The following is a 72089-nucleotide window of genomic DNA, read 5'->3' on the forward strand; positions in this document are numbered from 1 at the left end:
ACATCTAGATATATATACCAAATACTAACTGATAAACATCTAGATATATATACCAAATACTAACTGATAAACATCTAGATATATATACCAAATACTAACTGATAAACATCTAGATGTATATACCAAATACTAACTGATAAACATCTAGATGTATATACCAAATACTAACTGATAAACATCTAGATGTATATACCAAATACTAACTGATAAACATCTAGATATATATACCAAATACTAACTGATAAACATCTAGATGTATATACCAAATACTAACTGATAAACATCTAGATATATATACCAAATACTAACTGATAAACATCTAGATATATATACCAAATACTAACTGATAAACATCTAGATATATATACCAAATACTAACTGATAAACATCTAGATATATATACCAAATACTAACTGATAAACATCTAGATATATATACCAAATACTAACTGATAAACATCTAGATGTATATACCAAATACTAACTGATAAACATCTAGATGTATATACCAAATACTAACTGATAAACATCTAGATGTATATACCAAATACTAACTGATAAACATCTAGATGTATATACCAAATACTAACTGATAAACATCTAGATATATATACCAAATACTAACTGATAAACATCTAGATATATATACCAAATACTAACTGATAAACATCTAGATGTATATACCAAATACTAACTGATAAACATCTAGATGTATATACCAAATACTAACTGATAAACATCTAGATATATATACCAAATACTAACTGATAAACATCTAGATGTATATACCAAATACTAAGTGATAAACATCTAGATGCATATACCAAATACTAACTGATAAACATCTAGATATATATACCAAATACTAACTGATAAACATCTAGATGTATATACCAAATAGTAACTGATAAACATCTAGATATATATACCAAATACTAACTGATAAACATCTAGATATATATACCAAATACTAACTGATAAACATCTAGATGTATATACCAAATACTAACTGATAAACATCTAGATATATATACCAAATACTAACTGATAAACATCTAGATATATATACCAAATACTAACTGATAAACATCTAGATGTATATACCAAATACTAACTGATAAACATCTAGATGTATATACCAAATACTAACTGATAAACATCTAGATATATATACCAAATACTAAATGGTTGACATTCTTATTTGAGAAATATTTTATATAGTGCTTACATACGTGGAAATATCATATGCGTACATGCCACAGTGAGAAATATATGTGAAATTGCAGTTGTTTAGTAGTCATTTTACGGCACCAAAATGACAAATACACTTCCCAAAGTGACCGTTGCCGACAAGTGGCGTTTCCTCAAACGAACCTTCGACCCAATTTCAAGTGCTGTTGTCGTCAGAATAACCCCGTGCAACCAAAACATCACCACAGTAAGTTCAAAATGAATGACCGCTGGCGTCGTAAAGTGAAGTCGCTATTGACTACTCAGGAGTATTACGTCGTAAGTGATGACTTTGAACCAATTAGATTATTAGATAAATGGTAGATGTAATGTTCATTTGCACACTTAAAACTAGAAACAAGGGATGGAGGAAAATATAATGGATTGTTACCCATATTAAGTTCTTGTGAAGTTTACACTAAACGTAGTGGGGAATATAATATTCAGCTAGCTACACGTACGCTACATCAAGTTTCAGTGGTACCGGAGTACACAGGGAATAGCTCAATATATATAGATTTATGGTCCGTCAGTTACCACTCCAAAATTAGAATGGTCTCTTTTTCTCCTCTAAATCCTTTCTTGCCTTTATTAACCCAACTCATAATATATCTTCTACGGAATTGGATGTAAGTAAAGGATTACGTCATCGGTAATAATTAACTTAAATGATATCGTCATCGAAATTTTAACTTATAGCATGCTATTACCACATGTTTTCATTAATATTTTGTCTGATACTTTGAATACATTTAGTCTAATTTAAACTGATCCCAATATGTCAATGTCTATAGTTCTCTCTCGTTATTCAACCGATTATAGCCGAGCCAGTTTGAGAAGTGAATTTAATATATTTTAGACGAGGACGAAATTGCCGAAATAGTACATAAATTATTCTAATATTGGACCGTGATACCCATCTTTATACTGAGAATAAAACATAATTCCAATTTGAAATAAAGCCAAATTATTCTCGATTTTTATGATGGTTTAATACAAATATATTGACAATTACCCTAATTGAAATCACCTTAACTACAACATAAAACCTATCAGTTTACTGGCTGGGATATACCATAGCTTGACCACACAAACATAAAATCTAGAATACTCAGCATATCTGTACGCACAAACAGACTAACCGCGATATTTTTGTAACTCTTACTTCAGCATAGCGAATATACATGAACGATACACGTACCTAAATTTTGATCATTCATTTCAGCAAAATGTACTTTGTTGTTATAAGTAACTACACTGTTTACGTCTTGCTGGGTACAACATTTCCAATTTGTATAATCACTCATAGACCCTGGGTGGAGGGTCTATGCATCACTGTATCGTAAAAACAATTTTTTTTTGGCTTTCAGCGTATGGCTGATTGCTCGATGCCGGAATTTTATTAGCGACAAGTGTCGAGGATAAAAGAGATGTAATCAACCAGATTCATATCCGATAAATTGGCTTAATTGTTAATTTAATTCGCTGCTCATACAAACGGAAATTACAAAACGTAACTGGAGTACCATAGCAGTGTTGTATTACATTATTACGGTACTAAACCAAATTCATTTTTTTGATTCGAAGTCTTCATTTTACAATCCAGTTTTCATCACCATGATCGACTACAATGTATGTATGTATGTATGTATGTATGTATGTATGTATGTATGTATGTATGTATGTATGTATGTATGTATGTATGTATGTATGTATGTATGTATGTATTTTTGTATGCATGCATGCATGTATATATGCACGTATGTATGTATGTATGTATGTATGTATGTATGTATGTATGTATTTTTGTATGCATGCATATATGCACGTATGTATGTATGTATGTATGTATGTATGTATGTATGTATGTATATTTGGTATATTTTCTTGCCAATGTCACTTCTTGTGTACACGGCTTAATAAATAATAAATAAATATGTATGTATGTATGTATGTATGTATGTATGTATGTATGTATGTATGTATGTATGTATGTATGTATGTATGTATGTATGTATTGTATGTATGTATGTATGTATGTATGTATGTATGTATGTATGTATGTATGTATGTATGTATTGTATGTATGTATGTGTGTGTGTGTGTGTCTGTCTGTCTGTCTGTCTGTGTGTCTTTCTGTCTGTCTGTCTGTCTGTCTGTCTGTCTGTCTGTCTGTCTGTCTGTCTGTCTGTCTCTCTGTGTGTGTATTTATGTATGTATGTGTGTGTATGTGTGTGTGTGTGTGTGTGTGTGTGTGTGTGTGTGTGTGTGTGTGTGTGTGTGTGTGTATGCATGCCCATGTGAGCCCTCAAAGTAGGCTTCCTGATTTTTGAAGATGTTTAGATTTATGTTTTCCATACTTACAAACCTTATCTTATGATGAGTCAAGGTTACTCATTGAACGTGCCTCAATGTTTTGATGACAACTATTGTATATTTGTCTTATCACACTTTCTTCTCGTAGTGTCTGTGCATCACGACGAGAGAATGGAATCGTCCAAGTGTTCTATGTAGTATACTTACATGAATAGGACACTCTTATGTTCAGAAAAGTTCACGTGACAGGCTAATTATGATATGCTTAACAATATTCGTCATCCGTTAAACTACTCACAGTCCTAAGCAATAGCTTGAGTTGTGGGTTTACAATGAATGAACGGGTCTTGAGAACAACACCGAGATGTAGCTGTAGGTTTACAATGAATGAACGGGTCTACACAATAATTCTACTTTTCTTATCTACAACCGTCACTGGCCATTCAATTGTAAAGCCAAATATTGTCTTTATTCTGGCAGATGATCTAGGTAAGCTTTATGTTGTATATTGAAATTGTAGACTTAGACTATCACTGTAATCATAGACTCTGACATTCACTGTAATTGTAGACTCAGACTATCACTGTAATTGTAGACTCAGTCTATCACTGTAATCGTAGACTCAGACTATCACTGTAATCGTAGACTCAGATTATCACTGTAATCATAGACTCTGACTATCACTGTAATTGTAGACTCAGACTATCACAGTAATCATAGACTCAGACTATCACTGTAATCATAGACTCTGACTATCACTGTAATCATAGACTCAGACTATCACTGTAATCATAGACTCTGACTATCACTGTAATTTTAGACTCAGACTATCACTGTAATCATAGACTCAGACTATCACTGTAATCATAGATTCAGACTATCACTGTAATCATAGACTCAGACTATAACTGTAATCATAGACTCAGACTATCACTGTAATCATAGACTCAGACTATCTCTGTAATTGTAGACTCAGACTATCGCTGTAATTGTAGACTCAGACTATCACTGTAATCATAGACTCAGACTATCACTGTAATTGTAGACTCAGACTATCACTGTAATCATAGACTCAGACTATCACTGTAATTGTAGACTCAGACTATCACTGTAATCATAGACTCAGACTATCACTGTAATTGTAGACTCAGACTATCACTGTAATTGTAGACTCAGACTATCACTGTAATCATAGACTCAGACTATCACTGTAATTGTAGACTCAGACTATCACTGTAATCATAGACTCAGACTATCACTGTAATTGTAGACTCAGACTATCACTGTAATTGTAGACTCAGACTATCACTGTAACTGTAGACTCAGACTATCACTGTAATTGTAGACTCAGACTATCACTGTAATCATAGACTCAGACTATCACTGTAATTGTAGACTCAGACTATCAGTGTAATTGTAGACTCAGACTATCACTGTAATCATAGACTCAGACTATCACTGTAATCATAGACTCAGACTATCACTGTAATTGTAGACTCAGACTATCACTGTAATTGTAGACTCAGACTATCACTGTAATCATAGACTCAGACTATCACTGTAATTGTAGACTCCGACTATCACTGTAATTGTAGACTCAGACTATCACTGTAATTGTAGACTTAGACTATCACTGTAATCATAGACTCAGACTATCACTGTAATTGTAGACTCAGACTATCACTGTAATCATAGACTCAGACTATCACTGTAATCGTAGACTCAGACTATCACTGTAATCATAGACTCAGACTATCACTGTAATCGGAGACTCAGACTATCACTGTAATCATAGACTCAGACTATCACTGTAATCATAGACTCAGACTATCACTGTAATTGTAGACTCAGACTATCACTGTAATCATAGACTCAGACTATCACTGTAATCATAGACTCAGACTATCACTGTAATTGTAGACTCAGACTATCACTGTAATCATAGACTCAGACTATCACTGTAATTGTAGACTCAGACTATCACTGTAATCATAGACTCAGACTATCACTGTAATCATAGACTCAGACTATCACTGTAATTGTAGACTCAGACTATCACTGTAATTGTAGACTCAGACTATCACTGTAACTGTAGACTCAGACTATCACTGTAATTGTAGACTCAGACTATCACTGTAATCATAGACTCAGACTATCACTGTAATTGTAGACTCAGACTATCAGTGTAATTGTAGACTCAGACTATCACTGTAATCATAGACTCAGACTATCACTGTAATCATAGACTCAGACTATCACTGTAATTGTAGACTCAGACTATCACTGTAATTGTAGACTCAGACTATCACTGTAATCATAGACTCAGACTATCACTGTAATTGTAGACTCCGACTATCACTGTAATTGTAGACTCAGACTATCACTGTAATTGTAGACTTAGACTATCACTGTAATCATAGACTCAGACTATCACTGTAATTGTAGACTCAGACTATCACTGTAATCATAGACTCAGACTATCACTGTAATCGTAGACTCAGACTATCACTGTAATCATAGACTCAGACTATCACTGTAATCGGAGACTCAGACTATCACTGTAATCATAGACTCAGACTATCACTGTAATCATAGACTCAGACTATCACTGTAATTGTAGACTCAGACTATCACTGTAATCATAGACTCAGACTATCACTGTAATCATAGACTCAGACTATCACTGTAATTGTAGACTCAGACTATCACTGTAATCATAGACTCAGACTATCACTGTAATTGTAGACTCAGACTATCACTGTAATCATAGACTCAGACTATCACTGTAATCATAGACTCAGACTATCACTGTAATCATAGACTCAGACTATCACTGTAATCATAGACTCAGACTATCACTGTAATCATAGACTCAGACTATCTCTGTAATTGTAGACTCAGACTATCGCTGTAATTGTAGACTCAGACTATCACTGTAATCATAGACTCAGACTATCACTGTAATTGTAGACTCAGACTATCACTGTAATCATAGACTCAGACTATCACTGTAATTGTAGACTCAGACTATCACTGTAATCATAGACTCAGACTATCACTGTAATTGTAGACTCAGACTATCACTGTAATTGTAGACTTAGACTATCACTGTAATTGTAGACTCAGACTATCACTGTAATTGTAGACTCAGACTATCACTGTAATCATAGACTCAGACTATCACTGTAATTGTAGACTCAGACTATCACTGTAATTGTAGACTCAGACTATTACTGTAATTGTAGACTCAGACTATCACTGTAATTGTAGACTCAGACTATCACTGTAATCATAGACTCAGACTATCACTGTAATCGTAGACTCAGACTATCACTGTAATCATAGACTCAGACTATCACTGTAATCATAGACTCAGACTATCACTGTAATTGTAGACTCAGACTATCACTGTAATCATAGACTCAGACTATCACTGTAATCATAGACTCAGACTATCACTGTAATCATAGACTCAGACTATCACTGTAATTGTAGACTCAGACTATCACTGTAATCATAGACTCAGACTATCACTGTAATTGTAGACTTAGACTATCACTGTAATTGTAGACTTAGACTATCACTGTAATCGTAGACTCAGACTATCACTTAATCATAGACTCAGACTATCACTGTAATTGTAGACTCAGACTATCACTGTAATCATAGACTCAGACTATCACTGTAATTGTAGACTCAGACTATCACTGTAATCATAGACTCAGACTATCACTGTAATCATAGACTCAGACTATCACTGTAATCATAGACTCAGACTATCTCTGTAATTGTAGACTCAGACTATCGCTGTAATTGTAGACTCAGACTATCACTGTAATCATAGACTCAGACTATCACTGTAATTGTAGACTCAGACTATCACTGTAATCATAGACTCAGACTATCACTGTAATTGTAGACTCAGACTATCACTGTAATCATAGACTCAGACTATCACTGTAATTGTAGACTCAGACTATCACTGTAATTGTAGACTTAGACTATCACTGTAATTGTAGACTCAGACTATCACTGTAATCATAGACTCAGACTATCACTGTAATTGTAGACTCAGACTATCACTGTAATCATAGACTCAGACTATCACTGTAATTGTAGACTCAGACTATCACTGTAATCATAGACTCAGACTATCACTGTAATTGTAGACTCAGACTATCACTGTAATCATAGACTCAGACTATCACTGTAATTGTAGACTCAGACTATCACTGTAATTGTAGACTTAGACTATCACTGTAATTGTAGACTCAGACTATCACTGTAATTGTAGACTCAGACTATCACTGTAATCATAGACTCAGACTATCACTGTAATTGTAGACTCAGACTATCACTGTAATTGTAGACTCAGACTATCACTGTAATTGTAGACTTAGACTATCACTGTAATCATAGACTCAGACTATCACTGTAATTGTAGACTCAGACTATCACTGTAATCATAGACTCAGACTATCACTGTAATCATAGACTCAGACTATCACTGTAATTGTAGACTCAGACTATCACTGTAATCATAGACTCTGACTATCACTGTAATTGTAGACTCAGACTATCACTGTAAACATAGACTCAGACTATCACTGTAATCATAGACTCAGACTATCACTGTAATCATAGACTCAGACTATCACTGTAATCATAGACTCAGACTATCACTGTAATCATAGACTCAGACTATCTCTGTAATTGTAGACTCAGACTATCGCTGTAATTGTAGACTCAGACTATCACTGTAATCATAGACTCAGACTATCACTGTAATTGTAGACTCAGACTATCACTGTAATCATAGACTCAGACTATCACTGTAATTGTAGACTCAGACTTTCACTGTAATCATAGACTCAGACTATCACTGTAATTGTAGACTCAGACTATCACTGTAATTGTAGACTTAGACTATCACTGTAATTGTAGACTCAGACTATCACTGTAATTGTAGACTCAGACTATCACTGTAATCATAGACTCAGACTATCACTGTAATTGTAGACTCAGACTATCACTGTAATTGTAGACTCAGACTATTACTGTAATTGTAGACTTAGACTATCACTGTAATCATAGACTCAGACTATCACTGTAATTGTAGACTCAGACTATCACTGTAATCATAGACTCAGACTATCACTGTAATCGTAGACTCAGACTATCACTGTAATCATAGACTCAGACTATCACTGTAATCGTAGACTCAGACTATCACTGTAATCATAGACTCAGACTATCACTGTAATTGTAGACTCAGACTATCACTGTAATCATAGACTCAGACTATCACTGTAATCATAGACTCAGACTATCACTGTAATCATAGACTCAGACTATCACTGTAATTGTAGACTCAGACTATCACTGTAATCATAGACTCAGACTATCACTGTAATTGTAGACTGAGACTATCACTGTAATTGTAGACTTAGACTATCACTGTAATTGTAGACTTAGACTATCACTGTAATCGTAGACTCAGACTATCACTTAATCATAGACTCAGACTATCACTGTAATTGTAGACTCAGACTATCACTGTAATCATAGACTCAGACTATCACTGTAATCATAGACTCAGACTATCACTGTAATCATAGACTCAGACTATCACTGTAATCATAGACTCAGACTATCACTGTAATCATAGACTCAGACTATCTCTGTAATTGTAGACTCAGACTATCGCTGTAATTGTAGACTCAGACTATCACTGTAATCATAGACTCAGACTATCACTGTAATTGTAGACTCAGACTATCACTGTAATCATAGACTCAGACTATCACTGTAATTGTAGACTCAGACTATCACTGTAATCATAGACTCAGACTATCACTGTAATTGTAGACTCAGACTATCACTGTAATTGTAGACTTAGACTATCACTGTAATTGTAGACTCAGACTATCACTGTAATTGTAGACTCAGACTATCACTGTAATCATAGACTCAGACTATCACTGTAATTGTAGACTCAGACTATCACTGTAATTGTAGACTCAGACTATCACTGTAATTGTAGACTTAGACTATCACTGTAATCATAGACTCAGACTATCACTGTAATTGTAGACTCAGACTATCACTGTAATCATAGACTCAGACTATCACTGTAATCGTAGACTCAGACTATCACTGTAATCATAGACTCAGACTATCACTGTAATCGTAGACTCAGACTATCACTGTAATCATAGACTCAGACTATCACTGTAATCATAGACTCAGACTATCACTGTAATTGTAGACTCAGACTATCACTGTAATCATAGACTCAGACTATCACTGTAATCATAGACTCAGACTATCACTGTAATTGTAGACTCAGACTATCACTGTAATCGTAGACTCAGACTATCACTGTAATCATAGACTCAGACTATCACTGTAATTGTAGACTCAGACTATCACTGTAATTGTAGACTCAGACTATCACTGTAATTGTAGACTCAGACTATCACTGTAATCGTACACTCAGACTATCACTGTAATCGTAGACACAGACTATCACTGTAATTGTAGACTCAGACTATCACTGTAATCGTAGACTCAGACTATCACTGTAATCATAGACTCAGACTATCACTGTAATCAAAGACTTAGACTATCACTGTAATTGTAGACTCAGACTATCACTGTAATCAAAGACTCAGACTATCACTCTAATTGTAGACTTAGACTATCACTGTAATCATTGACTTAGACTATCACTGTAATCAAAGACTTAGACTATCACTGTAATCATTGACTTAGACTATCACTGTAATTGTAGACTCAGACTATCACTGTAATCGTAGACTCAGACTATCACTGTAACTGTAGACTCAGACTATCACTGTAATCGTATACTCTGACTATCACTGTAATTGTAGACTCAGACTATCACAGTAATCATAGACTCAGACTATCACTGTAATCATAGACTCTGACTATCACTGTAATCATAGACTCAGACTATCACTGTAATCATAGACTCTGACTATCACTGTAATTGTAGACTCAGACTATCACTGTAATCATAGACTCAGACTATCACTGTAATCATAGACTCAGACTATCACTGTAATCATAGACTCAGACTATCACTGTAATCATAGACTCAGACTATCACTGTAATCATAGACTCAGACTATCTCTGTAATTGTAGACTCAGACTATCGCTGTAATTGTAGACTCAGACTATCACTGTAATCATAGACTCAGACTATCACTGTAATTGTAGACTCAGACTATCACTGTTATCATAGACTCAGACTATCACTGTAATTGTAGACTCAGACTATCACTGTAATTGTAGACTTAGACTATCACTGTAATTGTAGACTTAGACTATCACTGTAATTGTAGACTTAGACTATCACTGTAATCGTAGACTCAGACTATCACTTAATCATAGACTCAGACTATCACTGTAATTGTAGACTCAGACTATCACTGTAATCGTAGACTCAGACTATCACTGTAATCGTAGACTCAGACTATCACTGTAATTGTAGACTCAGACTATCACTGTAATTGTAGACTCAGACTATCACTGTAATTGTAGACTCAGACTATCACTGTAATCGTAGACTCAGACTATCACTGTAATTGTAGACTCAGACTATCACTGTAATCATAGACTCAGACTATCACTGTAATCAAAGACTTAGACTATCACTGTAATTGTAGACTCAGACTATCACTGTAATCAAAGACTCAGACTATCACTCTAATTGTAGACTTAGACTATCACTGTAATCATTGACTTAGACTATCACTGTAATCAAAGACTTAGACTATCACCGTAATTGTAGACTCAGACTATCACTGTAATCATAGACTCAGACTATCACTGTAATTGTAGACTCAGACTATCACTGTAATCATAGACTTAGACTATCACTGTAATTGTAGACTCAGACTATCACTGTAATTGTAGACTCAGACTATCACTATAATCATAGACTTAGACTATCACTGTAATTGTAGACTCAGACTATCACTGTAATCATAGACTCAGACTATCACTGTAATTGTAGACTCAGTCTATCACTGTAATCGTAGACTCAGACTATCACTGTAATTGTAGACTGAGACTATCACTGTAATTGTAGACTCAGACTATTACTGTAATCGTAGACTCAGACTATCACTGTAACTGTAGACTCAGACTATCACTGTAATCGTATACTCTGACTATCACTGTAATTGTAGACTCAGACTATCACAGTAATCATAGACTCAGACTATCACTGTAATCATAGACTCTGACTATCACTGTAATCATAGACTCAGACTATCACTGTAATCATAGACTCTGACTATCACTGTAATTGTAGACTCAGACTATCACTGTAATCATAGACTCAGACTATCACTGTAATCATAGACTCAGACTATCACTGTAATCATAGACTCAGACTATCACTGTAATCATAGACTCAGACTATCACTGTAATCATAGACTCAGACTATCTCTGTAATTGTAGACTCAGACTATCGCTGTAATTGTAGACTCAGACTATCACTGTAATCATAGACTCAGACTATCACTGTAATTGTAGACTCAGACTATCACTGTTATCATAGACTCAGACTATCACTGTAATTGTAGACTCAGACTATCACTGTAATCATAGACTCAGACTATCACTGTAATTGTAGACTCAGTCTATCACTGTAATTGTAGACTCAGACTATCACTGTAATCATAGACTCAGACTATCACTGTAATTGTAGACTCAGACTATCACTGTAATTGTAGACTTAGACTATCACTGTAATTGTAGACTCAGACTATCACTGTAATTGTAGACTCAGAGTATCACTGTAATCATAGACTCAGACTATCACTGTAATTGTAGACTCAGACTATCACTGTAATTGTAGACTCAGACTATCACTGTAATTGTAGACTTAGACTATCACTGTAATCATAGACTCAGACTATCACTGTAATTGTAGACTCAGACTATCACTGTAACTGTAGACTCAGACTATCACTGTAATTGTAGACTCAGACTATCACTGTAATCATAGACTCAGACTATCACTGTAATCGTAGACTCAGACTATCACTGTAATCATAGACTCGGACTATCACTGTAATCATAGACTCAGACTATCACTGTAATTGTAGACTCAGACTATCACTGTAATCATAGACTCAGACTATCACTGTAATCATAGACTCAGACTATCACTGTAATCATAGACTCAGACTATCACTGTAATTGTAGACTCAGACTATCACTGTAATCATAGACTCAGACTATCACTGTAATCATAGACTCAGACTATCACTGTAATCATAGACTCAGACTATCTCTGTAATTGTAGACTCAGACTATCGCTGTAATTGTAGACTCAGACTATCACTGTAATCATAGACTCAGACTATCACTGTAATTGTAGACTCAGACTATCACTGTAATCATAGACTCAGACTATCACTGTAATTGTAGACTCAGACTATCACTGTAATCATAGACTCAGACTATCACTGTAATTGTAGACTCAGACTATCACTGTAATTGTAGACTTAGACTATCACTGTAATTGTAGACTCAGACTATCACTGTAATTGTAGACTCAGACTATCACTGTAATCATAGACTCAGACTATCACTGTAATTGTAGACTCAGACTATCACTGTAATTGTAGACTCAGACTATCACTGTAATTGTAGACTTAGACTATCACTGTAATCATAGACTCAGACTATCACTGTAATTGTAGACTCAGACTATCACTGTAATCATAGACTCAGACTATCACTGTAATCGTAGACTCAGACTATCACTGTAATCATAGACTCAGACTATCACTGTAATCGTAGACTCAGACTATCACTGTAATCATAGACTCAGACTATCACTGTAATCATAGACTCAGACTATCACTGTAATTGTAGACTCAGACTATCACTGTAATCATAGACTCAGACTATCACTGTAATCATAGACTCAGACTATCACTGTAATTGTAGACTCAGACTATCACTGTAATCGTAGACTCAGACTATCACTGTAATCATAGACTCAGACTATCACTGTAATTGTAGACTCAGACTATCACTGTAATTGTAGACTCAGACTATCACTGTAATTGTAGACTCAGACTATCACTGTAATCGTACACTCAGACTATCACTGTAATCGTAGACACAGACTATCACTGTAATTGTAGACTCAGACTATCACTGTAATCGTAGACTCAGACTATCACTGTAATCATAGACTCAGACTATCACTGTAATCAAAGACTTAGACTATCACTGTAATTGTAGACTCAGACTATCACTGTAATCAAAGACTCAGACTATCACTCTAATTGTAGACTTAGACTATCACTGTAATCATTGACTTAGACTATCACTGTAATCAAAGACTTAGACTATCACTGTAATCATTGACTTAGACTATCACTGTAATTGTAGACTCAGACTATCACTGTAATCGTAGACTCAGACTATCACTGTAACTGTAGACTCAGACTATCACTGTAATCGTATACTCTGACTATCACTGTAATTGTAGACTCAGACTATCACAGTAATCATAGACTTAGACTATCACTGTAATTGTAGACTCAGACTATCACTGTAATCAAAGACTCAGACTATCACTCTAATTGTAGACTTAGACTATCACTGTAATCATTGACTTAGACTATCACTGTAATCAAAGACTTAGACTATCACTGTAATCATTGACTTAGACTATCACTGTAATTGTAGACTCAGACTATCACTGTAATCGTAGACTCAGACTATCACTGTAACTGTAGACTCAGACTATCACTGTAATCGTATACTCTGACTATCACTGTAATTGTAGACTCAGACTATCACAGTAATCATAGACTCAGACTATCACTGTAATCATAGACTCTGACTATCACTGTAATCATAGACTCAGACTATCACTGTAATCATAGACTCTGACTATCACTGTAATTGTAGACTCAGACTATCACTGTAATCATAGACTCAGACTATCACTGTAATCATAGACTCAGACTATCACTGTAATCATAGACTCAGACTATCACTGTAATCATAGACTCAGACTATCACTGTAATCATAGACTCAGACTATCTCTGTAATTGTAGACTCAGACTATCGCTGTAATTGTAGACTCAGACTATCACTGTAATCATAGACTCAGACTATCACTGTAATTGTAGACTCAGACTATCACTGTTATCATAGACTCAGACTATCACTGTAATTGTAGACTCATACTATCACTGTAATTGTAGACTTAGACTATCACTGTAATTGTAGACTTAGACTATCACTGTAATTGTAGACTTAGACTATCACTGTAATCGTAGACTCAGACTATCACTTAATCATAGACTCAGACTATCACTGTAATCATAGACTCAGACTATCTCTGTAATTGTAGACTCAGACTATCGCTGTAATTGTAGACTCAGACTATCACTGTAATCGTAGACTCAGACTATCACTGTAACTGTAGACTCAGACTATCACTGTAATCGTATACTCTGACTATCACTGTAATTGTAGACTCAGACTATCACAGTAATCATAGACTTAGACTATCACTGTAATTGTAGACTCAGACTATCACTGTAATCAAAGACTCAGACTATCACTCTAATTGTAGACTTAGACTATCACTGTAATCATTGACTTAGACTATCACTGTAATCAAAGACTTAGACTATCACTGTAATCATTGACTTAGACTATCACTGTAATTGTAGACTCAGACTATCACTGTAATCGTAGACTCAGACTATCACTGTAACTGTAGACTCAGACTATCACTGTAATCGTATACTCTGACTATCACTGTAATTGTAGACTCAGACTATCACAGTAATCATAGACTCAGACTATCACTGTAATCATAGACTCTGACTATCACTGTAATCATAGACTCAGACTATCACTGTAATCATAGACTCTGACTATCACTGTAATTGTAGACTCAGACTATCACTGTAATCATAGACTCAGACTATCACTGTAATCATAGACTCAGACTATCACTGTAATCATAGACTCAGACTATCACTGTAATCATAGACTCAGACTATCACTGTAATCATAGACTCAGACTATCTCTGTAATTGTAGACTCAGACTATCGCTGTAATTGTAGACTCAGACTATCACTGTAATCATAGACTCAGACTATCACTGTAATTGTAGACTCAGACTATCACTGTTATCATAGACTCAGACTATCACTGTAATTGTAGACTCAGACTATCACTGTAATTGTAGACTTAGACTATCACTGTAATTGTAGACTTAGACTATCACTGTAATTGTAGACTTAGACTATCACTGTAATCGTAGACTCAGACTATCACTTAATCATAGACTCAGACTATCACTGTAATTGTAGACTCAGACTATCACTGTAATCGTAGACTCAGACTATCACTGTAATCGTAGACTCAGACTATCACTGTAATTGTAGACTCAGACTATCACTGTAATTGTAGACTCAGACTATCACTGTAATTGTAGACTCAGACTATCACTGTAATCGTAGACTCAGACTATCACTGTAATTGTAGACTCAGACTATCACTGTAATCATAGACTCAGACTATCACTGTAATCAAAGACTTAGACTATCACTGTAATTGTAGACTCAGACTATCACTGTAATCAAAGACTCAGACTATCACTCTAATTGTAGACTTAGACTATCACTGTAATCATTGACTTAGACTATCACTGTAATCAAAGACTTAGACTATCACCGTAATTGTAGACTCAGACTATCACTGTAATCATAGACTCAGACTATCACTGTAATTGTAGACTCAGACTATCATTGTAATCATAGACTTAGACTATCACTGTAATTGTAGACTCAGACTATCACTGTAATTGTAGACTCAGACTATCACTATAATCATAGACTTAGACTATCACTGTAATTGTAGACTCAGACTATCACTGTAATCATAGACTCAGACTATCACTGTAATTGTAGACTCAGACTATCACTGTAATTGTAGACTCAGTCTATCACTGTAATTGTAGACTCAGACTATCACTGTAATCATAGACTCAGACTATCAATGTAATTGTAGACTCAGACTATCACTGTAATTGTAGACTTAGACTATCACTGTAATTGTAGACTCAGACTATCACTGTAATTGTAGACTCAGAGTATCACTGTAATCATAGACTCAGACTATCACTGTAATTGTAGACTCAGACTATCACTGTAATTGTAGACTCAGACTATCACTGTAATTGTAGACTTAGACTATCACTGTAATCATAGACTCAGACTATCACTGTAATTGTAGACTCAGACTATCACTGTAACTGTAGACTCAGACTATCACTGTAATTGTAGACTCAGACTATCACTGTAATCATAGACTCAGACTATCACTGTAATCAAAGACTTAGACTATCACCGTAATTGTAGACTCAGACTATCACTGTAATCATAGACTCAGACTATCACTGTAATTGTAGACTCAGACTATCATTGTAATCATAGACTTAGACTATCACTGTAATTGTAGACTCAGACTATCACTGTAATTGTAGACTCAGACTATCACTATAATCATAGACTTAGACTATCACTGTAATTGTAGACTCAGACTATCACTGTAATCATAGACTCAGACTATCACTGTAATTGTAGACTCAGACTATCACTGTAATTGTAGACTCAGTCTATCACTGTAATTGTAGACTCAGACTATCACTGTAATCATAGACTCAGACTATCACTGTAATTGTAGACTCAGACTATCACTGTAATTGTAGACTTAGACTATCACTGTAATTGTAGACTCAGACTATCACTGTAATTGTAGACTCAGAGTATCACTGTAATCATAGACTCAGACTATCACTGTAATTGTAGACTCAGACTATCACTGTAATTGTAGACTCAGACTATCACTGTAATTGTAGACTTAGACTATCACTGTAATCATAGACTCAGACTATCACTGTAATTGTAGACTCAGACTATCACTGTAACTGTAGACTCAGACTATCACTGTAATTGTAGACTCAGACTATCACTGTAATCATAGACTCAGACTATCACTGTAATCGTAGACTCAGACTATCACTGTAATCATAGACTCGGACTATCACTGTAATCATAGACTCAGACTATCACTGTAATTGTAGACTCAGACTATCACTGTAATCATAGACTCAGACTATCACTGTCATCATAGACTCAGACTATCACTGTAATTGTAGACTCAGACTATCACTGTAATCATAGACTCAGACTATCACTGTAATCATAGACTCAGACTATCACTGTAATCATAGACTCAGACTATCTCTGTAATTGTAGACTCAGACTATCGCTGTAATTGTAGACTCAGACTATCACTGTAATCATAGACTCAGACTATCACTGTAATTGTAGACTCAGACTATCACTGTAATCATAGACTCAGACTATCACTGTAATTGTAGACTCAGACTATCACTGTAATCATAGACTCAGACTATCACTGTAATTGTAGACTCAGACTATCACTGTAATTGTAGACTTAGACTATCACTGTAATTGTAGACTCAGACTATCACTGTAATTGTAGACTCAGACTATCACTGTAATCATAGACTCAGACTATCACTGTAATTGTAGACTCAGACTATCACTGTAATTGTAGACTCAGACTATCACTGTAATTGTAGACTTAGACTATCACTGTAATCATAGACTCAGACTATCACTGTAATTGTAGACTCAGACTATCACTGTAATCATAGACTCAGACTATCACTGTAATCGTAGACTCAGACTATCACTGTAATCATAGACTCAGACTATCACTGTAATCGTAGACTCAGACTATCACTGTAATCATAGACTCAGACTATCACTGTAATCATAGACTCAGACTATCACTGTAATTGTAGACTCAGACTATCACTGTAATCATAGACTCAGACTATCACTGTAATCATAGACTCAGACTATCACTGTAATTGTAGACTCTGACTATCACTGTAATCATAGACTCAGACTATCACTGTAATCATAGACTCTGACTATCACTGTAATTGTAGACTCAGACTATCACTGTAATCATAGACTCAGACTATCACTGTAATCATAGACTCAGACTATCACTGTAATCATAGACTCAGACTATCACTGTAATCATAGACTCAGACTATCACTGTAATCATAGACTCAGACTATCTCTGTAATTGTAGACTCAGACTATCGCTGTAATTGTAGACTCAGACTATCACTGTAATCATAGACTCAGACTATCACTGTAATTGTAGACTCAGACTATCACTGTTATCATAGACTCAGACTATCACTGTAATTGTAGACTCAGACTATCACTGTAATCATAGACTCAGACTATCACTGTAATTGTAGACTCAGTCTATCACTGTAATTGTAGACTCAGACTATCACTGTAATCATAGACTCAGACTATCACTGTAATTGTAGACTCAGACTATCACTGTAATTGTAGACTTAGACTATCACTGTAATTGTAGACTCAGACTATCACTGTAATTGTAGACTCAGAGTATCACTGTAATCATAGACTCAGACTATCACTGTAATTGTAGACTCAGACTATCACTGTAATTGTAGACTCAGACTATCACTGTAATTGTAGACTTAGACTATCACTGTAATCATAGACTCAGACTATCACTGTAATTGTAGACTCAGACTATCACTGTAACTGTAGACTCAGACTATCACTGTAATTGTAGACTCAGACTATCACTGTAATCATAGACTCAGACTATCACTGTAATCGTAGACTCAGACTATCACTGTAATCATAGACTCGGACTATCACTGTAATCATAGACTCAGACTATCACTGTAATTGTAGACTCAGACTATCACTGTAATCATAGACTCAGACTATCACTGTAATCATAGACTCAGACTATCACTGTAATCATAGACTCAGACTATCACTGTAATTGTAGACTCAGACTATCACTGTAATCATAGACTCAGACTATCACTGTAATCATAGACTCAGACTATCACTGTAATCATAGACTCAGACTATCGCTGTAATTGTAGACTCAGACTATCACTGTAATCATAGACTCAGACTATCACTGTAATTGTAGACTCAGACTATCACTGTAATCATAGACTCAGACTATCACTGTAATTGTAGACTCAGACTATCACTGTAATCATAGACTCAGACTATCACTGTAATTGTAGACTCAGACTATCACTGTAATTGTAGACTTAGACTATCACTGTAATTGTAGACTCAGACTATCACTGTAATTGTAGACTCAGACTATCACTGTAATCATAGACTCAGACTATCACTGTAATTGTAGACTCAGACTATCACTGTAATTGTAGACTCAGACTATCACTGTAATTGTAGACTTAGACTATCACTGTAATCATAGACTCAGACTATCACTGTAATTGTAGACTCAGACTATCACTGTAATCATAGACTCAGACTATCACTGTAATCGTAGACTCAGACTATCACTGTAATCATAGACTCAGACTATCACTGTAATCGTAGACTCAGACTATCACTGTAATCATAGACTCAGACTATCACTGTAATCATAGACTCAGACTATCACTGTAATTGTAGACTCAGACTATCACTGTAATCATAGACTCAGACTATCACTGTAATCATAGACTCAGACTATCACTGTAATTGTAGACTCAGACTATCACTGTAATCGTAGACTCAGACTATCACTGTAATCATAGACTCAGACTATCACTGTAATTGTAGACTCAGACTATCACTGTAATTGTAGACTCAGACTATCACTGTAATTGTAGACTCAGACTATCACTGTAATCGTACACTCAGACTATCACTGTAATCGTAGACACAGACTATCACTGTAATTGTAGACTCAGACTATCACTGTAATCGTAGACTCAGACTATCACTGTAATCATAGACTCAGACTATCACTGTAATCAAAGACTTAGACTATCACTGTAATTGTAGACTCAGACTATCACTGTAATCAAAGACTCAGACTATCACTCTAATTGTAGACTTAGACTATCACTGTAATCATTGACTTAGACTATCACTGTAATCAAAGACTTAGACTATCACTGTAATCATTGACTTAGACTATCACTGTAATTGTAGACTCAGACTATCACTGTAATCGTAGACTCAGACTATCACTGTAACTGTAGACTCAGACTATCACTGTAATCGTATACTCTGACTATCACTGTAATTGTAGACTCAGACTATCACAGTAATCATAGACTCAGACTATCACTGTAATCATAGACTCTGACTATCACTGTAATCATAGACTCAGACTATCACTGTAATCATAGACTCTGACTATCACTGTAATTGTAGACTCAGACTATCACTGTAATCATAGACTCAGACTATCACTGTAATCATAGACTCAGACTATCACTGTAATCATAGACTCAGACTATCACTGTAATCATAGACTCAGACTATCACTGTAATCATAGACTCAGACTATCTCTGTAATTGTAGACTCAGACTATCGCTGTAATTGTAGACTCAGACTATCACTGTAATCATAGACTCAGACTATCACTGTAATTGTAGACTCAGACTATCACTGTTATCATAGACTCAGACTATCACTGTAATTGTAGACTCAGACTATCACAGTAATTGTAGACTTAGACTATCACTGTAATTGTAGACTTAGACTATCACTGTAATTGTAGACTTAGACTATCACTGTAATCGTAGACTCAGACTATCACTTAATCATAGACTCAGACTATCACTGTAATTGTAGACTCAGACTATCACTGTAATCGTAGACTCAGACTATCACTGTAATCGTAGACTCAGACTATCACTGTAATTGTAGACTCAGACTATCACTGTAATTGTAGACTCAGACTATCACTGTAATTGTAGACTCAGACTATCACTGTAATCGTAGACTCAGACTATCACTGTAATTGTAGACTCAGACTATCACTGTAATCATAGACTCAGACTATCACTGTAATCAAAGACTTAGACTATCACTGTAATTGTAGACTCAGACTATCACTGTAATCAAAGACTCAGACTATCACTCTAATTGTAGACTTAGACTATCACTGTAATCATTGACTTAGACTATCACTGTAATCAAAGACTTAGACTATCACCGTAATTGTAGACTCAGACTATCACTGTAATCATAGACTCAGACTATCACTGTAATTGTAGACTCAGACTATCACTGTAATCATAGACTTAGACTATCACTGTAATTGTAGACTCAGACTATCACTGTAATTGTAGACTCAGACTATCACTATAATCATAGACTTAGACTATCACTGTAATTGTAGACTCAGACTATCACTGTAATCATAGACTCAGACTATCACTGTAATTGTAGACTCAGACTATCACTGTAATTGTAGACTCAGTCTATCACTGTAATTGTAGACTCAGACTATCACTGTAATCATAGACTCAGACTATCACTGTAATTGTAGACTCAGACTATCACTGTAATTGTAGACTTAGACTATCACTGTAATTGTAGACTCAGACTATCACTGTAATTGTAGACTCAGAGTATCACTGTAATCATAGACTCAGACTATCACTGTAATTGTAGACTCAGACTATCACTGTAATTGTAGACTCAGACTATCACTGTAATTGTAGACTTAGACTATCACTGTAATCATAGACTCAGACTATCACTGTAATTGTAGACTCAGACTATCACTGTAACTGTAGACTCAGACTATCACTGTAATTGTAGACTCAGACTATCACTGTAATCATAGACTCAGACTATCACTGTAATCGTAGACTCAGACTATCACTGTAATCATAGACTCGGACTATCACTGTAATCATAGACTCAGACTATCACTGTAATTGTAGACTCAGACTATCACTGTAATCATAGACTCAGACTATCACTGTAATCATAGACTCAGACTATCACTGTAATCATAGACTCAGACTATCACTGTAATTGTAGACTCAGACTATCACTGTAATCATAGACTCAGACTATCACTGTAATCATAGACTCAGACTATCACTGTAATCATAGACTCAGACTATCTCTGTAATTGTAGACTCAGACTATCGCTGTAATTGTAGACTCAGACTATCACTGTAATCATAGACTCAGACTATCACTGTAATTGTAGACTCAGACTATCACTGTAATCATAGACTCAGACTATCACTGTAATTGTAGACTCAGACTATCACTGTAATCATAGACTCAGACTATCACTGTAATTGTAGACTCAGACTATCACTGTAATTGTAGACTTAGACTATCACTGTAATTGTAGACTCAGACTATCACTGTAATTGTAGACTCAGACTATCACTGTAATCATAGACTCAGACTATCACTGTAATTGTAGACTCAGACTATCACTGTAATTGTAGACTCAGACTATCACTGTAATTGTAGACTTAGACTATCACTGTAATCATAGACTCAGACTATCACTGTAATTGTAGACTCAGACTATCACTGTAATCATAGACTCAGACTATCACTGTAATCGTAGACTCAGACTATCACTGTAATCATAGACTCAGACTATCACTGTAATCGTAGACTCAGACTATCACTGTAATCATAGACTCAGACTATCACTGTAATCATAGACTCAGACTATCACTGTAATTGTAGACTCAGACTATCACTGTAATCATAGACTCAGACTATCACTGTAATCATAGACTCAGACTATCACTGTAATTGTAGACTCAGACTATCACTGTAATCGTAGACTCAGACTATCACTGTAATCATAGACTCAGACTATCACTGTAATTGTAGACTCAGACTATCACTGTAATTGTAGACTCAGACTATCACTGTAATTGTAGACTCAGACTATCACTGTAATCGTACACTCAGACTATCACTGTAATCGTAGACACAGACTATCACTGTAATTGTAGACTCAGACTATCACTGTAATCGTAGACTCAGACTATCACTGTAATCATAGACTCAGACTATCACTGTAATCAAAGACTTAGATTATCACTGTAATTGTAGACTCAGACTATCACTGTAATCATTGACTTAGACTATCACTGTAATCAAAGACTTAGACTATCACTGTAATCATTGACTTAGACTATCACTGTAATTGTAGACTCAGACTATCACTGTAATCGTAGACTCAGACTATCACTGTAACTGTAGACTCAGACTATCACTGTAATCGTATACTCTGACTATCACTGTAATTGTAGACTCAGACTATCACAGTAATCATAGACTCAGACTATCACTGTAATCATAGACTCTGACTATCACTGTAATCATAGACTCAGACTATCACTGTAATCATAGACTCTGACTATCACTGTAATTGTAGACTCAGACTATCACTGTAATCATAGACTCAGACTATCACTGTAATCATAGACTCAGACTATCACTGTAATCATAGACTCAGACTATCACTGTAATCATAGACTCAGACTATCACTGTAATCATAGACTCAGACTATCTCTGTAATTGTAGACTCAGACTATCGCTGTAATTGTAGACTCAGACTATCACTGTAATCATAGACTCAGACTATCACTGTAATTGTAGACTCAGACTATCACTGTTATCATAGACTCAGACTATCACTGTAATTGTAGACTCATACTATCACTGTAATTGTAGACTTAGACTATCACTGTAATTGTAGACTTAGACTATCACTGTAATTGTAGACTTAGACTATCACTGTAATCGTAGACTCAGACTATCACTGTAATTGTAGACTCAGACTATCACTGTAATTGTAGACTCAGACTATCACTGTAATTGTAGACTCAGACTATCACTGTAATCGTAGACTCAGACTATCACTGTAATTGTAGACTCAGACTATCACTGTAATCATAGACTCAGACTATCACTGTAATCAAAGACTTAGACTATCACTGTAATTGTAGACTCAGACTATCACTGTAATCAAAGACTCAGACTATCACTCTAATTGTAGACTTAGACTATCACTGTAATCATTGACTTAGACTATCACTGTAATCAAAGACTTAGACTATCACCGTAATTGTAGACTCAGACTATCACTGTAATCATAGACTCAGACTATCACTGTAATTGTAGACTCAGACTATCACTGTAATCATAGACTTAGACTATCACTGTAATTGTAGACTCAGACTATCACTATAATCATAGACTTAGACTATCACTGTAATTGTAGACTCAGACTATCACTGTAATCATAGACTCAGACTATCACTGTAATTGTAGACTCAGTCTATCACTGTAATCGTAGACTCAGACTATCACTGTAATTGTAGACTGAGACTATCACTGTAATTGTAGACTCAGACTATTACTGTAATCGTAGACTCAGACTATCACTGTAACTGTAGACTCAGACTATCACTGTAATCGTATACTCTGACTATCACTGTAATTGTAGACTCAGACTATCACAGTAATCATAGACTCAGACTATCACTGTAATCATAGACTCTGACTATCACTGTAATCATAGACTCAGACTATCACTGTAATCATAGACTCTGACTATCACTGTAATTGTAGACTCAGACTATCACTGTAATCATAGACTCAGACTATCACTGTAATCATAGACTCAGACTATCACTGTAATCATAGACTCAGACTATCACTGTAATCATAGACTCAGACTATCACTGTAATCATAGACTCAGACTATCTCTGTAATTGTAGACTCAGACTATCGCTGTAATTGTAGACTCAGACTATCACTGTAATCATAGACTCAGACTATCACTGTAATTGTAGACTCAGACTATCACTGTTATCATAGACTCAGACTATCACTGTAATTGTAGACTCAGACTATCACTGTAATCATAGACTCAGACTATCACTGTAATTGTAGACTCAGTCTATCACTGTAATTGTAGACTCAGACTATCACTGTAATCATAGACTCAGACTATCACTGTAATTGTAGACTCAGACTATCACTGTAATTGTAGACTTAGACTATCACTGTAATTGTAGACTCAGACTATCACTGTAATTGTAGACTCAGAGTATCACTGTAATCATAGACTCAGACTATCACTGTAATTGTAGACTCAGACTATCACTGTAATTGTAGACTCAGACTATCACTGTAATTGTAGACTTAGACTATCACTGTAATCATAGACTCAGACTATCACTGTAATTGTAGACTCAGACTATCACTGTAACTGTAGACTCAGACTATCACTGTAATTGTAGACTCAGACTATCACTGTAATCATAGACTCAGACTATCACTGTAATCGTAGACTCAGACTATCACTGTAATCATAGACTCGGACTATCACTGTAATCATAGACTCAGACTATCACTGTAATTGTAGACTCAGACTATCACTGTAATCATAGACTCAGACTATCACTGTAATCATAGACTCAGACTATCACTGTAATCATAGACTCAGACTATCACTGTAATTGTAGACTCAGACTATCACTGTAATCATAGACTCAGACTATCACTGTAATCGTAGACTTAGACTATCACTGTAATTGTAGACTTAGACTATCACTGTAATCGTAGACTCAGACTATCACTTAATCATAGACTCAGACTATCACTGTAATTGTAGACTCAGACTATCACTGTAATCGTAGACTCAGACTATCACTGTAATCGTAGACTCAGACTATCACTGTAATTGTAGACTCAGACTATCACTGTAATTGTAGACTCAGACTATCACTGTAATCGTAGACTCAGACTATCACTGTAATCGTAGACTCAGACTATCACTGTAATTGTAGACTCAGACTATCACTGTAATCGTAGACTCAGACTATCACTGTAATCATAGACTCAGACTATCACTGTAATCAAAGACTTAGACTATCACTGTAATTGTAGACTCAGACTATCACTGTAACCAAAGACTCAGACTATCACTGTAATTGTAGACTTAGACTATCACTGTAATCATTGACTTAGACTATCACTGTAATCAAAGACTTAGACTATCACCGTAATTGTAGACTCAGACTATCACTGTAATCATAGACTCAGACTATCACTGTAATCGTAGACTCAGACTATCACTGTAATTGTAGACTCAGACTATCACTGTAATTGTAGACTCAGACTATCACTGTAATTGTAGACTCAGACTATCACTGTAATCTTAGACTCAGACTATCACTGTAATCGTAGACTCAGACTATCACTGTAATTGTAGACTCAGACTATCACTGTAATCGTAGACTCAGACTATCACTGTAATCATAGACTCAGACTATCACTGTAATCAAAGACTTAGACTATCACTGTAATTGTAGACTCAGACTATCACTGTAATCAAAGACTCAGACTATCACTCTAATTGTAGACTTAGACTATCACTGTAATCATTGACTTAGACTATCACTGTAATCAAAGACTTAGACTATCACCGTAATTGTAGACTCAGACTATCACTGTAATCATAGACTCAGACTATCACTGTAATTGTAGACTCAGAATATCACTGTAATCATAGACTTAGACTATCACTGTAATTGTAGACTCAGACTATCACTGTAATTGTAGACTCAGACTATCACTGTAATCATAGACTTAGACTATCACTGTAATTGTAGACTCAGACTATCACTGTAATCATAGACTCAGACTATCACTGTAATTGTAGACTCAGACTATCACTGTAATCATAGACTCAGACTATCACTGTAATCATAGACTCAGACTATCACTGTAATCATAGACTCAGACTATCTCTGTAATTGTAGACTCAGACTATCGCTGTAATTGTAGACTCAGACTATCACTGTAATCATAGACTCAGACTATCACTGTAATTGTAGACTCAGACTATCACTGTTATCATAGACTCAGACTATCACTGTAATTGTAGACTCAGAGTATCACTGTAATCATAGACTCAGACTATCGCTGTAATTGTAGACTCAGACTATCACTGTAATTGTAGACTTAGACTATCACTGTAATCATAGACTCAGACTATCACTGTAATTGTAGACTCAGACTATCACTGTAACTGTAGACTCAGACTATCACTGTAATTGTAGACTCAGACTATCACTGTAATCATAGACTCAGACTATCACTGTAATCGTAGACTCAGACTATCACTGTAATCATAGACTCGGACTATCACTGTAATCATAGACTCAGACTATCACTGTAATCATAGACTCAGAATATCACTGTAATCATAGACTTAGACTATCACTGTAATCATAGACTCAGACTATCACTGTAATCACAGACTTAGACTATCACTGTAATTGTAGACTTAGACTATCACTGTACTCATACTCAGACTATCACTGTAATCATAGACTCAGACTGTCACTGTAATCGTAGACTTAGACTATCACTGTAATTGTAGACTCAGACTATCACTGTAATCATAGACTCAGACTATCACTGTAATTGTAGACTCAGACTATCACTGTAATCAAAGACTCAGATTATCACTGTAATCATAGACTCAGACTATCACTGTAATCATAGACTTAGACTATCACTGTAATTGTAGACTTAGACTATCATTGTAATTGTAGACTGAGACTATCACTGTAATCGTAGACTTAGACTATCACTGTAATTGTAGACTCAGACTATCACTGTAATTGTAGACTCAGACTTTCACTGTAATTGTAGACTCAGACTATCACTGTAATTGTAGACTCAGACTATCACTGTAATCATAGACTCAGACTATCACTGTAATTGTAGACTCAGACTATCACTGTAATCATAGACTCAGACTATCACTGTAATTGTAGACTCAGACTATCACTGTAATTGTAGACTCAGATTATCACTGTAATCATAGACTTAGACTATCACTGTAATCGTAGACTCAGACTATCACTGTAATCATAGACTCAGACTATCACTGTAATCATAGACTCAGACTATCACTGTAATCATAGACTTAGACTATCACTGTAATTGTAGACTTAGACTATCATTGTAATTGTAGACTGAGACTATCACTGTAATCGTAGACTTAGACTATCACTGTAATTGTAGACTCAGACTATCACTGTAATTGTAGACTCAGACTATCACTGTAATTGTAGACTCAGATTATCACTGTAATTGTAGACTCAGACTATCACTGTAATCATAGACTCAGACTATCACTGTAATCATAGACTCAGACTATCACTGTAATCGTAGACTCAGACTATCACTGTAATTGTAGACCCAGACTGTCACTAATCGTAGACTTAGACTATCACTGTAATCATAGACTCAGACTATCACTGTAATCATAGACTCAGACTATCATTGTAATTGTAGACTCAGACTATCACTGTAATCCTAGACTCAGACTATCACTGTAATTGTAGACTCAGACTATCACTGTAATCATAGACTCAGACTATCACTGTAATTGTAGACTGAGATTATCACTGTGATTGTAGACTCAGACTATCACTGTAATTGTAGACTCAGACTATCACTGTAATCATAGACTCAGACTACCACTGTAATCTTAGACTCAGACTATCACTTTAATTGTAGACTCAGACTGTCACTGTAATCGTAGACTTAGACTATCACTGTAATCATAGACTCAGACTATCACTGTAATCATAGACTCAGACTATCACTGTAATTGTAGACTCAGACTATCACTGTAATCCTAGACTCAGACTATCACTGTGATTGTAGACTCAGACTATCACTGTAATCATAGACTCAGACTATCACTGTAATTGTAGACTGAGATTATCACTGTAATCATAGACTTAGACTATCACTGTAATTGTAGACTCAGACTATCACTGTAATTGTAGACTCAGACTATCACTGTAATCATAGACTCAGACTATCACTGTAATTGTAGACTCAGACTATCACTGTAATCATAGACTCAGACTATCACTGTAATTGTAGACTCAGACTATCACTGTAATTGTAGACTCAGATTATCACTGTAATCATAGACTTAGACTATCACTGTAATCGTAGACTCAGACTATCACTGTAATCATAGACTCAGACTATCACTGTAATCATAGACTCAGACTATCACTGTAATCATAGACTTAGACTATCACTGTAATTGTAGACTGAGACTATCACTGTAATCGTAGACTTAGACTATCACTGTAATTGTAGACTCAGACTATCACTGTAATTGTAGACTCAGACTATCACTGTAATTGTAGACTCAGATTATCACTGTAATTGTAGACTCAGACTATCACTGTAATCATAGACTCAGACTATCACTGTAATCATAGACTCAGACTATCACTGTAATCGTAGACTCAGACTATCACTGTAATTGTAGACCCAGACTGTCACTAATCGTAGACTTAGACTATCACTGTAATCATAGACTCAGACTATCACTGTAATCATAGACTCAGACTATCATTGTAATTGTAGACTCAGACTATCACTGTAATCCTAGACTCAGACTATCACTGTAATTGTAGACTCAGACTATCACTGTAATCATAGACTCAGACTATCACTGTAATTGTAGACTGAGATTATCACTGTGATTGTAGACTCAGACTATCACTGTAATTGTAGACTCAGACTATCACTGTAATCATAGACTCAGACTACCACTGTAATCTTAGACTCAGACTATCACTTTAATTGTAGACTCAGACTGTCACTGTAATCGTAGACTTAGACTATCACTGTAATCATAGACTCAGACTATCACTGTAATCATAGACTCAGACTATCACTGTAATTGTAGACTCAGACTATCACTGTAATCCTAGACTCAGACTATCACTGTGATTGTAGACTCAGACTATCACTGTAATCATAGACTCAGACTATCACTGTAATTGTAGACTGAGATTATCACTGTAATCATAGACTTAGACTATCACTGTAATTGTAGACTCAGACTATCACTGTAATTGTAGACTCAGACTATCACTGTAATCATATACTCAGACTATCACTGTAATTGTAGACTCAGACTATCACTGTAATCATAGACTCAGACTATCACTGTAATTGTAGACTCAGACTATCACTGTAATTGTAGACTCAGATTATCACTGTAATCATAGACTTAGACTATCACTGTAATCGTAGACTCAGACTATCACTGTAATCATAGACTCAGACTATCACTGTAATCATAGACTCAGACTATCACTGTAATCATAGACTTAGACTATCACTGTAATTGTAGACTTAGACTATCATTGTAATTGTAGACTGAGACTATCACTGTAATCGTAGACTTAGACTATCACTGTAATTGTAGACTCAGACTATCACTGTAATTGTAGACTCAGACTATCACTGTAATTGTAGACTCAGATTATCACTGTAATTGTAGACTCAGACTATCACTGTAATCATAGACTCAGACTATCACTGTAATCATAGACTCAGACTATCACTGTAATTGTAGACCCAGACTGTCACTGTAATCGTAGACTTAGACTATCACTGTAATCATAGACTCAGACTATCACTGTAATCATAGACTCAGACTATCACTGTAATCCTAGACTCAGACTATCACTGTAATTGTAGACTCAGACTATCACTGTAATCATAGACTCAGACTATCACTGTAATTGTAGACTGAGATTATCACTGTGATTGTAGACTCAGACTATCACTGTAATTGTAGACTCAGACTATCACTGTAATCATAGACTCAGACTACCACTGTAATCTTAGACTCAGACTATCACTTTAATTGTAGACTCAGACTGTCACTGTAATCGTAGACTTAGACTATCACTGTAATCATAGACTCAGACTATCACTGTAATCATAGACTCAGACTATCACTGTAATTGTAGACTCAGACTATCACTGTAATCCTAGACTCAGACTATCACTGTGATTGTAGACTCAGACTATCACTGTAATCATAGACTCAGACTATCACTGTAATTGTAGACTGAGATTATCACTGTAATCATAGACTTAGACTATCACTCTAATCGTAGACTCAGACTATCACTGTAATCATAGACTCAGACTATCACTGTAATCGTAGACTCAGACTATCACTGTAATTGTTGACTTAGTCTATCACTGTAATCATAGACTTAGACTGTCATTGAAATCATAGACTCATAGATTAGGAATACCACTATAATCATAGACTCACACTATCGTGAAACATCTGTTTCACTTGTATTTTATGAAATGTTTTAAAATGTATTACTTACAGAATTATTATTACATTATAACAATTCATCAATATTGCCGTTATTTCAAACAATTGAAAAGATAAACTGCTTGTGAAGGTCATGCTTATTCAAAAGCACGTTACGAAGGGGCACAAATGTCCATATTGGTTGTAATGAATGTATCAAACACATTGTGGATGGGAGGATTATATGTAATTATTATATCAAATGCAATCTGGACTACGTATAATTATACTCTCAAATGTCTTCTGGACAGGAGGACTATAGTTGTTTAAACCATGGATAGTATAAATTTAGTTGGATAGTAGAGTTGTGTAAACCATGGATAGTATAAATGTAGTTGGATAGTAGAGTTTTATAAACCATGGATAGTATAAATGTAGTTGGATAGTTGAGTTATTTATTTGCTTGTCTTATTGCACGAAGTTTTGTTTCAGGATGGAGTGACATCGGTTACAGCAATCCATTAGTTAAAACACCCATGTTAGATACACTGGCCAAAGAGGGCGTGATTTTCAACCAATCCTATGTTACCCCACTGTGCACTCCGTAAGTTTACTAAATTATAGAACAATATTAACGACATAACTCTTGGCTAAGTCAAGATATTCATTTCTATTCTATTGCATTCTATTTAAATTCGGTTTTCAAATCATAGTTTATTGAGGTGCACTTCGGATTCGGTACATTTGTAAATCAGAATGGTGTGATAAACGACTTCCAAAATTCACTTGTTACCTTAGAAAAGCTAATATTGTGACAAACGATTTATAAAATTCACTGGTTACCTCAGAAAATGCAAATATTGTGACAAATGATTTACATAATTCACTGGTTACCTCAGAAAAGCTAATTTTTTGACAAACGATTTACAAAATTCACTGGTTACCTCAGAAAAGCTAATATTGTGACAAACGATTTACAAAATTCACTGGTTGCCTCAGAAAAGCTAATATTGTGACAAACGATTGATAAAATTCACTGGTTACCTCAGAAAAGCTAATATTGTGACAAACGATTTACAAAATTCACTGGTTGCCTCAGAAAAGCTAATATTGTGACAAACGATTTACAAAATTCACTGGTTACCTCAGAAAAGCTAATTTTGTGACAAACGATTTACAAAATTCACTGGTTACCTCAAAAAAGCTAATATTGTGACAAACGATTCACAAAATTCACTGGTTACCTCAGAAAAGCTAATATTGTGGCAAACGATTTACAAAATTCACTGGTTACCTTAGAAAAGCTAATTTTGTGACAAACGATTTACAAAATTCACTGGTTACCTCAGAAAATGTTAATATTGTGACAAACGATTTACAAAATTCACTGGTTACCTCAGAAAAGCTAATATTGTGACAATCGATTTACAAAATTCACTGGTTGCCTCAGAAAATGTTAATATTGTGACAAACGATTTACAAAATTCACTGGTTACCTCAGAAAAGCTAATATTGTGGCAAACGATTTACAAAATTCACTGGTTACCTTAGAAAAGCTAATTTTGTGACAAACGATTTACAAAATTCACTGGTTACCTCAGAAAATGTTAATATTGTGACAAACGATTTACAAAATTCACTGGTTACCTCAGAAAAGCTAATATTGTGACAATCGATTTACAAAATTCACTGGTTGCCTCAGAAAATGTTAATATTGTGACAAACGATTTACAAAATTCACTGGTTACCTCAGAAAAGCTAATATTGTGACAAACGATTTACAAAATTCACTGGTTACCTCAGAAAATGCTAATTTTGTGACAAACGATTTATAAAATTCACTGGTTACCTCAGAAAAGCTAATATTGTGACAAACGATTTACAAAATTCACTGGTTACCTCAGAAAATGCTAATTTTGTGACAAACGATTTACAAAATTCACTGGTTACCTCAGAAAAGCTAATTTTGTGACAAACGATTTACAAAATTCACTGGTTACCTCAGAAAAGCTAATATTGTGACAAACGATTTACAAAATTCACTGGTTACCTCAGAAAAGCTAATTTTGTGACAATCGATTTACAAAATTCACTGGTTGCCTCAGAAAATGTTAATATTGTGACAAACGATTTACAAAATTCACTGGTTGCCTCAGAAAAGCTAATATTGTGACAAACGATTTACAAAATTCACTGGTTACCTCAGAAAAGCTAATTTTGTGACAAACGATTTACAAAATTCACTGGTTACCTCAAAAAAAGCTAATATTGTGACAAACGATTCACAAAATTCACTGGTTACCTCAGAAAAGCTAATATTGTGGCAAACGATTTACAAAATTCACTGGTTACCTTAGAAAAGCTAATATTGTGACAAACGATTTACAAAATTCACTGGTTACCTTAGAAAAGCTAATATTGTGACAAACGATTTACAAAATTCACTGGTTACCTCAGAAAAGCTAATTTTGTGACAAACGATTTACAAAATTCACTGGTTACCTCAGAAAAGCTGATATTGTGACAAACGATTTACAAAAATCACTGGTTGCCTCAGAAAAGCTAATATTGTGACAAACGATTTACAAAATTCACTGGTTACATCAGAAAAGCTAATTTTGTGACAAACGATTTACAAAATTCACTGGTTACCTCAGAAAAGCTAATATTGTGGCAAACGATTTACAAAATTCACTGGTTACCTTAGAAAAGCTAATTTTGTGACAAACGATTTACAAAATTCACTGGTTGCCTCAGAAAATGTTAATATTGTGACAAACGATTTACAAAATTCACTGGTTACCTCAGAAAAGCTAATATTGTGACAAACGATTTACAAAATTCACTGGTTACCTCAGAAAAGCTAATTTTGTGACAATCGATTTACAAAATTCACTGGTTACCTCAAAAAATGCTAATATTGAGTGAAATGGATTAATTTACAGCTTGATCGTGCCTCTATCCCTTCTTGTTCGGATTTACGACAATATAAAGAACACAATGAACTTCGTCAGCCACACCTGCAAAAATTGGTAACGAAAATCCAATAAACCTGCAATTAGTCACATTTTACATTGTTTTATCTAACTTTGCATTGTTTTGTGATTTTGACATGATCCCCACCTTTGCTTCTACAACTACCATGCTTCTCCACTGTCACCATTGTAAAGTAATATTATAACATAACCTTCCCCAAGTAAAAGTTGGATCTGGTAAAGTGACGCCAAGAAGATAGTAACACCACTTCTTATTATATTTACAGAACACGTGCAGCGCTGATGACGGGATATTTTCCGTTCCGAATAGGTTTTCAGGTGAGAGAGAGAGAGTTGTTTTTAGAAAAACATCACTTATTTCATTTTATTTTAGAATTGATCATCTTTATGGTTTGGAATAACTTTAAGATGAATTCTTCTAGCAAATTTGAACTCTCAAAGTTCGTTCGCTAATAAAAAGTGTTGTTTAGCTTGATGTGTTTATGTTTATGTTTATGTTTATGTTTATGTTTATGTTTATGTTTATGTTTATGTTTATGTGTTTGGTTATGTTTATGTTTATGTGTTTGGTTTGTGTGTTTGTGTGTGTTGGGGGGGGGGGGGTGGGTGGTGAGTTGGTTGGGATAGGATGGATTACTGTGTATCTGTCTATCTAGCTGCCAGTCTAGTCTATGTCATAAATTGCCAAGATTCATAGAAAGTCTTACATGCAATGAGATCTGTGACACATAATACGGTTATGCCAACATGTTGTTAGTTTTTGAGTCAAATTCGTGCTTGCTAATCATCCTATTATTTGCCAACATTTCATGTTTTCACTAATTCATTAAATAATTATTATAGTATATGAGCTAATGCTTGGCAATACACTTTATGGATGACGTAATTTGTGATAACATTTTCAGTTAAAATTGTTTGCATGCGTTCTATAGTAGGTAGCATTATTAGTATTAGGATGCAATATTTAGATAAGTACATGTATATATGTTTTGTAATATGATGAACTCAGGCAGTTCACGTAAAGTCGTCTCTCAATAGACAAGGCTGTATCAAGAAAGTTATTAAGTTATAATGGTACTTATGATAATCAAGTTATAATGGTAACCAATACAAACACAAACCAATATTGTTTTGTCATTAAAATAAATTCTCCGGCTTTAAATAGTTAAACAATTTTATTAATAAATAGGTTAATCATTATGCAACCTAGCATTAAGTATGCAATATTTTATTAATAAATAACTGAATCATTATGCAACCTATCATTAAGTATGCAATATTTTATTAATAAATAAGTGAATCATTATGCAACCTGGCATTAAGTATGCAATATTCTATTAATAAACAAGTTAATCATTATGCAACCTATCATTAAGTATGCAATATTTTATTAATAAATAAGTGAATCATTATGCAACCTATCATTAAGTATGCAATATTTTATTAATAAATAAGTGAATCATTATGCAACCTGGCATTAAGTATGCAATATTTTATTAATAAATAAGTGAATCATTATGCAACCTATCATTAAGTATGCAATATTTTATTAATAAACAAGTTAATCATTATGCAACCTATCATTAAGTATGCAATATTTTATTAATAAATAAGTGAATCATTATGCAACCTGACATTAAGTATGCAATATTTTATTAATAAACAAGTTAATCATTATGCAACCTATCATTAAGTATGCAATATTTTATTAATAAATAAGTGAATCATTATGCAACCTGGCATTAAGTATGCAATATTCTATTAATAAACAAGTTAATCATTATGCAACCTATCATTAAGTATGCAATATATTATTAATAAATAAGTGAATCATTATGCAACCTATCATTAAGTATGCAATATTCTATTAATAAACAAGTTAATCATTATGCAACCTATCATTAAGTATGCAATATATTATTAATAAATAAGTGAATCATTATGCAACCTATCATTAAGTATGCAATATTCTATTAATAAACAAGTTAATCATTATGCAACCTATCATTAAGTATGCAATATTTTATTAATAAATAAGTGAATCATTATGCAACCTAGCATTAAGTATGCAATATTTTATTAATAAACAAGTTAATCATTATGCAACCTAGCATTAAGTATGCAATATATTATTAATAAATAAGTGAATCATTATGCAACCTAGCATTAAGTATGCAATATTTTATTAATAAATAAGTGAATCATTATGCAACCTAGCATTAAGTATGCAATATTTTATTAATAAACAAGTTAATCATTATGCAACCTAGCATTAAGTATGCAATATTTTATTAATAAATAAGTTAATCATTATGCAACCTAGCATTAAGTATGCAATATATTATTAATAAACAAGTTAATCATTATGCAACCTATCATTAAGTATGCAATATATTATTAATAAACAAGTTAATCATTATGCAACCTAGCATTAAGTATGCAATATATTATGCAACATATCATTAAGTATGCAATATTTTATTAATAAATAAGTGAATCATTATGCAACCTATCATTAAGTATGCAATATTTTATTAATAAATAAGTGAATCATTATGCAACCTATCATTAAGTATGCAATATTTTATTAATAAATAAGTTAATCATTATGAAACCTGGCATTAAGTATGCAATATTTTATTAATAAACAAGTTAATCATTATGCAACCTATCATTAAGTATGCAATATTTTATTAATAAATAGGTTAATCATTATGCAACCTATCATTAAGTATGCAATATTTTATTAATAAATAAGTGAATCATTATGCAACCTATCATTAAGTATGCAATATTTTATAATAAATAAGTTAATCATTATGAAACCTGGCATTAAGTATGCAATATTTTATTAATAAACAAGTTAATCATTATGCAACCTATCATTAAGTATGCAATATTTTATTAATAAATAAGTGAATCATTATGCAACCTATCATTAAGTATGCAATATTTTATTAATAAACAAGTTAATCATTATGCAACCTATCATTAAGTATGCAATATTTTATTAATAAACAAGTTAATCATTATGCAACCTATCATTAAGTATGCAATATTTTATTAATAAACAAGTTAATCATTATGCAACCTATCATTAAGTATGCAATATTTTATTAATAAACAAGTTAATCATTATGCAACCTGGCATTAAGTATGCAATATTTTATTAATAAACAAGTTAATCATTATGCAACCTGACATTAAGTATGCAATATTTTATTAATAAACAAGTTAATCATCATGCAACCTAGCATTAAGTATGCAATATTCTATTAATAAATAAGTTAATCATTATGCAACCTATCATTAAGTATGCAATATTTTATTAATAAACAAGTTAATCATTATGCAACCTAGCATTAAGTATGCAATATATTATTAATAAACAAGTTAATCATTATGCAACCTGGCATTAAGTATGCAATATATTATTAATAAATAAGTGAATCAGTATGCAACCTATCATTAAGTATGTAATATTTTATTAATAAATAAGTTAATCATTATGCAACCTGGCATTAAGTATGCAATATATTATTAATAAACAAGTTAATCATTATGCAACCTGGCATTAAGTATGCAATATTTTATTTAGAAATGTGTGTTACCATACTGTTGGATAATAATATCTACAAACAATCGTTAATGGCATTGCTATTAAACAAACACCCTTCACCAAATGCTATTTCACTTTATCAAATCCTATGGGTGATCACTAACCATCGCACATCGCTTGGAGTAATGTATATATATATATATATATATATATATATATATATATATATATATATATATATATATATATATATATATATATATATATATATATATATATATATCACGACTCTGATGTTATATGTTGCAATGTGTTTCTTCTCTTAAGCAGCACGGAGTGTTACTGAAAAACCAGCCCGCTGGCCTCCCGCTAGACACGCCAACTATAGCTGAATCATTAAAACAACAGGGATACATGACGTACATGGTTGGAAAGTTAGTAACTCAATCTCCGTGACTACTTTTTTAATTCTACATACATACATACATACATACATACATACATACATACATACATACATACATACATACATACATACATACATACATACATACACACACATACATACATACATACATACATACATACACACATACACACATACACACATACATACAGACAGACAGACAGACAGACAGACAGACAGACAGACAGACAGACAGACAGACAGACAGACAGACAGAGACTGATACTTGAATACCTTTCCAACTTTTCCAATATAGGTGGCACCTAGGATTCTGTAAATACGAGTACACACCAAACGGACGAGGTTTTGATCATTTCTATGGATTTTATAATGCTGCTGAAGACTACTTCACTCATACAAAGGGTTGGTAGGATTTTCTAAAATGTTCGAGAATGAATGATCAAGTTATGAAGACTTTCTTTATTCCAATAAGGGAACATATATCCAAGGGATTCCTAAATATGTGTGTACCAGATATAAGGGCATTTGAGTCGTATTTGAGATAATGATTTTTGAAATTAAAAGATGCTAATTTGGCAGTTGCATACACACGGATTTCATTCCATCAGAAAATGAATGTCAATTAGCCATTAGCACAATTGATTGTTTTAGTAGTTAGGCTATATCATACAAATACATACTTAGTAGTTAGGCTATATCATACAAATAGATACTTAGTAGTTAGGCTGTATTGTACAAATACATACTTAGTAGTTAGGCTATATTGTACAAATACATACTTAGTAGTTAGGCTATATTGTACAAATACATACTTAGTAGTTAGGGTATATTGTACGAATACATACTTAGTAGTTAGGGTATATTGTACAAATACATACTTAGTAGTTAGGGTATATTGTACAAATACATACTTAGTAGTTAGGCTATATTGTACAAATACATACTTAGTAGTTAGGGTATATTGTACAAATACATACTTAGTAGTTAGGGTATATTGTACAAATACATACTTAGTAGTTAGGCTATATTGTACAAATACATACTTAGTAGTTAGGGTATATTGTACAAATACATACTTAGTAGTTAGGCTATATTGTACAAATACATACTTAGTAGTTAGGGTATATTGTACAAATACATACTTAGTAGTTAGGCTATATTGTACAAATACATACTTAGTAGTTAGGGTATATTGTACAAATACATACTTAGTAGTTAGGGTATATTGTACAAATACATACTTAGTAGTTAGGCTATATTGTACAAATACATACTTAGTAGTTAGGGTATATTGTACAAATACATACTTAGTAGTTAGGGTATATTGTACAAATACATACTTAGTAGTTAGGCTATATTGTACAAATACATACTTAGTAGTTAGGGTATATTGTACAAATACATACTTAGTAGTTAGGGTATATTGTATGAATACATACTTAGTAGTTAGGCTATATCGTATAAATACATACTTAGTAGTTAGGGTATATCGTACGAATACATACTTAGTAGTTAGGGTATATTGTACAAATACATACTTAGTAGTTAGGGTATATCATATGAATACATACTTAGTAGTTAGGGTATATTGTACAAATACATACTTAGTAGTTAGGGTATATCATATGAATACATACTTAGTAGTTAGGGTATATTGTACAAATACATACTTAGTAGTTAGGGTATATCATATGAATACATACTTAGTAGTTAGGGTATATTGTACAAATACATACTTAGTAGTTAGGGTATATTGTACGAATACATACTTAGTAGTTAGGGTATATTGTACAAATACATACTTAGTAGTTAGGGTATATTGTACAAATACATACTTAGTAGTTAGGGTATATTGTACAAATACATACTTAGTAGTTAGGGTATATTGTACAAATACATACTTAGTAGTTAGGGTATATCATATGAATACATACTTAGTAGTTAGGGTATATTGTACAAATACATACTTAGTAGTTAGGGTATATTGTACAAATACATACTTAGTAGTTAGGCTATATCGTATAAATACATACTTAGTAGTTAGGGTATATTGTACAAATACATACTTAGTAGTTAGGCTATATCGTATAAATACATACTTAGTAGTTAGGGTATATCATATGAATACATACTTAGTAGTTAGGGTATATTGTACAAATACATACTTAGTAGTTAGGCTATATCGTATAAATACATACTTAGTAGTTAGGCTATATCGTATAAATACATACTTAGTAGTTAGGGTATATTGTACAAATACATACTTAGTAGTTAGGGTATATTGTATGAATACATACTTAGTAGTTAGGGTATATTGTACGAATACATACTTAGTAGTTAGGGTATATTGTACAAATACATACTTAGTAGTTAGGGTATATTGTACAAATACATACTTAGTAGTTAGGGTATATTGTACAAATACATACTTAGTAGTTAGGGTATATTGTACAAATACATACTTAGTAGTTAGGGTATATTGTACAAATACATACTTAGTAGTTAGGGTATATTGTACAAATACATACTTAGTAGTTAGGGTATATTGTACAAATACATACTTAGTAGTTAGGGTATATTGTACAAATACATACTTAGTAGTTAGGGTATATTGTACAAATACATACTTAGTAGTTAGGGTATATTGTACAAATACATACTTAGTAGTTAGGGTATATTGTACAAATAGATACTTAGTAGTTAGGGTATATTGTACAAATACATACTTAGTAGTTAGGGTATATTGTACAAATACATACTTAGTAGTTAGGGTATATTGTACAAATAGATACTTAGTAGTTAGGCTATATTGTACAAATACATACTTAGTAGTTAGGGTATATCATATGAATACATACTTAGTAGTTAGGGTATATTGTACAAATAGATACTTAGTAGTTAGGGTATATCATATGAATACATACTTAGTAGTTAGGGTATATTGTACAAATAGATACTTAGTAGTTAGGGTATATTGTACAAATACATACTTAGTAGTTAGGGTATATTGTACTAATACATACTTAGTAGTTAGGGTATATTGTACAAATACATACTTAGTAGTTAGGGTATATTGTACAAATAGATACTTTGTAGGTACTTAGGCTATATTGTACAAATACATACTTAGTAGTTAGGGTATATTGTACAAATAGATACTTAGTAGTTAGGCTATATTGTATGAATACATACTTAGTAGTTAGGGTATATTGTACAAATAGATACTTAGTAGTTAGGGTATATTGTACAAATACATACTTAGTAGTTAGGCTATATTGTACAAATACATACTTAGTAGTTAGGCTATATTGTACAAATACATACTTAGTAGTTAGGGTATATTGTATGAATACATACTTAGTAGTTAGGGTATATTGTACGAATACATACTTAGTAGTTAGGGTATATTGTATGAATACATACTTAGTAGTTAGGGTATATTGTACAAATACATACTTAGTAGTTAGGCTATATTGTACAAATACATACTTAGTAGTTAGGCTATATTGTACAAATACATACTTAGTAGTTAGGGTATATTGTACAAATACATACTTAGTAGTTAGGCTATATTGTATGAATACATACTTAGTAGTTAGGCTATATTGTACAAATACATACTTAGTAGTTAGGCTATATTGTACAAATACATACTTAGTAGTTAGGGTATATTGTACGAATACATACTTAGTAGTTAGGGTATATTGTATGAATAGATACTTAGTAGTTAGGGTATATTGTACAAATACATACTTAGTAGTTAGGGTATATTGTATGAATAGATACTTAGTAGTTAGGCTATATTGTACAAATACATACTTAGTAGTTAGGGTATATCATATGAATACATACTTAGTAGTTAGGGTATATTGTACAAATACATACTTAGTAGTTAGGCTATATTGTACAAATACATACTTAGTAGTTAGGGTATATTGTACGAATACACACTTAGTAGTTAGGGTATATTGTATGAATAGATACTTAGTAGTTAGGCTATATTGTACAAATACATACTTAGTAGTTAGGGTATATCATATGAATACATACTTAGTAGTTAGGGTATATTGTACAAATACATACTTAGTAGTTAGGCTATATTGTACAAATACATACTTAGTAGTTAGGGTATATTGTACGAATACATACTTAGTAGTTAGGGTATATTGTATGAATACATACTTAGTAGTTAGGGTATATTGTACAAATACATACTTAGTAGTTAGGCTATATTGTACGAATACATACTTAGTAGTTAGGGTATATTGTACAAATACATACTTAGTAGTTAGGGTATATCGTACAAATACATACTTAGTAGTTAGGGTATATTGTACAAATACATACTTAGTAGTTAGGGTATATTGTACGAATACATACTTAGTAGTTAGGGTATATTGTACGAATACATACTTAGTAGTTAGGGTATATTGTACAAATACACACTTAGTAGTTAGGGTATATTGTACAAATACATACTTAGTAGTTAGGGTATATTGTACAAATACATACTTAGTAGTTAGGCTATATTGTATGAATACATACTTAGTAGTTAGGCTATATTGTACGAATACATACTTAGTAGTTAGGGTATATTGTACAAATACATACTTAGTAGTTAGGGTATATTGTACAAATACATACTTAGTAGTTAGGGTATATTGTACAAATACATACTTAGTAGTTAGGGTATATTGTACGAATACATACTTAGTAGTTAGGGTATATTGTACAAATACATACTTAGTAGTTAGGCTATATTGTACAAATACATACTTAGTAGTTAGGGTATATCGTACAAATACATACTTAGTAGTTAGGCTATATTGTACGAATACATACTTAGTAGTTAGGGTATATTGTATGAATACATACTTAGTAGTAAGGCTATATTGTACAAATACATACTTAGTAGTTAGGGTATATTGTACAAATACATACTTAGTAGTTAGGCTATATTGTACGAATACATACTTAGTAGTTAGGCTATATCGTACGAATACATACTTAGTAGTTAGGCTATATTGTACAAATACATACTTAGTAGTTAGGGTATATTGTACAAATACATACTTAGTAGTTAGGCTATATTGTACGAATACATACTTAGTAGTTAGGCTATATTGTACAAATACATACATAGTAGTTAGGCTATATTGTATGAATACATACTTAGTAGTTAGGGTATATTGTACAAATACATACATAGTAGTTAGGCTATATCGTATAAATACATACTTAGTAGTTAGGGTATATCATATGAATACATACTTAGTAGTTAGGGTATATTGTACAAATACATACTTAGTAGTTAGGCTATATTGTACAAATACATACTTAGTAGTTAGGCTATATTGTACAAATACATACTTAGTAGTTAGGGTATATCATATGAATACATACTTAGTAGTTAGGGTATATTGTACAAATACATACTTAGTAGTTAGGGTATATTGTACAAATACATACTTTGTAGTTAGGGTATATTGTACAAATACATACTTAGTAGTTAGGGTATATCATACAAATACATACTTAGTAGTTAGGGTATATCGTATGAATACATACTTAGTAGTTAGGCTATAGTGTACAAATACATACTTAGTAGTTAGGCTATATTGTACAAATACATACTTAGTAGTTAGGGTATATTGTACAAATACATACTTAGTAGTTAGGGTATATTGTACAAATACATACTTAGTAGTTAGGGTATATCGTATGAATACATACTTAGTAGTTAGGCTATAGTGTACAAATACATACTTAGTAGTTAGGCTATATTGTACAAATACATACTTAGTAGTTAGGCTATATTGTACAAATACATACTTAGTAGTTAGGGTATATTGTACAAATACATACTTAGTAGTTAGGGTATATCGTACGAATACATACTTAGTAGTTAGGCTATAGTGTACGAATATACTTCAAATTCAGTATTTGATATGGTGTATTCATTAACCATAACAAAGCCCTATAACATTTGTTGATGTAGCTTTCTAGCTTTATTGACTAATTTAAATAAAGGTTGATTTACAGTATTTCAGCTATATCTAAAGAATGCATATTTCAGATCCCGCATCATTTATTACATATATCAAATATAACAAAGCACTTATATACTATAAAGCCTGTTGGCAAAGTGTTTTTTAGTATTAATATGTCGTTTGATAATTAGGTCATGTGTATTAGAATACAGGCTGCAAATTTCATCCATTTTGGTACGTCAAAAATTGAACGTAACAAAGCGCACATGTTCTTTAAAGCCTGTTGACGTAGCTTTCAGTTTTAAAGAGAAATTTGCATAATTAATGATTTTCGATAATTTAGCCACATCTTAAGAATGCAAACGTAACTTTATATACATCAACCATAACAAAGCACATGTGTTTGATGTAATTGTTTACGTATTTTTTAATTGTGGAGTGTAATTTGCATGATGATCATATTGATAATCAGGCAGTATCTTTAGAATGCAAGCTTTAAATTTCAGATAGTTAACTACATGCATTGATGATAATTAAGTACATGTGTCCTATAAAGTTTATTGACGTAGCTGGTAATTCAAGACGTTCATTTGCATAATTAATACTGTATTGATAATTAGGCAATCTTAAGTATGCACGCTTCAAAAATTACATTTTTCAATTAAGGGGTACACGACATATGATATGATAGTGTAGGAACAAAAATCTATAGTTTTGCTCTTATGGGAGGGATTCAGTTTAAGTCTGATATAGCGTGGCTTCGGAGAAAATGGTTATAAATACTCATTGTGCAAATTAATATGGATAGCTTTCGGAGGAAAAACCCGTAAAAACAGCAAATTTTGTAAAATACTGTGTCAAATGAGTGAGTGTCATTAATGTGATCGAATTTCATCACATTTCACCCTACATCAACATGTTTCACTTTAGGTCCAAATGGATATCTTGACCTGAGGGAGGATCTTATACCAGATTGGTCAAATGATGGTGTCTATTCATCGGTAAGGAGGGTGCAACTATAATATTTTAATATACTAATAATTATAATATAGTGTGGAAGTCAAACAAACAAACAAACAAACAAACAAACGTATTGTAGTGTAACTGTTAGATTAATCTATCGATAGGCTATTGTATACAATATGCTAATGTTATCAACAATTGGTGTTAATTACAGAAACTGTTTGGAAGGAAAGCTGCCAAATATATTGAAAAACATGATAAGACTTTACCAATGTTCCTGTATCTTGCATTCCAAAGTGTACATGGACCTTTGCAGGTTCGTCTTTTACCATATCTAAGATCAATCATTCACAAAATACAAGCTTGGTGATGTGCTAGACAAAAAAGTATCCGAAATGTTTTCCGGATAAATAAATAAATAAAAATAAACAAATAAATACACCAGAATCTGAACGACCCTTTTAGTTAGTGATAATACAGTACCGCTTTACCTTCATACCAAATTCAATCTGCTAATTATATGTTCTGTCTGTGTATTATTCCCCTTATAGGTTCCAGAGAAATACATCCGTATGTATAAAAATGTGACAGATAAGAATAGAAGAACTAAGCTGGGTAAAGAAGGGTGTTTGACTTATTTTATTGTTTGTACATGTCAATAAATAAATAAATGCAAACTAAACGGGTACAAACCGAGTTTATAGTATTGTTGGCGGCACGGTAGTTTTTGCTGCGTATTTAAAAGGTACTCACAGTATTGTATTTCTTGAAGCACACTGAACCCACCTTTTGCAAATGGCTGAACTCAAACCTGGTATTAAGATATAAGCGATAAACGATCAGACGACGTATGTATCATACTGTCAAATTTCAAAAATTATCCGTACTATGCAATCGTTCCATTATTTCTAAGGATGTCAGAAGACATTCGTAATGCTATACAAGACATGCATCTACATTATACTAGAATGTTGTTTTATTGAAGTATTTTCACTTTAGTATTAAAGAACATAAACACAGCATATGCTATTTAAACTAACGAAGAACTGAACTATTTATAATTACTCTTTAGTTAATGATAATTTGTGAACTTCTCTTTGGTAGGTATGATCACTGCTATGGACGATGCAATTCATAGAGTAGTCGATGCTCTTAAGGCAAATGACTTATGGAGCACCACCTTATTGGTATTCTCAACTGATGTGAGTCTATACCTCAGCTAAATATATCAGTGACTTTCATTGTCCATTGCAGTAACCACTGGTTTCAGATACATGTCAAGTCAGTGAACACATCCGTTTTTCAATGTAACGGAGCTACGTATTGGGCAGAGCATGGTAAAATGCTAAATATGGCAATCTTGCCACTTCCAATATTGCCATTTGGGTGGGAAATGGGTACCGGGATTAGTTTGGATCTTAATAAATATAACAACTGTACTGCGTTTTTCTATTTGGGAAAAACATTAACAAAATAAATCAAATCTGTGTTTGTTACTCAGAAATCGCAAAACAAGTTTTTAAAATGTGTACAATGTATACTTTTGTACGCAAGGGAGTAATTTGTAAATAATAATGGGTAAACACAAGTAATTACTATGTCATCCATACTTCTGTCACCTGCCATTATATTGAAAAAATCACTCTGCAAAAATACGTTGATAACTTGACTGTGCTTACTTGTGATTGCTTGTGTTTACCAGTTTATTGACTAACCACACGTTCTAGTGTTTTTGGATTCTTGTGGGAAGAATACGGATTTTGTTTAAGTTTTCAAACATAATTTTTCAAAAAAACTAAGTTATTTCATTGATAAAAATTCAAAATATAGCATACCCACTTAAAGTTAAGTCAAGTCAAGTCAAGTCAAGTCAAGTTAAGATTGATGATCATTATGTTTATGACGTCATATTTAGAATGGAGGGCCACAGAATAGTGAACAAGCAGGGAATAATTGGCCATTACGTGGTAGCAAGTCATCATTATGGGAAGGCGGAACACGTGGCGTTTCATTTGCACACGGCACTATGTTGAATAACACAGGATACGTAAATAACGAGTAAGTATATATATATATATTCGTTGAAAAGTTGATACTGTAAATACACAAGTAGAAATAATTATACGAAAAGATATTTGATGCAGTAGTTGCCACACAAAATAACAACCCTTCAATGATTAGCTGTAACACACTGTGATAAGTCAAGACCATGGCCATAATGACAAGATCAATAAATTTATTTTATTATATTATATTATTAATAATAATATTAAGTACAAACAAAATATTCAAAAAAAACCACTTGCTATTGTTTAGGGTGGTCGCCCATTAGGTATAAAAAAAATAATAAGATACATGTTACAACTAGTTTTGTCGACAACTTGCTAAAATAAAACACAATTAATTTCCAAAGTTCTACACATATCGATATCCTTGCATGGTTATTTATTTAGACAATAAACATTAACATGTATTTTGTTTACACGTTTTCCAACACTATAGAATAATACACGTTGTAGACTGGCACCCAACACTCTTACACGTAGCGGGTGGACAAGCAGGTAGGCGTTTTGTACGTACTTCAAACAATTTTATAAATTTCGACAAAAGCTCTTCATAAAGTCTGTGGGATTCTAATGTAGGGTATTCATGCTAGCAAAGGCCTAACTTCATGTGACATTTCATCATGCAGATTTACAACTAAGATTTTGATTGTAGTCCTAGTAAGAAGATTTGCTGCATTTGGTGATATTAATCTCAGAACTTGTTGATTTATAGATTAAGGTTTACAATTAATTCGCATTATATATTGTGAAAAAGTAATGATAGTGTAAAATCTTACGTAGCCAATCTTTGAGCTAAAAGTAAGTTGTAGCATTACATGATCCTGTAACTTTATGCTAGCATTGAACCTGCAACTTTGTCATAGATGATTAGATGAAACGCGATCATCTATTCAACTGCACAAGACCCCCCCCCCCCCACAAAGTCAAATTCAGGCTGTATAAAAAGGACATTTAAAATGAAACTCTCACCTCCTTTATAATATAACAAGTGTTAATGTTGAACCAACCTGGCATAACATTTAACTTAATGAGAGACGCAATACATTAATTGTGGTTACATTATTTTATTAAGATGGTGACATGGACGGACTGAACCTTTGGAATACGGTATCGAGTGGGGAATCTTCACCAAGGACAGAATTCGTATATAATATTGATGAGACAGAACCAAGTAATCAAGCAATCAGGTAAGAGTTACAGTGCCTAGCATTTAAGTATACGATAGACACAACTGAATACATCAACAATTAATGTCAACTGGTGTAACCGTAGATGTTTTTTTTTCAATGGTGTCTATTGTATATATACCCAACAAGAACATAGGGAAGGATTAGTTCATATCAACCTAGCTATACTAGATTACGGTCAAATGCATACTGTGTCACCCCTGGCCAAACTAGGTGACGGTAAAGTACACTGACACACAGATGAACATGCGGATGGGGACACGCACAGCATGTGATTTCCCATGTTTAAGCAACAAAAAATCCAATTACCATTCACAAACCCCTGTCGATTTAAAAGTCTGATATGGCTTTAATAACCTGTTTACACCACTATCTGTTCGTTTCCTTCACTATCTCATCACAAACCAGTTAAAATTGTCACGACGATATGAGTGTCAAATTGCCATAAAAGATATTTATTTCCCTAACTAGTTGTTTGGCGACATTAACAGTGTCATAGCTGAACCTAAACACAGTAATTACAAATTCATGACACAAGAGTGATAGCGGATAATAACCATATAATATCTATTTTAATCTTGACAAAATGTTACTTCAGAAATCATATATTTGATGTCATGTGATTTATCTTATGATAGGATCGGTGATTATAAATTAATTCAAGGAAGACTAGGTGGTTCAGGTAAATAACTAAAGTTACTCGTAGTAAACCAGGTATTACAATCTTAATAAATCAATGGTATATATCAAATTGTATATCAATGGTATATCAATGGTATATCAAATGTTTTAAAGTGACACAAGCTATGGTTTGGTCAATTACTGTAACACTACCAACACTGCTGTATTGTATTCTAGTGTTAGCTATGGTTTGGTCAATTACTGTAACACTACCAACAATACTGTATTGTATTCTAGTGTTAGCTATGGTTTGGTCAATTACTGTAACACTACCAACACTGCTGTATTGTATTCTAGTGCTAGCTATGGTTTGGTCAATTACTGTACACTACCAACAATACTGTATTGTATTCTAGTGTTAGCTATGGTTTGGTCAATTACTGTAACACTACCAACACTGCTGTATTGTATTCTAGTGTTAGCTATGGTTTGGTCAATTACTGTAACACTACCAACAATACTGTGTTGTATTCTAGTGTTAGCTATGGTTTGGTCAATTACTGTACACTACCAACAATACTGTGTTGTATTCTAGTGTTAGCTATGGTTTGGCCAATTACTGTAACACTACCAACACTGCTGTATTGTATTCTAGTGTTAGCTATGGTTTGGTCAATTACTGTAACACTACCAACACTGCTGTATTGTATTCTAGTGTTAGCTATGGTTTGGTCAATTACTGTACACTACCAACAATACTGTATTGTATTCTAGTGTTAGCTATGGTTTGGTCAATTACTGTAACACTACCAACACTGCTGTATTGTATTCTAGTGTTAGCTATGGTTTGGTCAATTACTGTACACTACCAACACTACTGTATTGTATTCTAGTGTTAGCTATGGTTTGGTCAATTACTGTACACTACCAACAATACTGTATTGTATTCTAGTGTTAGCTACGGTTTGGTCAATTACTGTAACACTACCAACACTATTGTATTGTATTCTAGTGTTAGGTACGGTTTAGTCAATTACTGTAACACTACCAACACTGCTGTATTGTATTCTAGTGTTAGGGATGGTTTGGTCAATTACTGTACACTACCAACACTACTGTATTGTATTCTAGTGTTAGGTACGGTTTGGTCAATTACTTTAACACTACCAACACTGCTGTATTGTTATTCTAGTGTTAGGTACGGTTTGGTCAATTACTGTACACTACCAACAATACTGTATTGTATTCTAGTGTTAGGTACGGTTTGGTCAATTACTGTACACTACCAACAATACTGTATTGTATTCTAGTGTTAGGTACGGTTTGGTCAATTACTTTAACACTACCAACACTGCTGTATTGTATTCTAGTGTTAGGTACGGTTTGGTCAATTACTGTACACTACCAACAATACTGTATTGTATTCTAGTGTTAGGTACGGTTTGGTCAATTACTGTACACTACCAACAATACTGTATTGTATTCTAGTGTTAGCTATGGTTTGGTCAATTACTTTAACACTACCAACACTGCTGTATTGTATTCTAGTGTTAGGTACGGTTTAGTCAATTACTGTAACACTACCAACACTGCTGTATTGTATTCTAGTGTTAGGTATGGTTTGGTCAATTACTGTACACTACCAACAATACTGTATTGTATTCTAGTGTTAGGTACGGTTTAGTCAATTACTGTAACACTACCAACACTGCTGTATTGTATTCTAGTGTTAGCTATGGTTTGGTCAATTACTGTAACACTACCAACACTACTGTATTGTATTCTAGTGTTAGGTATGGTTTAGTCAATTACTGTAACACTATCAACACTGCTGTATTGTATTCTAGTGTTAGCTATGGTTTGGTCAATTACTGTAACACTACCAACACTGCTGTATTGTATTCTAGTGTTAGGTATGGTTTGGTCAATTACTGTAACACTATCAACACTATTGTATTCTAGTGTTAGCTATGGTTTGGTCAATTACTTTAACACTACCAACACTACTGTATTGTAATCTAGTGTTAGGTATGGTTTGGTCAATTACTGTAACACTATCAACACTATTGTATTCTAGTGTTAGGTATGGTTTTGTCAAGTACTGTAACACTACCAACAATACTGTATTGTATTCTAGTGTAATAGGCGTGCCACGTGGTCAATTACTTTAACACTACCAATACTACTGTATTGTATTCTAGTGTTAGGTATGGTTTGGTCAATTACTGTAACACTATGAACACTATTGTATTCTAGTGTAATAGGCGTGCCACGTGGTCAATTACTATACACTACCAACACTACTGTATTGTATTCTAGTGTTAGCTATGGTTTGGTCAATTACTTTAACACTACCAACACTGCTGTATTGTATTCTAGTGTTAGCTATGGTTTGGTCAATTACTGTACACTACCAACAATACTGTATTGTATTCTAGTGTTAGCTATGGTTTGGTCAATTACTGTACACTACCAACAATACTGTATTGTATTCTAGTGTTAGGTATGGTTTAGTCAATTACTGTAACACTACCAACACTGCTGTATTGTATTCTAGTGTTAGCTATGGTTTAGTCAATTACTGTAACACTACCAACAATACTGTATTGTATTCTAGTGTTAGCTATGGTTTAGTCAATTACTGTAACACTACCAACAATACTGTATTGTATTCTAGTGTTAGCTATGGTTTGGTCAATTACTGTACACTACCAACAATACTGTATTGTATTCTAGTGTTAGCTATGGTTTGGTCAATTACTGTACACTACCAACAATACTGTATTGTATTCTAGTGTAATAGGCGTGCCACGTGGTCAATTACTTTAACACTACCAATACTAGTTTATGAAGTGTAACGTTTGTTTGTCACCCAATCTAATTCGATTTATGTAATTCATATTTTTGACAGGCAGATGGTGGGTTCCACCTCCAGAGAAAGATTTGGACATTGACATAGAGGTAGAAGAAATAGAGGGGAACCCATTTCTACTTTTCAATATACGAGGTAAGTTAGTTTCTATATTAAAGGTACTTTATTTCCATATGGAAATAGGAGTGTATTTTCACACTCTGATAATTTGCCACTAGCAGAGACTTTTATCTAAGAATTTGATTAAGTATCCACATCACTGAACATGAACCATACTGAAGTATTAATAGATTTGACACGCGCACACACGTATTCAGTGGGCTAGCTAGTATGTTGTACACGCACTTTCATAGTCATTGAGTCTCGTTTCTAGTTTTAGAGTAATGCGCCTTTCAATGACCTGAAAATGAAATGTCATTATCCATGTGTTTATATTCATTGTTAGATGATCCAACAGAAGAGCACAACCTTGCTGACATTATGCCGGAAAAAGTGACTGAAATGAAGGCAAGACTTGTCGAACTTGGTAAACGCCTTGTACCTAGTATAGATCCCAAACCAGTCAGAAAGGAATCGTCTCCTCGTCACTTTGGCGGTGTGTTTTCTCCCGGTTGGTGCTAAACAGTAGATGCACACATAAATTTATCATTAAATCAATTACACATATTATGTGGTTTAATTGGTAATGCTATATAGTTTCCATAGCCCACACCAATACATATGGTATTGTTGTAGTTGTCAAGTTGCCAAAGTACAAAAAGGCTTTTTAAGTGTGGTGTAGCCGTGTGCTTTAACTGCATGTAGTGTTGCTGTGTGCTTAAATTGCATGTGGCGTAGCCGTGTGCTTACACTGCACGTGGTGTAGTCATGTGCTTAAATTGCACATGGCGTATAGTTGCCGTGTGCTTAAACTGCACGTGGTGTAGCCATGTGCTTAAACTGCATGTGATGTAGCCGTGTGCTTAAACTGTATTTAGGTCAGCCGTGTGCTTAAACTGTATGTGGTGCAGCCGTGTGCATAAACTGTATGTGATGTAGCTGTGTGCTGTATTTGGAGTTTAAGGCAATTTTAGACTATCTTGGCAAACATTTCACATCTTTAAAAGACAATATCATCTCAAATTAGAATAAGGTGAAAATATTTAAGAAAAGTTTAATACCATTTCATATGACAGTAAAAAGGTTGTTGGTGCATCTGATTGTTGGTTGAATGCATGAGTGACCTCTGGGGGTGAGGGAGTCCTTGGGGTTTTCCCCCTGGCAGATCTGCAGTTTTTTGCTTCTATTAAGGCAATGTTTAGGTTAATCATAGCCTTTGAGATAATATTTCCAAGCTTCGAAAAGCTACGAAAATGTAAGTTTTAAATGAGTTTCCCATGTCATATAAAAATGGGCCTGTAACCTTGGTATATGGGCATTAATATTGCATGTATAGTAAAGTCATCGGTATGTTAGAGCACTTTAGGTGGTTATATATACCTAGTGTACAATAGAAACGAGAATCTGACGAGACGTGGTGTTTTGTAGTATCAATAACATGTAGTGTCCAAAATAGAAAGTGTATTAATCTCTTCTGACAAGTTCATACTGGCGAGTAGAACAATTTAGATTAACTTCATTTATAAACGATCTATGAAGATTACCATTACGAAACCTTTAAGTTCACTTTTGCCCCAAACTGCAAAATAAGTGAAGCATTGATTGTGAAACAGCCAAACATTTACATGACATGTTCTGTAACTAGTGTGGTAGCTAGGTAATACATGTATATGTATATGTATATGTATATGTATATGTATATGTATATATATGTATATGTATACTGACTGACTGACTGACTGACTGACTGACTGGACAAACTAGCAGTCCTGCACCACATGGACCTCTTCACATAATTTTATAGGCCTATTCTAGCAGCCTACGTGACAATACTCATATCACTCTTACTCTTACCTACAGCCAGAAGTGTTACACACACAACATCTGAATGATTTCCTCTTCCTTCAACCTCAATAGTTTTTTATCGCCAGAAACCTTACAAATTACTGAAATAAACATATCAGTGATCGTTGGTAATACAATGCATAGATACGGGATAGTTACGATTCTTTTGTGTGGTCACACGGAGATGTTCCACGAAACGATCACCGAGACGACGTACAGTCGAACCTATATATATATATATATATATATATATATATATATATATATATATATATATATATATATATATATATATATATATATATATATATATATATATATATTACGCTCTGCCACTGCGTATATAACTATTACGCTCTGCCACTGCGGTATAGAGCACTGTCTTAGCAGATTGATACTCACCGAGTTATATATATATATATATATATATATATATATATATATATATATATATATATATATATATATATATATACATTTCTGGCATGTAATGCAATACACTATGTTAGTACTAATACAAGTAAATCTACTTGTAACAGCAACACTGTTCTTAGGGCCAAAAACATGATTAGTATTAATAATGAAACGACATGTACCACATCGAGTAAGATCGCACGGAAATGAATATATATATCTCCCTGGAGACTTTTTTGAACATTCAAACCACGGGAGCAGTCGTTTACCTTATACTTTGCAAAATTGTTCACTGCCATTTACCCCCGTGGGTACTCCCGCTTATTGGGTATACGTATATGTACCACCCTTTGGGGTGGGGTTCTCACCCTTTGGTCTAACATGGGTACTGTATTTTTTTTTTAGAGATAAGGAGTCTAAAATGGGGACCACGGTACACTATTTTCGATTTTGTTTGGTCTAAAATGGAGTCTTGGAAGGAATCAATTCTCGACTAGTTTGAAATTTCTGGGAATTTTCCTCGGGATTCCTCCAGCTAATTCGCTGGTGACATTTTCATATCGGTGGTTACATGTTTTGGTCAAAATTGGTCTAAAATGGGGTCTGGCGCTGACAGCATTGGCCGCACACCCCTATCAGACCTGGCCAGTGGTACTCCCACCCCCTCCTGGGCATTTACCTTAATTTAATAATTATGATGCAGTCAATAGCCAAGCGAGTGTGTGTATATGCCAAAATTCTCTGCATAAGTTAAGATGTAGGTAATATAGCCATACAGTTGTATAATAATGTATTGAGAGTAAAATTTGGGTATTGAAGACAATTTTCAAGTAACAATTTTCAAGTACTCAATGGCTTCCGGTGTGTATGGTTTGAAATTTAAGCCTCTAAATAGCCTTCTACATGTCCTTACTTTCACATTGAAAAAATGTGCTTACCATGGGAGGTGGACACTCCTCCCCCACCCTCCCCACTAGCTATCATGGGAGGTGGACACTCCTCACCCACCCTCCCCACTAGCTATCATGGGATGTGGACACTCCTCCACACCCTCCCCACTAGCTATCATGGGAGGTACTGGTTCTGCCTAGAATTATGATTGAAAGAGAAAACTTTGCTGTTAAGTATTTCCAAATACAGGTTATAGCCCAATGTGAGACCATTTTCACAAAGCCCACATCTATTTAATAAAAGAAATATCTCCACATGTTATGTATGGACGCTGAAGTTGACTTCCACTGTTAGTTTACAGTGTGTAATGTAATGTACCATACTGTACATCTCTGAAGTCGTGGAGGTGGAGTGGGGTACTGTATAATTACACATTAAAATATGTGCAGTCGGGAGGAGGGCTACGAAATTATTTTGACCAAACTAATTCACAGCCCCCCCCCCCCTTGCCGTAAATTGTGACCCCAGCCTAAACTAGGAATAATCTATAGCGGATCATGTGATTTTGAAGGAGATATGTGATTGGCTTACATTATAACAATATGGACGTTTTGTATTGGGTTAAAGTGGCGATTGTGTCGTCAAGGCCACGCCCCCTTTTGATAGCTTTTCAATGTCATAGGTACAGAGCTTTGCACTTTAATTTTTATTTATTTATTGTTTGGATCAGGCTCTAGGCCCATATAAGAGAAATACACCAGGAATTTACAAGAAAATACATATAAAAAACCAAACTAATACAAAAAAAACCAAATAGTGATATAAATCAATAAAGAATATCTCGCCAGTGCCTGCACTGGAGAGAGTCATGGTACATACATGAGTAAACACAATGTACATAAACATTACTACTATCTAAAACTTTCTTGACAAATTTACAAAGACTTTTCCGGACAAGTGCACAATGGCTAAATGCCATTTACAACTGCGTACTTTAATCTCTCGATCAAGATCAAAGTGCGGAAGACAACCAACATTGATGGAAATGCAAAGAGGAAAATGGTCTGAAGTATGGAAGTCATGAAGAATGCTAATGTTAAAAATTGAGGCATGCCCCTGAGGAGTTGACACGCAGTCATCAATCCAAGATGTAGTAGCATAAGAATGGTTACCATCACCTAAAATGTTGAAATCAGAAATTACATAACTGTGATCAGAACAAAAATAAATCAATTCATTACCGAAAAGACTGTTGTTATTTACATATGCATTCCAGTCACCCATAATATAAACACATGAAGTGTCACAATCATTAACAATGGAGTGTAAAAGTCCTAAATGAGAAAGGAAGCATTCATAATTCTCACTGTTACTTCTATCATCATATGGCATGTATACATTGAGGATAAGTAACTTCTGCCTATTAAGTTCAAATTTAACACCCATAATCCTATCAGTGTCATTACCATACTTCAGGTCAGTGATATAATCACCAAGGGATTTAATATGAAAGACCTAGTGCCCATGGTTACCATTTTGAAATTTTGAGCACTGATAAATGTGTAGCTCTCCCCATAATTTACCTGGGTCTGAATATAATCTTTATCGAGCTGAAGCGATTCCAATGTCATGGTTAATCATACAGAACTCGCAGTATAAATTCAAATGTACAAATCGAAGTTTAATCAACTAAATTGTGATTTGTTACAAGTTAAATTAGGCGCAAATGTGATGAAAATTGATACAATGTATACAGAGAACACTTACAGAGATCATAGACCCTGGGTGGAGGGTCTATACAGAGATATACTAGTATTTACCGACAAAACGTGCCGGTAACAAAAACAATATAGATAGATAAAAAAACAAGACGGGGGGGGGGGGGGGGGGGGGGTTAAAAATGAGGGGGGGGGGAATGAAAAGAATTGAGGGTACAAAGGGTGGGCCATGAAAATTCTGATGGTCTGAAAGAGTGGCCTCGAAATATTTTGCTAAAGATTTGAACCAAAATAAATCTCAGGAGCTGTCGTTTACCGAGTAAATAAAAAAATCTCGTAGCTTCGCCGCAATTACTTCTACAACATATATTCAATGATAAGTTGGGTGACAGTCATGAGAATGCATTTGTATACGTGTATGCCTTCCTCTGTCTGTCTGTCTGTCTGTCTGTCTGTCTGTCTGTCTGTCTGTCTCTGTATGTCTATCTGTCTGTCTCTACCTCCCTTCCTCCCTCCCTCTCTTTCTCTCTCTCTCTCTCTCTCTCTCTCTCTCTCTCTCTCTCTCTCTCTCTCTCTCTCTCTCTCTCTCTCTCTCTCTCTCTCTCTCTCTCTCTCTCTCTCTCTCATTTGAACATTCAAACCTAAGGAGTCGTTTACTTTGTTCTGTGCAAAATAGTTCTGTTCATTTACCCCCTGGGGGAGTCCCGCTCATTGGGTATACGTATATGCACCACCCTTTGGGGTGGGGTTTTCGCCCTTTGGTCTAACATGGGTACTGTAGTATTAGAGATAAGGAGTCTAAAATGGGGTCCACTTTACATTATTGTCGATTTTGTTTGGTCTAAAATTGCAAATGTTCGCCCCAATTTGCCCTGTACATATAGACATGCATGCGTTGTAGATAATGTACTTTTTCGTAATTTTGTATGCGTTTAACTTGTTAACAGTAAGGTTCTTTGTGTTTCCTGAAATCTAAAAAAAGGAGACGACAAAAAAATATGTATACGTATGTTTTAAAATCGAAACTATAGTGCATTTTGATAATGATATAATAATAAGTAATAATAATAAGTTTATTTCACCAAGGAAAGTAATAATAATAAGTTTATTTCACCATATGGGTACATTATTAGTACTAATGAAAAAACAAAGTGTTAAAAAGAAAAAAATGTTCTCGGTCAAACCACAGACAAGTAATTTAATTTCTCACTTGTCTGTGGTCAACAAATTTGGCTACATTCCTGTGTATATGTGTCATGGATATCAATAAGATAACAAAGTAGGTGTGTAAACTGATCATGGAGCTGAGAACGCCTGCTACATTGTCAAGTACGTCAAGTTCTCTCTGATCATTTAGCCATGATTTTCCCTTTCCTATAGCTACAGCATGCATTATTATATACCAGGAAGTGAACTATGTACGCACACACTACAAACTTGATGGGATAATTTGGTTTCAAAGCTAGGCCTGTATCTAAAAGTCGACATTGTAAATATAAACTCAGAAAATCAACACAACGTACAAGATCGAGACATAAACCTATATAAGGAATGTCAAAGGTTAGACATTTACACTCATTTCACGCTTATCCCCACTTGTACATTGTAAAACAAAATACTTTTTTATGGCCATTGAACAGTCTTTCGTGAAGGTTTTGGCAAAAAAATTGTATTAACAGCGACTTTTAAATCTTTAGTATTTATAGTCCAAAGGCCCTAATGTGTTATAACGCCGTAAATCAAAAATCGAACCAAATATGCTTGTAGTGAAGATGGCGGATAGCTATGGCGTTGAATGCCTGCCAATATTCGAAAATTCAATACTGCAATGACTATATGCAATACTGCAATGACTATATGCAATACTGCAATGACTATATGAAATACTGCAATGACTATATGCGATATGACTACATGATATGATTACATGCGATATGACTACATGCGATGTGACTACATGAGATGACTACATGCGATATGACTACATAAGGTGACTACATGCGATGCGACTACATTAGATGACTACATGAGATGACTACATGCGATATGACTATATGAGATGACTACATGCGATATGACTACATGAGGTGACTACATGCGATGTGACTACATGAGATGACTACATGCTATACTGCGATGCGAGATGGTGACATGATATGCGGCGATTTTGTAATGACGTTATGCCATTCGTAGATTATTCAATATGCATAAGGGGTAGACCATTCGATATCCTGGGGGGCTTTGAAGATTGGTGGAGAGTCATTATTTTTTTTCCCACCTGCTTGCCTGAGAATTATTTTTTTCTCCTTCGCCTATGCTGGCAACTTTTTTTTTCTTTGCTTTTCTGAGATATCCGTATTTTTTTTTTACGTCAATGTTGAACACCTACATTTGTTGCCACAATTTTCTGTTTGGTTTTGGCACACGGTAATAGAGAGAGTAAAAAGATGTTCTATGACACACATATTATATTTAGAAAACTACATATTTCATACATGTTTGATTTTCAATTAAATAAACATCGTTGACAGTTTTTATGACACACTGAAAATACAAATCGGAAACTTGATTGGTGAGCTCAAACATTCAGATAGACCAGTCAGTTTCTCAAGCTTGGGGGATGGGGGGTGTCAGTGTTTTTTTTCCATTGGGCCGACAAAAAGTCACTGACCCCCCTGAATAAAGTTTCATAGCATCTGACAGTAAGTTGTAGAGGGAAGAGCTTTGAGACTGGGATATGTCCACCTCTTGTGTGTTATTGTGTGTGTGAATGGGGGGGGGGGGGTTCTAGGGTTCTACAAAACGGCCTGGAGGATTTTTACTTCTAAAGGCAATGTTTAGGCTATTCACAGACACTTTCAGACAATAATTTACAAGCTTTACAAGGCAGCTCTAACATGTAAAAAGCAACTACATAAGGTTGAAACATGTTTGAAATAAAGTTCCATAGCATCTTGACAGTAAGAGGTGGAGGGAAGAACTTTGATTTGAGGCTTGGACATGTCTACGTTTTTTTTAACCAATTTTGGTGAATCTTATTGTTGGTTTAACGAATGAGTGGCCTCTGGGGTGATGGAGTGCAAGGGGTCCCCCCGCCAGATCTGCAGTTTTTTGTTTCTATTTAGGCAATTTTTAGGTTATGCATAGCCTCTGAGATATATATTGCCAAGCATCGAAAAGCTAAAGTAAATATAACTTTTTACCTAAGTTTTCCATGTTATAAAAGTGGGCCTGTAACATTGGTATAGGGGCATTGATATTGCATGTGTAACAAATTGATAGGGGGGGTAACCTCTACTGTTAAGGTAACCCCCTTCAATGTTACTCTCTCTCTCTCCACTCTGTACACGGGATCGACTTGGACTTTTAGGGAATTAGCTCAGACTACACACAATGTTTAAAGATCTACACTGGAAAACAAGGCAAGCACCCAGCATAGTGCCTCGTTCATTGACTTCCCGCGAAGCCAAGTCCTCTAGCCAAAATTGAAGTGCCTGTCCGTCCCCATGCAGTGTGCTTTATTGTGACGTCCTTAAAGTCTAAATATACATAACGCATGGCCAATGGCCAAATAATTAATGCACTCCATATAGAGTTTTCATGGGCGTTATAATGCCCTAAAAGTAATTTTAAAACATTGATGAATGATCACTATGAATCCTAGATATTTATGAAATGCAGACCGTCGTCTCATGTATTCGAGTATGCTTGGAATCCTGTGTGGTCTAAATCCGATATCCTTGAGACAGTCTATTGACCTTTCAGTCAAACTAGGACATGCGATGTTGTTAAAATATTAAGTTTACTGAAATATAAATATGTCATCTGTGACACTTTCCCCTCTTTCCAAAATTTGTAACGCCCTCGTTACAGACTAAAATATCTAAAAAATAATTTACCCTTCATAAATGAAAATTGAAAAGAAGAAATAATTAATGCTGTTTCGTATGAAGTGTTAGAAATGTAAAATTTATACGACCCTTGAAAACTCAGATTGCTAAAATCTCAAATTCCGAACCAGATATACTTATTTCGTCAACATGTACTTCAATGAACAAATGACATCAAAGAGAGACATCACAGATAATTAGAAAATTGAATCGTAGAATAATTATATCCTGAGTTGGCTATTGAATTGTGTACTTCTCAATCACATCACAAACATACGTTCGACTGGCCAGTCTTTTTCAATCATTCACACAATCATACTGATAGATATGACCATCCATAACGTACTGTTCGGGCCCCCTCTATTTTCATTAACACTACCAGACAAGTACAGTCATCAATAGAATTCTCAGGTCTAAAGAACTTTGCTAGGAATATTATATCTGCAGCATTTAAAAGTTGAACATAAAGAAATATAAATAGGAGAATGTTTTAATGTTGACCAAGTTATACCCGATTCATCGTGTACATAACTAAATTATAACATAAGTATTCCTATCTGAAAGGAATGTAGGTATCTGTCTCGTAAAATCAAATGATGACATTAAATATCTATGCTATGAATAAATATTAACTCTTAAATATTTCATCACGCCAATATTGAAAATTGTCACTGACAAATGGTCAGCATGCCATATTCGTGATCATATTCCAAATTGAATCTTTAACTGCAGACGAAATCAATATTATGAAAAAATGGTGTAGCATAAAAGTGTGTGATAAACTATTTATGTCATTGACGTCGTCTGTGTTTAGTGAAGTCAAAATTAACCAGTCAATGTTATTCAAGTAATCTAAGTCTAGTAACTTGTGATTTCACCCTGATATCAGCTATCAAGAACACTGTCCTAAATGTATTGTCTTACAGCTATCCTTAAGTTACACTAACTAATCAGCTGTTACAGTCATCAAGAGAAGTCAGTTGCGCCAACACAATCATTGTCGTGTAAGAAACCCTACGTCATTATTTAAACATTACAGGCATCTTAGCTGTTCATCCATGTTTAAAATTTGACATCTTCAGTATGTTAACGACTTATACAGAACTATTAAGACCATTAATATTAATCCAATAAGTCAATTTAGTTTTCATTACAAGTAACCTGATTGACCATAAGTAGGTTGGCAATTTTCTCATTGCAATTCAATATACCCTTTGAATCAATACCACTAGAAATTATGCACGCTGCTCAAGTGAAAATAGTCCTTTCTCATCGAGTATATGGGTGCAATTTTCTTTGTATCTATAAATGATTATGGACATTTTTGTTTGCCCTTTGGTGACCCTATAATTGGAAGTTTGAACGATTAACAGTTCATCTGAGGAATTTCATAAATTCTTGCGGAATATGAACCGGGAATTTTGTATAGACAATAACACAGCTCATTTCGGTCGGATCTCTGTTTTAAACTCAAATTTTGAAAATCAAATATTTATCTTGTACTGCAGATTCAATAAAATACTATATCAACATGGTTCCTTCCTTTACTGTAGGAACTTTAAATCACACAGTCCGACTCAACAGTGAGCAACGCATTTCTGTAGCGTTTTCGGCTCACAATAACTCAGAGTCAATAAAACTTCGGAGTTTCCAATACTCCATACTTCAATAAATATTCTTATTAAAACTAAAATTTTCTCCATAGAAAAATCAATAATATTCTTTCTGCTTGTACGCGACCGTTGAGATGTAAAACAGCATCACTGAAATGGTTGTGGTAAGAAAATAGATTTCAAGAATTGTTCGTCGTCAAACTAAATCGAGCATACAATTATTATTTCTTACACATGTCTCTCATGATTAGCTTTGTACACACAGTAACAAACTCGCTGATCGTGAATAGAAATGAATTCGCGCAATAATAATAATGTCAATCTTTAAAAAAAAGTGTTACTACCGTATGATTAATAAGTTCTTTGTCCATCAAAAGTCTTAAATATGTACTTCACATGCAAACTGCTGCGTTCTGTATAAGCGTCCGATATTTGTTGTTGAAAATTAAAGTGTTCTTCATACTCGTGCTTGTAGGAATCGAATGTCAGTTGGTCGCGTTGATGGCTTCACTTAAAGTTTGTCATAGTCTTTATCGTTGTCTCGTTATTCAAAATTCCACGCTTTCTCTCCTTCTGCAATGTTATATTCCGTTACTGCAATGTTATCAGTTCCAGTTCGTGTAGCATTCCCACCATTGGAACATAATCGTTAAAGTTTCCTTTCGAAAAGTTCTTGAATCTTCTTCGCATCCCTTTTTGTACAAACTTTTTCTTCTCATGCATCATTGTTTCTTCGTTACAGTGTTAATTTGTTTTACTCACCCAGTGGGGTTGTGCTTTTCTTCTTAAAGGTTGTCGGTAAGTCTTCGTAAGGTTCAAACTTGGTTCATTATACACACAAATGGTTGTTCAAGCCCCGGATCTCCATCAATATTACTTTCTGTTGTTCAAGCCCCGGATCGCCACCAATATTACTACTGTTGTTCAAGCCCCGGATCGCCACCAATATTACTTTCTGTTGTTCAAGCCCCGGATCGCCACCAATATTACTACTGTTGTTCACCATATTACTTTCTGTTCTCCACCAATATTACTACTGATCTTCGCACACAGCTGATAGACCAAGTAATAACACCCGAATCACTCTCATATCTCATATCTGACTCAACTTCTGTATGTACGTACCAGGATCACACTTGAACTTTAAAGGGAATTAGCTCAGACTACACACAATGTTTAAAGATCTACACTGGAAAACAAGGCAAGCACCCAGCATAGTGCCTCGTTCATTGACTTCCCGCGAAGCCAAGTCCTCTAGCCAAAATTGAAGTGCCTGTCCGTCCCCATGCAGTGTGCTTTATTGTGACGTCCTTAAAGTCTAAATATACATAACGCATGGCCAATGGCCAAATAATTAATGCACTCCATATAGAGTTTTCATGGGCGTTATAATGCCCTAAAAGTAATTTTAAAACATTGATGAATGATCACTATGAATCCTAGATATTTATGAAATGCAGACCGTCGTCTCATGTATTCGAGTATGCTTGGAATCCTGTGTGGTCTAAATCCGATATCCTTGAGACAGTCTATTGACCTTTCAGTCAAACTAGGACATGTGATGTTGTTAAAATATTAAGTTTACTGAAATATAAATATGTCATCTGTGACACATGTATAGTAAAGTTACTGATGTGTTAGAGCACTTTAGGAGGTCATACCTAGTGTACAATAGAAACTTGAATTTGAGTTGTGGTGTCGATACATGTAGTGTCTGAAATAGGAAGTATAGCATCCCTTTTGACAAATTCATACTGAAGAGACTAGAACAATTTAGATTAAGTTCTTTTATAAACTATCCAATAGTATGAAGGTTACCATTACAAAACCTTCAAGTTCACTTTTGCCCCAAAGTGTAAGATAAGTGAAGCACTGATTGTGAAACAGCCAAACACTTACATGGCATGTTCTGTAACTAGTGTGGTAGCTAGGTAATACATGTATTATATGTATAATGTTATGTATAGTTATTTATGAACCCTTACATGAAGTAATATTTAAACCATTTACGAAAGAAACAGAGAAAAGAACAAATATATATATATGTACCACATGCTAACGAAACTGACTAGTACCTGACATGTGTTTGAAACTGTTTGTCATGATTTGACAAGTGTCCTGGTTGGAGAGGTACGAGCAAGTTGAACAGTATACTCGAACCTGTGCATCATTTCCCTGCCAAGACATTTTTTTTTCTAGCAGTAGTGGTCCGTCTTTTTTTTCCATCACCCTCTCATATCCGGATTTTTTTTCAAGCAAATCCATTTGGCATCTTTTTTTCCCCGAAATCTTCCAAGCCCCCCCCCCCCGGATATCAAATGGTCCACCTCTTACCACGTGCAACGGTGCAACATGCTGAGGAGTACTCCCTAGCCTGTTTCATATCAATACTCGTATTATGCGTATTGAATAATCTACGAATGGCATAACGTCATTACAAAATCGCCGCATATCATGTCATCATCTCGCATCGCAGTATTGCATATGGTCATCTCATGTAGTCATGTCGCATGTAGCCATCTCATGTAGTCATATCGCATGTAGTCATCTCATGTAGTCATATCGCATGTAGTCATATCGCATGTAGTCACCTCATGTAGTCATATCGCATGTAGTCATCTCATGTAGTCATATCGCATGTAGTCACCTCATGTAGTCATATCGCATGTAGTCATATCGCATGTAGTCATCTCATGTAGTCATATCGCATATAGTCATCTCATGTAGTCATATCGCATATAGTCATTGCAGTATTGCATATAGTCATTGCAGTATTGCATATAGTCATTGCAGTATTGTATTTTCGAATATTGGCAGGCATTCTACGCTATAGTACGTGTACGTTACAGAATGACTGGTACAGTGATGTCAATGAATGTCTTCAACATTTGTGCAGAAGTCACCAAAGTATTAATGTAAGAATCTCTAGTTAATCGATTCATTTTTTCTTGTTCAGCACATATTCAAGTCTTTATTCAGACGTGAGGTATATTTGTTTACTTGATAAATGTAGTAAGAACAGTTTGAATTCTAAAGGTACTAGCATTAATATTCCATTTTATGTTAGCTCAGAAGAAAAAACAATTATACATTTGCATGTACCAAAATAAAATGACACTGCCAAACATGGTTTGTACTTTTGACTTCCTTTATCAGGACGTATCTGGACTTTATATGCGTATAAAGATACTTCTGTGTGTCCCACTTGGATGTAGCACAGGGGTGGGTCAGTGTCTCAATGAAATTATATTTTCATTTACCAAAGCAATCAGTTCACGTGACACGTTTGATTGACAGTTGTCATTGGTATATATTGTTGGATTGATAGTTATATGTTTACTCGAGTGTGCTATCTTCATAAAAATCGTCTTAAACACTTCTAAATTAAATCCTCCTCACATAAAGAAAGAAGCGACCAAAAATTTGACTGCTCATATCGTAATTGAATCCCGAGCTTTCAACAGTTAATAAACTAGTTGTCTTGCCATTTCTTGCCCTAATATGTGGATAATGTTGTTCCACCTATTTTAGACAGAGAGTATATCTGGCCTGAATTACATTTCCGCGCAAATGCAAACCGAGGGAACGAACAGCACTTAGGGAAGGGGTGGGGGCTGATGAGAAAATATTTTGTACAAATTGTTTCCCAGTTCCCTCTTCCCTTCAAGCTCACAAAAAAACGTTGTCGCTGATTTTCATTTGTGCAGTTATATGGCATACTTCCCGTATTCTGGAGATGTGCAAATGTATGATACACTAGTATAAAATAACAGTGGTAATCGACTTCAGTGTTCATACATAATAAGAGATTTCTTTATAAGTGTGGGATTTGCAAGGAGAGGTTGGATCGTAATCTATATTTGGAGATACTTAGCCAACCCCATTCAATTGTGGTTTGGCGCAGGAACAGCATACCTTGATCACCCATGGGGAGTATTCTGGAATAGGGCTCAATCATTTGGTAACCTTGCCAAAATAAACCACAGGCTAGCATTGAAAGGGTTCTGGAAAATTCATTAAACGGAATAATTTTTAACCGACACAATATGCACATTATGCAAGTTTTTCGATTTGCCAATCCCCTCTCAGCGCAACGGAGGATGTTTTTAGACATGGTATTTTTTACAAGTGTGTAAGTAATGTTTATGATAGTCCATATATGCTTTTCAAGTTACATTTTAAAGTTCCACAGATGCCGGATCGGAGAACTAGAAAGTTTACAAACCTGATGCCAGTAAATTTAATGTTTTTAAACACTGTGCCGTTCACAGATGTACATGTATAACAACGTATAGTGGTCTTTGTTGTAGTATTTTGAATATTGACTTTAATTTATCAAATTTAATTTTCCAGATTGTCCACCTGACAATATTGATTTTATATATTTGCCTCATAATGTATTTTAGATATAGTATTTTATTTGCCACAAACTCAAAATCATATCAACATAACAAGAGAGAAAGTACAAAAGACAGTGGAATAAATATTACAATTAAACTGATGGATGAATACAGAGTTTATGGCTGGACCACAGAAATAGTTTGAAACAAACTAGTCAAGTTTGTGGCCCATACTACAATTGATTAAACAAATAAAATAATCAAAGCAAAAACAAAAACAAATTTGAAATTAAAACAAAAACAAACAAAAAACAAACAAAACAAAACGCGTTCTCATCAAAAAAAAAATATAACAACTGGCATTAAATGCAATGTAAGGTAGAAAAAGCTGAATTAATTTTGTAACAAATACTGTTTTAACTGAGATTTAAAAGTAGTCCTGGATTGTATTTTTTTCAATTCTTCAGGTAAGGAGTTCCAATGTTTTGCAGCTGCATACTGAAAATTGTGTTGCGTCAAAGTAAGATTTACTTTTGGAATGTAAAAGTTATCTCTCGTTGTATTCCGAGTGTGATACGTATTTGGTGGTGTGTTGAAATAGTCGTTAACTGTTTGCGGGAAGTGACCGGCCCTCAAATCAAAAATAAATAAAGAAGTATTAAATTTGCATTGCTGGTGGACACTTAGAATTCCTAGTTGCTGAAAAAGAGGGGAGGAGGGAGCACCAATATTTGAAAAAGTTATAAAGCGAATAACTTTCTTTTGAAGGTTTAAGATAGGCTTGAGAAATGTATTGTATGTATTGCCCCATATCTCTATACAATATGAGATATGGGGCAAGATCATAGAGTTATACAGCAGAAGAAGAGTAGATTTAGGTACATAATAGCGAATTTTGGAAATTATGCCATTAATTGGAGAAATTGCTTTCCTAACTTTTTCAATGTGTGATGTCCAAAGCATATTTTGATCTAAACACACGCCAAGATAATTGGTTGACGTTACTTGTGAAATTTGTGAGCGATTGATGCCCAGACTTCCCTCCGTTTTCACCAATCTTTGCGAAGTCTTAATAATCATGAAATTCGTTTTTTCTACATTGATAGTGAGCCTATTGGCGTCGCACCAGTCACAGACTTTCCTGAAGTCGAAATGGAGTTGATCAAGCTGAATTATATTTGAGGGATTGTTGATAAATTGAAACAAGTTTGTGTCGTCGGCAAATAATCGAAATTCAAATGCATCAGTAGCGTTCACAATATCATTGATGTAAATCAGAAAGAGAAGGGGGCCTAAAATTGAGCCTTGTGGTACTCCACATTGTATTTCGCTATATGGCGAGGTAACATTATTTATACAGACACACTGCTTACGCTGGGAGAGATAACTTTTAAACCAAAGTAAAGGCAAGCCTCTGACACTGTAGAAGAATACTATGGTCTATTGTGTCAAAGGCTTTCCGCAAATCAATGAATATACCACATGTCAGATATCCATTGTCCAGCTTATTAGCAATACCAGTGATCAGGTCAACCAGGGCAAGCTTAGTACTGTGTTTTTTCCTGAAACCAAACTGAGTTTTGATGAGGATGTTGTATTTTTCAAAATATATAACAAGTTGATGATTGACAATAGATTCAAACACTTTACTGATTACGGGCAAAATTGAAATGGGGCGATAATTGCCAACATCGCATGGCGAACCTTTTTTATAAATAGGTATTACCTTGGCAATCTTAAGTAGACTTGGAAAAATACCATTGTTGAGAGAACAGTTAATTATATGTATGAGAGGGCATGCAATAATGTGAGCAGCGTGTATAACTAAGAGGGGATTAATTGTGTCCTGACCGGTAGCTTTGCGGGGATCAAGCTTGAATATTTCTCCAAGGACGTCTTCTTCAGACACGGGGTGAAAGAAAAAGGAGTTGAGATAGATCCCATCCAGGTATTGTCTAAAGTCTTTGTTGCTTGTAATCTTTTGAGCAAGATTGGGCCCAATACCAGTGAAATAATTATTGAATTCTTGAGTAATATCTCTTGTATCTGTTAAGCATGTGTTTCCAGGGTTGTTTGTAGTTAATTTATCGGGAGAACATTTGGTATGTGTTTTGTTCAACATCTCTTTAATAATAAGCCAAGTTTTGTTGGTGTTGCCAGAGGCATTTGAAATTTTATTGGTGTAGTAGTTTTTCTTAGCCAACCTAAGGAGCTTCGTCAATGTATTCCTGTACCTAGTATACATATTTTTAATTTGGTTATTCCTTGGGTGATTTTTCATTTTCGAGAAAAGTTTATGTTTTGTATGTATGGATGTAAATAAGCCCTTTGTGATCCAGGGTCTTTTAATTGACTTTTGTGTTCTTGTAAATGTTTTTATTCGAAGATGTCTTCTGATAACAGTATGAAATAAATCATTAAAAATATTGTATGCTTCAGACGGATCTTCGCACATGTGGACTGGTTGCCAGGATACATTGCTTAGGTCAGCTAAGAAGGCCTCTTTGTTGTAATTCCAGAAATCGTAGGTGTGTGTTTTGGTACTGTTTTCAAAAACGTGATGCAGACTTTTAATAATGCCGAAAATTGGATAGTGGTCTGAAATGTCTGTTTCAATTGTACCGGACTCAATAAAGTGGTCAGTAATATTTGTGAGGTGTTAGTAACTCTGGTAGGGGTGTTAATTAATTGTGTCATATTGTATGTATTCAGGAGAGTATTGTAATGAGTAACGGGTGGGCTATCTAAAGATGTGTCAATATTCATATCGCCAAGGAGAATACAATCACGCCCGTTCACTGACACCTGATCAAGGCATGCTTCTAAACTGTCAATGAATTCATTAAAAGTTGTGTTGGGTCTTCTGGAGATAACGCCTATAACAATCTTTTTGTTGTTGATCATAGTTTCCCCAAAGATGGATTCGCAGTGATTAATTTTACATGTGTTAATGCGAGAGAAGGACAACGAGTTGTGAAAATACAGAGCGACTCCACCACCTTGTGAGGCTTCACGGTTACAAGTAACGAAAGTATAGGAAGGCAAATCATAAAGACAGCAATTTGAATCGGGATGTAACCATGTTTCCGTTAGAGCTATAAAAAGAAAATTTTGATCTAACATGCTTAGAAAGTTAACAAAGCTATCAAAGTTTTTTGTAAGGGATCTGACATTGCAATGTAGGAAAGAACATGAACTGTTTAAAAGATTTCTATCAGAATTGAACTGGTTGACGGTGCAAGACTTACAGCTGTATTTGATTATGACTTCTTCGTTCATCATGAAATGACTGACATACTTAGAGAATAAGTAATCGAAAAATGTGTTTTTAATGTGCATTAAGTTAGTTTTGTTTGTTTGATATGCTTGTGTGTTTTGTATTCTTGAATTTTTCATTTTTAGGAGCCTGTAAATGGGACTTGCCGGCCTTCCGTGAAATAAATAAATAAACTGTATGTCAACGAGTTGAGTAATTGGTAACAAAATACAACACCTTATTATTCCAAGACAATAGCCCCCGTCACCACGTCCTGGTTTTCACATAATTTTATACATTACACTTTCATTCAAACGGGGGTCGACACATACATTCATAATTCATCAACAATACCGGTGCTTATCCGTCATTGCACGCATTTAGCGAGGAACGCTAGTCTATACCTTCATTACACAGTGTTCACCCCTGTGCACGTTACATAAGTTTGTATTCCTGTAAAATAAAAGAATGTGGAGAAATCAACTCCGGACTTTTGATTGGTTGTTTGTCAAATGTAACACGTGTACTCCCTGTCAAGTGATTGACCAATTTGAAACAAACAACACCTAACTAGTCTTACAAACACAATAGTTTTCCCTGCCACCACCTTTAAAGTGCACCTGGAGGGGTAGAGGAAAATTTTGATCCTCTAGGTCTGATTGGTTCATGGTTCTCGACAGGAATCTAACATCTTGGGTTGGGTATATAAATGACGCGTGATACATTTTCAAACTGTCTTTGAGACTCCAGCAAACGATAAACAAAGATGGATACTGGTATTGTGCTGCTCACCCTGGTCTATGTCGTCATAGTATATGTCCGAAGCCTTGTACTGCTGAGAGTGGATGATAGAAGAATATTCCGATGTTTGGTATGGGTCCTGGATGCTGTATGCTGTCTACTTCGCTCACTGGTCGAAAAGAGGAAGTTGGAAGGAAAAATTGCAATGTGTATCACCGTATGGATGCTGTGTTTGCTTCAGATGTTTGTTCGCTGTACAATAGAGACTGTTCGAGAATGGAAGTCAATGGTTTGCGTATTGGTTCGTCAATTTATCATGGTTTGGTCCCTGCGAGAACGTCGAAGGATGGTATATGAGATAAGTCGGTTTGCTATGTTTGTTCTTTCTGCTGCATTTGGGCCCGTTGTATGGGAATGGGGGCCATGGTGGCAATTTCGGCGCGGTACCTTTTTTGGCGGGAAGGTGGCGGCCCGGGTTGACAGGTTAGGATTTAGACGGTTTTGTCAGGAGGAAAGTTTGTCATTGGTTGTTCAAGTGGCACAGACTGTAATATTCCCCATTTTCGAAAACATTAAGAACGCAAAATACATATCAAAATTTATCTACGAATAAAAAATACAAATCAAAATTTATCGACAAACAAATTTGAATAGATACGTCATACATAGTCATGTACACAAAGTTGTTCTCGGGTACCCAGATTCCTATAAATTCAGCCACCTCCGGTATACACATTTCTTTCACAACCGAAACAATTGTATTTTGCCATGTTCAAATGAAAAATCATTGATGTTTATATTAGACTATTTACGAAACACAAACTTGAAAACCATAATTGCCTATAACCACAGAAAACCACTTCTATTTAGGGTCCCATACTAAAGTTACCCCAAAACTAGTAAACCAAATGTAAACTTAAAATAGGTTGTTCCTAGAAATACAGACT

At 34.3% G+C, this 72089-nt stretch overlaps 1 protein-coding gene across 1 annotated transcript; it reads left to right on the top strand.

Annotated features, from left to right (window-relative positions):
• Positions 1 to 3909: 3909 nt before the first annotated feature.
• Positions 3910 to 52962, top strand: LOC144445486 (arylsulfatase B-like). The gene is made up of 15 exons (XM_078135050.1): positions 3910 to 4034; positions 32147 to 32258; positions 34917 to 34968; positions 38540 to 38643; positions 38932 to 39038; positions 45557 to 45627; positions 45804 to 45905; positions 46141 to 46204; positions 46694 to 46791; positions 47505 to 47647; positions 48092 to 48150; positions 48728 to 48842; positions 49481 to 49524; positions 52375 to 52470; positions 52781 to 52962. Exons 1-15 carry the CDS (start codon positions 3929 to 3931, stop codon positions 52954 to 52956), a joined length of 1449 nt encoding a protein of 482 aa, XP_077991176.1. The 5' UTR covers positions 3910 to 3928; the 3' UTR covers positions 52957 to 52962.
• Positions 52963 to 72089: the final 19127 nt, after the last annotated feature.

Source organism: Glandiceps talaboti, chromosome 14 (genome assembly GCF_964340395.1).
Source record: "Glandiceps talaboti chromosome 14, keGlaTala1.1, whole genome shotgun sequence".
Lineage (NCBI taxonomy): Eukaryota > Metazoa > Hemichordata > Enteropneusta > Spengelidae > Glandiceps > Glandiceps talaboti.

What these genes read in the sequence shown, in the direction of transcription:
- LOC144445486 (XM_078135050.1), top strand. Translation starts at nt 3,929, where the DNA reads ATGAATGAACGGGTCTACACAATAATTCTACTTTTCTTATCTACAACC. An exon ending in ATGACGTACATGGTTGGAAA is followed by an intron (nt 38,644 to 38,931) that starts GTTAGTAACTCA and finishes TTTCCAATATAG; the next exon opens with GTGGCACCTAGGATTCTGTA. An exon ending in TCTACTTTTCAATATACGAG is followed by an intron (nt 52,471 to 52,780) that starts GTAAGTTAGTTT and finishes ATTCATTGTTAG; the next exon opens with ATGATCCAACAGAAGAGCAC.